This window comes from Trachemys scripta, chromosome 1 (assembly GCF_013100865.1).
Source record: "Trachemys scripta elegans isolate TJP31775 chromosome 1, CAS_Tse_1.0, whole genome shotgun sequence".
In the NCBI taxonomy this organism is placed as follows: Eukaryota; Metazoa; Chordata; order Testudines; family Emydidae; genus Trachemys; species Trachemys scripta.
In genome coordinates this window covers 54,931,616-55,003,704 of record NC_048298.1, presented here as the reverse complement: position 1 = coordinate 55,003,704, position 72,089 = coordinate 54,931,616, and the positions used below count along the sequence as shown (strand labels likewise).

The window sequence follows — 72,089 nt, the reverse complement described above, 5'->3', positions numbered from 1 at the left end:
GGGGTGTGTCCTGGATCCAGTACTAGTCAACATTTTCATTAATGACTTTGATAATGAAGTGGAGAGTATGCTTATAACATTTGCGGATGACACGAAATTGGGAAGAGTTGCAAGCACGTTGGAGAACAGTCTTAGATGATCTTAATAAATTGGAGAATTGGTCTGAAATCAACAAGATGAAATTCAATAAAGACAAGTGCAAACTTCTATACTTAGGGAGGAAAAATCAAAGCACAAATACAAAATGGGAAGTAACTGGCTGGGTAGTAGCACAGCAAAAAAGGCTCTGTGGTTTATAGTGGATTCCAAATTGAATATGAGCCAACAATGTGGTGCAGTTGCAAAAAAAGGCTATTATTCAGGGGTGTATTAACAGGAGTGACATATATAAAGCATAGGAGATAATTGTTCCATTATATTCAGCATTGGTGAGGCCTCAGCTGGAATATTGTGTCCAATTTTGGGCACCACACCACAGAAAGAGTCCAGAGGAGGGCAACAAAAATGATAAAAGATTTAGAAAACCTGACCTGTTAAGAAAACTCAGCTTGTTTAGTCTCGAGAAAAGAAGACTGAGAGGGGACCTGAAATAGTCTTCAAATATGTTAAGGGCTATTATAAAGAGAACAGTGATCAATTGTTCTCTATATTCACTAAAGGTAGAACAAGAAGCAATAGGCTCAGGCTGCAGAAAGAGAGAGGAAGATTAGATATTAGGAAAAGCTTTCTAACTGTAAGGGTTACTAAGGGAGATTGTGGAATCCTCATTACTGGAGGTGTTAAAGAACAGGTTAGATAAACACCTGTCTGGGAATATGGTAGATTTACTTTGTCCTGCTTCAGCACTGGGGTCTGGACTAGATGAGCTCATAAGGTCCCTTCCAGGCCTACTTTTCTATGATTTTTAACTAGCCAAATTTACCATGGCAAAGTGTTAAAGTTAGATTTGTCCTGCTTGCCTAACTAGGATTATTATTAGATAGAAGGCAAAAAGAGAGGAGAGAATGAGGTGGGAGAAATAATGTGAAGGTGGAAATTGACACGATAGGGGTTCACCTCTTGGATACTGCTGAGACCACAACCATGGAGATGGTCATCTGGTCCAGTCAAAACATATTTCTAGATCTGGAAAAACAGTCACAAGGTCCCAGTGTGGAATAGTGGTGGACAAATGATGATGCCAGTGCTGATCAGTATGGTGAGGTTGCTGCTATTCAAAGCTCCCTGCCATGTTAAGTAAATCACCAAATGCTCCACCCAAAATAAATGCCCCAAAAGGTGGCAAACTAGTTGCATTAACATTGTACAATTAAAGCACATTCTGGTAGGCTATATAAGATTTCCTCTCATCCTGACACAATTCTGCTTTGTTGGTAGAACAGCTTTGCAGAGTTTTGCCAGATATCTTGAAAATCCCAGATTAACAGCTTTTTTCATCCAGACAAGCTCAGAGCACACTATTTATTGGAGTTCATTCCATGTTTTCTTTCAATGACAATTGTACTTAACATATGTATAGATTAAAATAACATCCTGCCACATTTCACCTATGCTGGACAATTTATTTTTTAACCAAAGTTTGGGTTCAGCACAACACTGTTTCCTCCAAGCCCCGCTTTCAGCAAAAATTGAAATATTCTGCCATATGGAGGACCCCAGTTACAACATTATTAAAACTCGGTTCTGTCCCATAGTGTAGATTAGACTGAAGTATATCTAGCCCTGCTCCTGAATCATGGTACATCCTTCAACTTTTAGCAAGGTTTAGGACCCAAGTTAAAATAGGGTTTGCAAGACCAAACCATGGGTTAACTACATCAGGGGACAACACGTTGTAACTGGGCCTCGAAACACAATGGGTGAAATCCTAGTTCCACTAAAGTCCATGGCAGAACTCCCATTGCTGACAAAGGGGCCAAGATTTCACGTCACAGAATTTACAATGTAGTTGGGATTTGACTTCATTGCTTTGAAGCATTATCAGTAAAACTGAACTACTTTTTAAAAATAAATTAATAAAGTATTTTTGATTTTTATAAGTCATGTTTGTTCACACAGGGCCGGATCCAAAGCCCATTAAAGTCAGTGGAAAAATTCCTGTTGGTTCCAATGAATATTGGATTTAACTCTTTCTTTGCAAATTCCCGTATTTAACTAGTTGTACTTTTATAATCTGCAGTGGTCTCCCATTCATTACACCAAGTAACTGAGGTTCTGCTGTACTGTGACATACTTCTCTCTATTATTTTGCATTCTTTTGTCTGTAGGAGATTTTCAAAAGAGAATAATTTTGAGCTGGTTCAGTATTTTCCCAGTTAACCTCAATCTAAATCTAAAATCTTTAGATTTTATTTCTGGGGGAATGCTTGTGCTTATTGCATTTGTTTTACCTTTTTAAAATCTAAATGCTCTTGTATCTGAAATTGTCTTTCTACCTAGCAGCAAAAGAAATCCTGGGTTCCTGTAAGGATTAAGTCAGGAAGCAGTTTTTAACAACAAATTGAAACGTTTACATAAGGAAGTGTTGCTTTTATAAGTGATGGGAAACTTCAAATTTGATTACAAGCAACCTTTGGCTTCCTATCTGTTCAACAATAGGCCATGTTGTTAAGGGCAATTTCCATGCACAGCATGTGGGTCCCATTTTTTCATCCTTAGACATGGTTGTTTACTGTTCAGAACTGTTTATGCATTTTAATCAGGCTTATTCAGCAGCCCTTAATAAATCACTACTAAGTGAATGTACCAAAATAAGAACTATTATGCAGTTTTTGTTGCCCTTATGCAGTATTCGCTGCCCTCAGTTTCCAGTGGATATGAAAATAAAAAGCAGAAGGGTAAAGGAGTCAAAAGAATAATTATTAGACATATGATTTTAATGCCTCTTTCTGAACAATCATTTCCAGCTACTTCTGTTAACGACAGGAGCCTGACTTTAAATTCAGTCCAGGCAAGAATGACTTAACAATTGGAACCTGCCTTCAGCTCATGGCACTGAAAGTATTTTTGATGGGATGAAGCTGACAGGCCAGTTCCTGCCTGGCAGACGTTCTCTTGAGAAATGGCTGTATTTGTATAGATAAATGCTTAAACATTCAGGTATCTTGGTGTCTGGAGACAATTGAAAAGAATATTATTGGTAAGACATTGGTTTGCAGAAGTAAATATGTTTTTTCTGTCATTCATATTAGTAGCAAGCAGGACAATAACTGCCTTCTACTATCTGGCAAATACGCAGTACAAGAGAAACAGTTGAATCAATGCAACAGGGTTTCTGTGGTAGTTAAAGTTAATTAAATGTAAAGCGCATCCAAAAATAGTGTTATTTAATTGTAAATCAGTTATAAATGAGCAATTAGCTTTGAAAGGTTTTCCCACATATTTAATGCCAAAGTTCTTACTGTGAAAAATAGGGGATTTTAAATATATTTTGAACATATACAGAAAATATCTGGAGCTAACCCCACATGGGGCATTATGTCATCAAAATAATTGTTGGTGCAAAATAAAACAAATGAAGTTTGGAAAAAATGTGCAGATTTACCCAGAAAGTGGGAGTTGAATTGCAAAACATCCTTTCAGGATTGTTCAATAGCATCTAATCCTGTTCCCTTTACTCTAGTGGTTAGTCCCACTGAAATCAATGAGATGAACTTAGAGAAGCTGTATTTGATCCCTATGATCTTCGTTTTCAGAAAAACTTTGTCTTCTTAAAGGCATTACCTGGTCAGTTCTGTGTTTGTGGAAATAATAGCCTTGTACAGGTGGTAGGTGTTATGCAAGATCCCCAACCTATTCTACTGTTCGACCTCAATTGTGACCAGAACTTTACAATAATTTTTTTTCACTGCTCATGAAATATTTGTACTTGCTTCTTAAGAAGCAAGACATATTTGGTCTCTGCCTCAAGTCTTTGCTTGCTTGCCATGAAAATGAAAAGCAGCTTTGTGAGGGGGAAAAAACTGCTTTATGTAGCAAAACAACTATGAACGCAAAATTGTGAGATTTCCTTTGGGAAATTATAAGACCCAGTCTTGCAAAGCCGAACTCACATGAGTTAGTCCCATTGACTCTAATAGTGTTCAAATGCCTTGATAAGCATGGTATAAACTAGCTAGCTAGATAAGATATGTTTGGGTCTTTCGTATGTGCCAGAGAAAAACATTACTATTTTCTCATGGACCAAAAAGATGGCCCTGAATTTGCAGGTACAGTGATCAGTTATTACCTTAGCAATTGCACCATACTCACTTTGAAAATGTATCCCAGTTTGTTCGCTTGCAGTAACAGAAAAACCTTGTGCTGGGTCAAATGAGTGGATTATTATGAAAAAATTGTGCAGACTTCAGCTTTCACATGCAAAATTCACAAAGAGAAAATAGCTCATTTTGTCCATCTCAGCTCCCACTGTCCTGTTTGCTCTGATCTTTGCCAACCATCACCTGCTATTCTGGTAGTGGACTTCTCTAGAGAAAAAATGCCAACATGCTAAGTTAGAGACAGGGTGGATGAGGTACTATATATGATTGGACCAACTTCTGTTGGTGAAAGAGAAAAACTTTTGAGCTCCACAGAGATCTTCATCAGGGCTGGGAAAGGTAATCATACAACATGCTAAATTGTATGATAGATTCGTGGTACAGAGAAATGCTCACCAAGGGCCCAATCCTGCAGTTCTTTACTCGGGGTAAACTCCCACTGATTTCAGTGAGAATTTTGTCTGAGGAAGGGTTGCACCATTGGGCACTAAAGACTGGGATGAGATCCGACTCTCAAAGTTTTGTTTCCTTTGGCAAATTGCAAGTCACAAAATAAAGAGTTATCTGCCTTTGCCACTCTCCATTATTCTTCCCAAGTAGTAAAACCTGCCACCTCCAAACCCATAGCCATTTGGGACCTAATCAAAATTTGAACCTGGATCTCTAAAGGTGAAATGCTAATACAGTAACCCGTCTACAGTAGCTCCCTAGCATTATGTTACTAAATTTAACATAAATTAATTAAGTAGGTCAAATATAGCAAGCTAATGTTCTCCTTTTACCACAGATAGACTTTGATTCTGTGCTATTTTGGGAAAGAATTATTTCCAACATTTAAAGGTGTTTTAAAAAATAAATTAACCATGACTGTTTCAAAGAAACTGTGAACAGTTTATCCGCTCTGAGAAGCAGCCATGCACATACAAATCATAAAAGACTTATAGTGGGAAGATGAAGTATGGAGCATGCATATACTTAACACAAGATGTAATTTTTCTAATAAGTTTCCTCTGAAAAGTTAAGCACCTGTGGAGAACTTTCTTCATATTAAAAATCCATGGGTTATGTATGGAATCTTACATGTCCCACTCTATACCTTACCTTTATTGGCAACAATCCTATTAACCTTACTCAGGCAAATTTTCAAGTTCCTTCAGTGGGAATTTTGCCTGATGACATGCAACATAGGCTGAGAAAATGTAAATAGAAATTGTCTACCTTGCTGTATTGATCTGGATACTTTGGTCCAATCAGAAAGGGTCCTAGGTATTTGTGAACAGTGCAATAGCCCACAGAGCCCTCTTGTCTCCTGAGCCTTGAGTGTGGCTAAAGCTCAGGAAATGGTAGCTGTGGTGATAAAATAGATCATTTTGGAATCAGGAAGAAGATGGAATGAGCAAGAGCACTGGAGAAAGGCAGTAGAACGAGATGGGGACTGGAGACATTGGTGATTCTAACACTTCCTCCACACTATTTGAATCTGGCACAGATTATTATAAGTATGTTTAATAATTCATATATGGCTAAAAATACAGTAAAAGATACATTCCTCTAGAAAATTGCCCTGCCCTGACTACAAGCACAATGCTACACGTACTTCATCCAATTAGTCCAATATCTAAAATACCTTCACTAAAACAATCACACACTCTTGCAACAGCTTCACTTTCCTCAGAGTGAAAGGTAAACAGTACTAGCTTCTTGAAATACATGAGACACTGAAAACCTTCAGGAAATGTTTTCTTATACATCAGCAGACTAGTGGGAAAAACAACACACCTCTATGTTGGTAGTAATTCATACTGGTGTATATTAGGCTATACTGAAGGCTGTCACATAAATGTTCCTATTTTTGACTCTACTGACATGAAATGCAGTTACTATTGAGAATGTAACTCATCTTCAGGAACACACTGTATGTTTCAAAGACTGTCTACTGAGCTCTTTATGTTATAGTTGGAATAGCAGATCTTGCTATAGTTAAAATTGGAATGCAACTTCCATATATAACCTCCTTTTCAGTTGCTCATATTATTCTGATGTTAAATCCTTTTGGACTGAAATTTTCCATATGTGGTTTCTGCCCAGAGGTGCATATTTTTAAAAGATTCAGCAACATCCATGTCGCTACAGTTCCATGTATGTTAAAATCACACAATAAACTTGTTTCATGTTTCAGTAAGAAATATTGTGCATATATAATACACCACCAGGGAACCAATTTTTTTTCAAACTTGGATTCTTTCTTGTTGTTTACAATTTGTTGAGATCTAAGAAACAAGCCAAGTTTGAAGGAAATTGATTCCATCATTTGAAATTAAGAGTACTGGAAGTTTATCATGGAATTGCAGTAGGAGTTCCTGTTAAGTATATTTGTTCAGGTGGAATCTGACACTTTTGGAGTCTCCCGTCCCCAGTAGAATTTCTTGTCCAGTTTTTCTGTTCATCCCAAAGTGGGTATGCTACCTGGGGTGATGTGAAATGCTTCAGCTAAATCTAACCTTTCAAGGGCTTGACAAACCTGGCAAACCTTATACAGATTTCAACATATCAGGGCTGTAAAATCCAGGCAGGGACTAGGAAGGGAAGGAAGAAGAGGGGCATAAATCAAGAACAACGCTCTAGAAATTATATTGCCTACAGGAATAACTACAGGGCATTGAGAGCCCAGATTTCTTGAATTATATTCACATTTGCCACTGACTGAGCTGAATAAAAGTTTGGGTGTATTGATATCACTTTACAAACATTAATTGGGTAGGTCTGACAACGTCTCTATAAAACAGATACATAATATTATCCTCATTTTACAGTTAGGGAAACTGAGGCTTGGAGACCTGCTAAAGATAATATAGCAACTCAGTGTTAGAGCCCTAAACACATGACTAATCTACTACATAACAATGCCTCACTGACAAGCTGTTTAATTTTCCTGTACCTCACCTTTCAACAGCTGTAAAATGGGACTGATGCTACTTTGTTATCTAGCCCACCAGGGTAGCCATTCCACGACTCCTTTGCTTAATGGAAAGCTGGAATTCACTTTGTTCTCATATACTGACTTAGGGTATGACTACATAGCAAAAGCCTGAGTTAACTTGAATCCAGCTAGCTCAGATAACAGTAGCAGCAGGTTTCAGTGCAGGTAGTTCAAGCCTGACACTGATCCTGTGTATGTATTCTACTCACGCTGAAGCCCATGCTGTGCTAACTTTTCACCTCTGAGCACACATGTAGATCAGTTGTCAGGTCACTGACCCTATGGTCCTGATTTTCAGGAAGGTCTCAAGCCAGCCTTTAGTACTGCAAGCCTAGTTTGAGGCTCACAAATCAAACATCTGAAATAAACCCTGGGAATAGATTAAAAAATCATTTTCAAAGTTGTTCACAAAATCCTGTTAACAGGTTATAAATATATAATAGTGGTAAGTGCTATTTCAGAGAAGGTTCCATACTGATTTCCAGTCCTGCTTTTACTCTTTCATAACTTTCTGAAATTCTCACCTTTCATCCTGATATTTTTCAGGCTTGGTATTTTACCAATGGTACATTTTTGGGGAAGTTTGAGCAAAAACATTCCAGATATTTGTATATAATAGAAAAATATAGTATTATATAAAATAAATAGTTGCAACCTATTGCAGCAAGTGAGGTTTAGGTTGGACATTAGGAAAAACTTCCTAACTGTCAGGGTGCCTAGGGAGGTTGTGGAATCTCCATCATTGAGATTTTTAAGAGCAGGTTAGACAAATACCTGTCAGGAATGGTCTAGATAATACTTAGTCCCGCCATGAGTGCAGGGGACTGGACTAGATGACCTCTCGAGGTCCCTTCCAGTGCAATGATGCTATGATTTTTGAATAGCTATACGGTTGAGATTTGAAAGCTGAAATTTCGTAGGGACATAGCTCTCTATAAGGATCCATGCACAACCTTGTTTCAGAGTAATTGGTTTTGATTTGACCAAATCATGAAAATTTAATAATTCCCTACTGAGCATGCATAATATTTGTATTAAGCTTGTTAAATTACATCAAAGGCACAATTAATTTAGCTGTGCAGTGGATTATATCATTGTCAGAATGACTCCAAACTGTCCAGGGGAAACCAAAAGTTTTGGCAAATGAGATCCACTCCTGTGTATGGATAAGCTCCTGAGAAGTTCCTAAGCACCGCTGGAGCAAATTTCCTCTACTGTTTTGCAGGATTTTAGCTTCAGCTCTGCAGAGTGAGGAGCATTGAATTGAAGCATGCAGGTAAATTACTGCCCAGATCCTAAAGTCTTCAGTAACAGGAGTGTAGTTTCAATCCTGAGGGCTTAATGAGCCATTGAAGCATCCAGGTAAGTGAAGAGTTCCTAGGCTCGTCAGGGGCAGAGCTCCTCAAGGCCTTTGGATGGAGACTCTGCAGCAGTGATGCATGAAGATAAACTCCTGACCAAATGCTAAATTCCTCAAGTGCAGGAGTTTAGCTTTGACACTGGTCTGCCAAGTACCTGTGCTAATGTTGCTATGTTCACTCTATTATACTTCATCTGTAGTATATTGTGTAAGGTACTTCTTCACTGCAGAGTTAGCCTGGGTGAGCTGCATCTGGGTTAGTCTAGTTTGGGTGTGAGCAGCCACACTGCATAACCGTACCTGAGTTACTGTGCCCTAATTGCGGCTACACTTTGCCATGTATGTTGCTAGAACATCCGGGAATCCCATGATGCTTTGTGCTGCAGTATGCTGAACTCCAACAGCAGGGAACTGACAGAACTTTTCCCTGCTGCCTCCCCACTGCCAGAGCCTTTCACTGCAACACCGAAAGGCTCTGGCAGCAGGGAAGCAGTGGGACACTACACTGCTAAAAACTGCTGTGTAGATGTGGGAGTCTTGAGCATGTAGTGTGCCGTGTTGGGTATCTACTTTATGGTTCTGGCATCTCTCTCCTAAGCAGTGCCTCATTATCTACACTGCCATTTGTACACATGCTAGCTAGGTGTGCTGTGTTTGTACTCTACGTGCCACTGTAAGTGTAGACGTAGCCTATGATTCTTTCCCAGTGAATTGTGGGGAGAACTTATCTGTCCTTCGAGGCATGTGGGGGGAATTATGTGAAGGCATTGGATGACTATCAGCAACTAAATGATTTAGCCCCATCCTCATTGCAAAGCGAATGTGTTAACAGCCCAACTGAAAATGAAACCAGAGCTCTAATCCATATGCACAGCCATGCTGGTTACACTGTGTTGAAAGCACCACCAAACTCAGATGAGAGGTTTTTGTGTATGGATGGGAGGCGGGGTTAGAGGCAATGCCTGAGGAAGAGCCCAGACTAACTTTGCCGTATAGACATACATTAAGTATGGTATTATTTGTGCTTTTTTAAAATAAATTACTCTTGCAGACTTTGTCCAGTCCCCTCAGAGCAGTGTACTGCAAGAGGATACAAATACTCTTGAGGCTACAGTTAAATGGTATGATATCTTACTTGGGAAATAGTATGTGATCATGTTATAAACAACAGTACTATAATGCATATGTACAAGGCATTTTTGTGACAGAATCGCCACGATAAGTACCAAGATGTTCTGATACAATTTGATGGGAAATATGTATTGCTGGTTTGGCTGGTATATGTGAAGCTTACTTGCAGGAAAGAAGACACATATTTCTGCAGGAGAGACAGTGCTATACCCTATCAGGAATCCTTGATGGTTAAGAGAAAATATAGGGGTAATAAAATGTAATGCAAATAATCCATTAAAAACTCAGAGTCCGGGTAGGGTAGTCATTAGTGTTTCTAGGCACAAGAAACATTAGAAAGTCCCCATTACCTCATCTCTGTCTTTCTGTTGTCTCTCTCTTTCATCTATCTATCCCCCCACTTTTGGCCCTACCAAATGACACATCAGTTTGAGAACCTGAGTCTGCCAAGGGGGAGTGTTGTGTGGTGGCAGAAAGCTCCCATCACAGATGCCAGTGGGAGCTAGGCCAGTGTATCTGTGGGCTAGATGTGGCAGAGTGTAAAGAGCATTTAAATTATTTAACGCTTATGAAATTATGATTTTTGGTGGTTTACAATTGGAGAAAACTGCGTAGGTAAGATGCTGAGGCTTGGATCTGGACTGGATGAGGTAGGCCTACTCCGATTTGCTGGTGATGTCATGTTTTATTCATGAGTATTTTTTATGACTGCATTCAGAGCCATATTAGGTGATTTCTAAAAGTATCTTCTAAAAGAATCTTCCCAAGTGCTGAGTTGTGTGTTTTTAGAGACTTTCAATGTATCAGCACCCTAATGGGAGTTTGAACTATGGAAGAAAGGCAATCAATGTGAACAGATTCATGAGGGTTAGTTGGTAAGGCAGCTAGCTACCTGTCTTGTTCAACACCACATGCTCTCCTGGGAAGACTTGTATCTCCAGGCTTTTAAAAATGATAAAAATAAGTCTGTCTATTATTATTTATATTACAATAGCATTTAGAGCTTCCCCTCCACATAGGATCAAGTTAGGTTCTGTTGAAATCAATGGCAACCCCTCCCCCTGACTTCAGTAGGGCCAGGCTCTTACCCAAAGTGCCCCAGGACACATAAGGAGCCTTTGAGAGAGCTAGGAATTGAACACACTTCTTGTGAGTCCTAAGCCAGTGCCTTAACAATGAGGCCATCCTTCTTCTCACCTACCTAAAGATATAGCTGAGTCCACTATTGGGGTGATTATTGTTATTTGGTGTGATAATGCCTGGAGACCCCAGTCAGGCATCATGGTCCAATTATTGTTTAAACATCTATTAAAAGACAGTCCTTATCCAGAGTAGCTTACAAGGAAGGACTATAACAGGAGAGATATTTTGCTGCTGCTTGAAGTAAAAGAGTTCACATGAGTTTGGTGATCCCCTTCATTCCACTTTATTAACCTTGGGAACAGATTGCGTTTTGGCTCTCTTTGTGTCTTTTAACTAAGAAATTATTGTAGGATTGTTGCCAAGTTTTCCTTTATATACCCTCAAACAATGGGAATCAGACAAGATTGCTGAGGATTATTAATAATGTAGTTTTGATTTTATTAGGTTTATTGATACAAATGTTTAAAAAGTAAACTAGATGTAGCAAGCAAATATAAATACCCAGAAGGAGAGAACTGTTTGCAAGATCATGAGCTTGAAGCAAGATCACTTCTTTGCTCCTTATAGATCATCCATTTTTAAACTAGTAACAGAGGCATCTTCCCATAATGATGGGGGGGGGGGGCGGGAAATGCCCATCTCAGCTACAAAGGTGGACACCAGGAGTAGTTCCTTTGGAGTTACTCTGGATTAAGTGAGGTGAAGATTTTGGCCAGGTTTTAAAATGTCAAGACACAGAGGATGTGAGGGGATTACATCTACTGGATCGTGATATAAAACAGGGAAATCCCCCCTCTCCTTCCCATCTTCTTGTAGAAACAAGCTTGCCAGGGAGCTAGGGCGAGTATGACCCGTGTCCTGTACCTCCCCCAGCCTTTGCTTCATAACGGGTTTGAGCCAGTTTCGGAACCCGATTGTTGTTGCCTGGACTTTGACACGTCGCTGCCCATCTTGCCCCGCAGGAGCATTTCCCCCAAGCCGCGATCGCTGCTGCCGCTGCCACTCCCAGGGGAGGGCGGGGGGACAGCAGGAGTTCAGCTCTCGGGGGAAGCCCCAGCAGTCCGGCGCGGTCGGCTCTGCCTGGGCTGGGCAAGGCCGGGGTTGTCCTGGGCGCTCGTGCCAGCGGCCCCGCTCCCGCCCAGCGCGAAGGCCCGTGGAGGGGCTGGACGAGCCCAATCGCTCCCTCCCCCCCAGGGCTCGGGCAGCCCTTTATTGTGGGCCGCGTCCCTCCTGCCCCCGCGCCGCAGACACGCCGGCCGCGCGCGGACACACCTTCCCGCCCCTGCGCCTCCCCAGAGCGGCCCCCGGCCCATGCCTGCCCCCGACTCCTCAGCCCAGGGGCTGGGGCCGCGCGGCGGCCGGATCGGGCCCCGGGTGCCAGGCGAGGCGCGGCCCCGCGATGCTGCCCACCGCCCTGGGCTGGGGCGTCGCGGGCTCCTCGGCGCTGCTCGACCTACCGGCGCCGCCTGGCTCCGGCAACCTGGGCAAAAGTTTCCTGATTGAGAACTTGCTGCGGGCGGCCCCGCCGAGCCCCGCCCGCCCCCTCCCCGGCCCGCTCACGCTGTGCCCGGCGGCGGAACCAGCCAGCCCCGCAGGGGGGCCCGGCCCGGCCCGATGGGCTTGTCCCCGGCTTCATCCCTCCGCCGCGGCCAGCAGCGGGCTGCCAGCGCGGGCTCCGGACAGAGCCACCGGCATCTTCCCTCCTGCAGCCACAGGTGAGCGCGCTCCCCTCGCCCCGCAGCAGCGCCCCGCCCGGGGTACACCGGCCCCCGACAGCGCCGGCAAACTTCCCCTTGGGAGCTCGCTGGGCAGCGGGCGGAGTCATTCATCGATTAGAGACACCCTAGACTCCAGCCCGGTCCAGAGGCTGAAAGCCTGGCTCTGCCGCAGCCTATGGGGCTGGGATGTCCCCGAGGGTATTTCGCAAGTTCATCGCCCCCCCCCCCCCCCGCACAGAATAAGCTTTGGTTTAATGTTTTTAAATTGCTCAGTTCAAGCCCCCGACCCTTGTGCCCAGCTGTGTAATTGCCCACCTCTTGTCTTCCATTTAGCTGCTAATGTTGATGGCTGGTGATTTACTTGTGTGGCAAACACCTTGATAGGAGCGTTTGCGGAGTATGGTTGGCCAATTCCAAAGTACTGGTATAAAGTTATACAATTCAAAGAAGTGCAACTGCATTTTTAAAAGCATTTTTTTTGCATCAATTGGAAGATCAATACTCAATTGCAGTAAATTCCTCCCGTTGTTCCCTTAGAAATATCTAAATAAATAGTATTCCTACGCAGAGTCCTATTGACTGAATAAAAGTAATTGCAGTTTCTGCCCTCAAATTACTATCTATATGGATTATAGAGAGGGGGTGATAGATATTCACGTTTATAAAAATTACGCTCCCCCCCAAAAAATCTACTGTCTTAGAACCAGAGTGGCTATATCAGTGAGGTTATTTTAAATATTTTTTTCTTCTATTAATATTTTTAGTGTTTTCAAACACCTCTGGGAAAATCAGGATTGATGCTATGAAAATTGAGAACTATTCATTGGGCTGCTTCTGCTCCCACTGAAATCTCAATGGCAGTTTGGATGTTGATTTCATTGCAGCACTGTCTACCAGGATGGATTAAAAACGGAGCCTTGTGTCCGAAGTAAAAGGTTGAATCTGCTGTTATGATATAATATACAATTATAAAGGGGTTTAAATCTTCTTAAGGAAATTTTCCCCCTGTGCAAGACCAAAGTGTTCTTTAAATCAGTTCTGAATGGTAGGGTTATGAAAGAAAGTCTGTTGTGGTCTTTCTCTTTGTTCAAGAGGGTAGTATAGAGTGACCAGTAAACATTAATCTGTCATATTTGACCCATTTCCTCATATAACATCTGATTAAAACTAGGTTACTGTCTTGCATGCCTGTGGATTAATAACCACAGCAAAATGTTTAACAATTTAAATCTTTATAATGAGGACTTTAAATCTTCCTTAGTCCTTGATCTTTCAGTGCTGCTAAATGATTGCAATCTGAAATGATATCAGAGGGTTAACCATGAACAAACACACATGATAGACCTGAAATCCTTCTGAGTTTAGGAAACACAAGAAAGATCAGATTCTTAGGTACAACAAAGGATGCAAGATTGGGCCTTTTGTAGCAAAAAGAAATTGAATTGAGACGTAGCTACAATTTTCTTGAAGTTCTGACAAAACACTAGAGGCAAAATTCACCACAAAAACTTTATTAGAAGTTTGCAAAATATGTCTAATACTATAATCACTTCTACGTTAAAATAAAAGCCACTGCTCTCAGTATCTCTATAGTCTAATAAAGATTTGTCACTTAAACTGGTAATGCTATTTGGCAGTAATCTGAACTGTGCAAAGTTTTGCTGTACTATTTGGCGATCATAGTTTTTTATTTATTATGGCCAAGTTTAAACTGCACTGCAAGTTTGAACCATATAAAGCTTTTCCAGACAAATTATGCTTCTTTAGTGTGTTACTTTACATGTGCATTTTGTTGTTAGAAATTAAAAAAAAAAATAGGTTTGAGGATTATATACCTTGTCCAGTTATGGAAGTGTTCAAAGCTGGTTTAGAAATTAATTCATTAAAACTGGATAATGAATTAAATGTATATCTATTAATTAAAATTCCCACTAGAACATACCTACTTGTTCTAGACCAGTATAATATTTTCAGAGTCTTGGAGTATATTTAAATGAAAAGAAAAAAAATGTATTTAAAATCAAAGTAAACAAACAAATGAACACTTGGAGTACAGACTTAAACTACTACTGCAAAAGGTGTGTATTAAAACCAAAAATGAAAACATGGTATATTTTTTTAAAATGCTCTGGACTATTTTTTATTTTATTTTAAATGAAATCCTGCAAGTAGCTCCTACTTGTAGTTCCATTGACTTCAATGAGTCTACTCCAAGAAATTAGCAGGACTGGGCCAGGTAGGTGCATGTTTAAATTTTCAAAAAATCAAAAAAAATTAAAACTATTTTAACTTACTTTTCCCTCTTACTTTATACTAACTCAGTTAAAAGCAGTTAAGGAAATGAGAAAGGATGCACATTTCACCTGATTTTGAGTAAATGTTGTTTATATTAAAAAAGGAAATGAATTCCCCAAAGATCACTATTTTGCATCACTATTTCTAGTTGTTAGAAACTAGGTGGAAGTTACTGAGTGCCCAATCTTGCAAATAGTTGCATGATTAGTTCTTACTCTTGCTAGCAGGCCATGGGGACATGAGTTCTGGATACTCAGATGAGTAAAGGGTTGCAGGGTGAGACTCTTCAAGTGGCAATGGACCTGATCCGAGTTTCTCTTGAGCTCAAAGTTTCCATTGACTTCAGTAGGAACCTTGGGTTGAAGGATCCATCCCTTATTACTTGAAACAAGGAATGCTGGATCCAATCCTTCCTTATTTACTCAGGCAAAATTCTCAGTAAAGTTTTTAAAAAACCGTAAACATTATATGGACAGTTTCTGATCTCAGTTACATCAGTGTACATGCAGAAGCTGTTGCCTTGTAGAAGGTGCCCTGAACTTTAATAATTGCAAATTAGTTCAGAAACTGGCCTTTACTACTGGATTCTACAGCCTATATTCAGGTAAGGAGTCATTTCTCATTAGACTAATCTCAATGGAACTACTCACTTGATTATGAGCTATATTTGTGAGTAAAGGTGCTAGGATCAGGCCCTTATGTTATTTTTCTTGTTGATGCAACCGTTAGAAGGACAAGAGTTTTGTCAGAGTAAGGATGGTAGGAGCAAAATAAAGGTGTTTTAACTAGAAGATTTATACTATATACTATACTTACTGACTGATTCTTATGTGGTATCTAGGGATACTTACTTTTTTCCATTTAAAAAGCTTGGGTAATGTCACAATGTTTATTGTAAGATTTTTCTTCACGTAGTAAATGTGCATGGAAGCGTTACTATATATCCCAGTAGGATAATTCTCAGAGGTCAAATTTTTCAAAATGACCACTGATTTTATGTTTTTGGATATGCAATGCGAGGTCACTTAAAAGGGTCTGATTTTCAGAAAGTGCTGGGCATTCACCCTCTGAAAATCAGACTCCTTTAAGTTGTCTCAAGTTCAGCACTCAAAACCAGTATTGATGAAAATCTTGGCCCAAGTCTTAACTAAAATGAATGATCATGACAAAGCGAATTGAGCTCTTACAGCTTTATGTATACTTTGAGCTAGTTACTGTAGCAGAATTTCTTAGCATTCAGTTATATTTAAAAGGAAAAAAGTATACTTTTCAATTAAGGGGAACTGAAATGTATCATAAATATTGTATTCATCCTGTATTGCTTATGTGGCCAAAACTTCCAGTGAAGTTAATGGGAGTATTAGGAGAGCAAGGAATGCACAATCAGTCTGGAAACTGAAAATCTGAATAAACTGAACCTTTGCTACAGTTCTGAAAATAACAAGTATCCACAACTTCTATAAAAAAAATTAACAAATGGGCTTGATTTATAAAATCTTTTAACACTGTGTAAGAACCCAAATCCTGGTTTCTGTTTGAACCTTAAAACTCCCAGCAATGCCTGCAAGGGATGCAGGATGACACCCTTTATCTGTGACATCTGTCCATGGCAACATCTGATTGCATTAGAGCTCGGTCATTGACTGCCTCAGCCATTGTGATTCTCCATCAGTGGTGCTTTATCGTGTGCCTTTTCATTCCTGTTGGGAATTACAAAGGGTCTACATTTATAGTTCCATATTTTTAGCCCCATGTGTACTTTAATAATAGTGCCAAAATGTCCCCAGTGAAAAGCTGGATGACGAACAGTCATCCACAAAACATCACGCTATGAGATGTCACACAGTGAGCAGTGTTCAAAGAGACATCCCTGTGCTGGCTATCAGGCCATTGAAGGGGTTAAAATAAATGCTTGCCTTCGCTATATTGTACAACTGAGTTATGGAATTTTAAGCTTATTTTAAATTATTTTGGTTTTTAATGATTACTACCATGTGCAAATAGTATACTATATAAAAGTTAAACCATAAAGGCAAACACAATGGGATCCTCAACTGTAGCTCTATTGAGTTCAATGGAGTTATGTCAATTTACACCAGCTGAGGATCTCTTGCACCACAACTAGTAAAGAAAAATATTGTAACTGTTGACTCTGACTGCTTAAACCCCTATGGCCATTAATTCTGGAATGATAGGCCTAATTAGTCTTTGGAACTCATAACCACAGGATATAGTTGTGACCTTGTACTTAGTAGGATTTTAAAAAGGATTAGACATTAATATTAATAACAAGAGTATCACGAGTTATCACAGTAAATATTAAAATAATAAAGAGGAGTTTTTGAGGCATATAAGCCTTCATTTTTCAGGGCATAAGCCAGCCATTAACTACTGGGAGTTATGAGGGAAGGTTCCCTGGAGGTAGGTTATCCCATGACCACCTACTGCTGGGTTTCTTACACCTTACTCTGAAACATCAGAGGATAGAATTTGTCCTACTCTGTATACTATGGGCTTGATCCTGATGCTCCACAGCTTTGTGTAGTCATTTACACCTGTATAAAATGCTGCCCTTCTGATCCGGTTAAAATTGACATCCACTTTACACTCACAAGTCTAAATGACTGCACAAAGTGCAAGGCAGTGAAGAATCATGCCACCTCTTTAAAACACTGAATTACTGCAGTGCGTGCTAATCTAACCATTACCAATTACAGCTGTTGTAGAACCTGGTGGCATGCTTATTAAGCAGTGTTTTACCCAGTGGAGCACTTTATAGCTATGCACTATCCCTTACTATGGGGGTGAAATTTAAGATCCTGGTTCTTCTGACCAGTCCTGCTTTAAATGGGAGGGGGTTGGTAAGAGAAGGTGTTCCTTGGCTCTGGAATCTGCTTCTGCCTCTAATCCACCAGAACCTGTGTGTGGTTCCCTTTAGAACTGCAACACTCATTTGTTTTCCCAAACATTTTTTGGAGTGAAAGAGTCACTTTAGGGGCTGATGGGATGTAGTTTGTTTTGGGGCTGGGAAGGCTTTTAGGAGGTCTGTTTGGCAGGTTTTCTTATGGCCTAATTTCCAGAAGGGCCAAGTGACCACAGCTCGTATTGATTTCAGTGAACATTGCAGTTGCTCGACAGTTATGAAAATCAGTCACTAGAAAGCTGTGTACTTCTCAAGTAATCTACACAGCGCAGAATGACAGCAAATCCATTGGAGACAATGAATTTTCACTAGTGTAAATGTAAGCAAAATCAGGCCCTGTGCTTTTACATTCTGTAATGTGCTTAGAGTAATGATAAGCACATCTGATATATATTGCATGGAAATAAATAAATAAAATACAACAGCGGGCATGCTTGCATTACAAACTTTGCTGGGATACTGAACACATTGGATTTTTGCCTATAGTAAAATATGCACATGTATATACACAGAATGTATATAAGTATATAATAAATCAGACACATACTAACACAAATCTAGCTAAAGTATTTACAGGATTCTATTACCATAGTATCTGAGTACCTCACAGTCTTTAATGCAGTTATCTTCAGAACCCCTTATAAGATAGGGAAGTGCCAGCACCATCGTTTCACAGATGGAGAACTGAGGCACAAAGTGACTTGCTCAAGGTCATATAGGAAGCTTGTGGCAAATTCACATTTCACTCCTTCTAGAATCTAACAATTGGTAAATATGTTTTACTGAAATTAAATGATTTTTCAGCTCATATCCCTTTTTATGATTTACACTAATAAAAGCATTATTAATTATTTCTTCCAAACTGGCTGACAATAAGAATGTGTCCTCAAGTGACATGTAACTCTGTAGCTTTCATTGAAATTAAAAAGAAAAGAATCAAGTGCTTTTAACTATTAGAACTCTCTAGATTCTCACTAGGTAATGTAGACTCCCTGTTATAAGAATTAGGGACTCTCACAGATGCAGTATAGCAACCATGATTCTCTCTGGACATGCAAAGGATTCTGTGGTGACTAGGTACATGTAAAATTAATTTTCACATTATTCAGGACCTCTTCTTGCTCCCTTTGCAGTCTGTGGGCCAGTTCCTAAAGGCAGGTCTTTAGGTACCCAGCATAATGCAGTAGAGTGGGTGCAAAGGTGGCTTTATGCTACATTTGCTTTCCCCCTATGCTAAGGCTAGCCTAATGATGCTGTTTAGTTACAGCCCCCAGGGCCCATTGCAGCAGAGATCATCAGAGCATAGGGATAGTCTGGTCATGCCCCTTTCCCCCTAGCCATGCCTTCTGCCTTGCAGTCTGAGGAAAGGATTGGCATTGGACCTGGTCCTTTAAGCAGTGTTTAAGCACTGCTGGAGAAGCACAAAGCAGCATTAGCAGGGCCAAGGATCTGGGTCTGTAGGAGAAAAAACAGGTTCTTAGGGGGGAAATGATGGAGTTAGTCATTTCACTAAATTTAGTGAAATCCGTTATTGTAACATGGATTTTATATTGCACAATGAGATGCTTCTGAAACAGGAACCTCAGGGCATATGCTTATGTTTATGAAGAAATAGAAGAATGAAAAGGGATAAAGATTAATCTGATCATGTAAGTTGCTTAAATTCCTGACTGCAAAATTATGGCTATTTCATGCCATGATTTTTGTGTGTGAAAAACTCCCATTGATTTCAGTGGGGGTTCTGTACATGTATTGCTTGCCGAATGAGACCCTCAGGAAATTTTCCTTGGAGAACTCAGCTCTGCAAGCTAACAATTGCTTTAACTGTTCTGAGTGACACTTATGTGGCTAATAACCCTTGACAGCCTTAAGGATGAAAACATATTCCAATATATTAGACACTAGGAGGCTTTTTAAACATCAGACACTTACTTCTTGGGGTAGGAGAGTGGGTTTTAAATAGGAAAGGACCTGATCCTGCAGTACTTACTCCCACAATTCTCCTGTCAACAGGATGCCTATTTCTGTATATTACCAAATTATGCTGGTCTATCTAGGTTGTTATACGACATTTACAGTGTTGCCAGATGTCACCATTTTATCATGAGTCTTCTGATATTTGGTGTCTTTCCTAAAGCCCCAGTTCCTGAAGTCATGAAATTATGATGAGAATCTCAGTTTTCATTTTAACAAGTGTAAATACTAGCCCTTGTGGTTGCAGCGAAAAGCTTGCAAACACAAACCTTAAAGGCTTAAAACAAGGCAAATAAAAAGAATCCAATATTTATTATATTTATTATTTTTAAAATCTCATGATTTTGAAGCCTAATTGGCAAATTTTGACCACGAGAGACCCAGGACTAGAATAACAGGTGCATTTCAGTTGCACCTGGTGAGAATCCTTTACTTTCAGTTATCAGAGGGGTAGCCCTGTTTGCTGCTTTTACAGATCCAGACTAAGAGTCCTGTGGCACCTTATAGACTAACAGATGTATTGGAGCATGAGCTTTCGTGAGTGAATACCCACTTTGTCGGATGCCCACAAAAGCTCATGCTCCAATACGTCTGTTAGTCTATAAGGTGCCACAGGACTCTTCACTGCTTTTACTTTCAGTTGTAGCCCAAGGCAGGATTTTAAATCAGGTCTGCAGCAACAAAAGGCAAGTTCTCTAATCGATTGTACCGCATAACCCCAATTTCACTGGGGTTCAGGGAATTATTTTTAAACAAAGACGTTTTATGAAGAATACAAGGAAAATCTGTCAGTCTATTTATAGCTGAATTCTGTTGTTTTGCCTCTTAAGGTGTCCTTAGTAGTTACAAAGAGAAGGATATTCTTTTGCTGTTGTACATGGGTGCCTGTGTTTGTGAGTGAGAGAGAGAGAGGGTGGGGAGTGGACAGGAGGAACATTCCCACTGAGAACTCTAGTGTCACAATAAGACAATAGATAAGCAGCAGGGAGCCCTGGCACAGTCATACATAGGTAGCATGTGGGAGAAAAACAAGGGCAGGATGGGCCTGGTGGCAAAGCCAATGGATCCACCAGTATGTAGATCCCTCTGTTTAGGCTGTGTAAAAGGAATTGCCAACACTGCATTTCAAAAATAAGGGACTGTTTTCTTAGTACCGCCACCCCACCTCTCCTCCTGATATTATTTATTTAATTTAATTTAATTAATGTATTTTTTATTTGATTATTTATTAAGTAGTACTTGTCTACATTCACCAAGGATATTTCTTGCTGCTTTTTGCAGCACTCTGCAACTCCTGATCTTGTTATACAAAGATTAAAAAGAAAAAGGGATGTCCATTGTAATAAGGGACTGTTGGCAATCCTAATTTCAGCCAATAGATAGAAATAGCTTCCACAGAGCATTGTCACAGCTGTTTTGTGGCTTGAGCTGGAGGTTTCCTGTTCCTTCAGACATCTGGCCACACTCTAGCACAGCTACTGTAATGGATGTGATTGGTCTCTAGTGTGCTAAAAGTGGTAGCTTCATGAGTATCAGCAGACAGTGCTGAGACTGTTTGCCTAAACCATGCCACAAAATCAATGAGTCTATATGTTCTACTATTGTTTTGCAGTCTACATGTGGTGTTAAAATTTGCAGAGTGCCTAATATTGTCACAGAAGTGGTTCTAGTTCCCATATGTGAAATCCATGCCAGCTATGCCATTGACCAAAGCCTGCCACATGGCATGCTTCCAGTGCACCCTTCTTGCTATGTAGATTGTCCCCAAGATAAAGGATACATAGAGAAATGTGCAAAAATGTGTATAAGCTCCTAAGGTGATAAGGAGCTTACAAAAATGAAAGAGCCTCAGATGTTGTCACCTAACCTTAGGTGTGTCTTTAACATCTGCCTGATTTTTGTGGCTGCAAGGGAGAGATCATTTTGCTACTTGCATATTTCAACCCCTTTTGGGTGACGTGTTCTTTTTTTTTTTTTTTACAGTGTCTAACGGGCTAATTTTTGAAAGCCCTACTGAAAACTAACAACATAAAAATGAAAACACAATTATTTCCATTAACTTTTTATGCAGGATTTTAAAATACTTTTTTGGGTGGTTTTTTTTAGAAAGAACCGCAAAATACTTTTGAGGAATATTTGCTCACATTTTTAAATAGATCTATTTCTGCCACACATGCACTGCTTTTATGTTTGCTGTCTGAACATCAAGTTTTATTGACATGAATGTTCATGGAAAGAAAGGCATGTGTGAACATTCACAGAAACCCAAATTTAAATTTGCAACAGTAAATACACCAGAAGAGCTATACTCCTGGGGGAATTCTGCACCACTGCCCAGTGCAGAATTTTGCAGAAAATAATGTGTGCTCAGAATTTCCTTTTCCCCAAGAAATGGGATGCCACTAGAGGCCACTGGACCTGGTAGAGCCCAGCTCATACATAGAAGACACTGCTGGGGGGAGCAGGAGGAAGCTAGAGGGTTCCTGGCAGCTGCAGTTCCCCACACACCCTGAGGGAAGGACACGGTGGCATGCAGGAAACTCCACACAAGCCTGGGACCCAGCATCAAGTTGTTTCTCCCTCTGGATCCCTGGGCTCTGAGGGGTAAAGGGGGGCTGGTGTCTGGGCAAGGGATGCCCCGCGGTTGGGCTCTGAAAGGGGTGCGGGTATCTGGACTAGGGAGGCCCTGCAGCTGGGGGGGGGGAGAGGGGGCAGAGAAACATGAACTTGATTGTCATAAGGGTTTCTTTAACTTTCTACTCCTGGGAGAATTTTTATGTGTGTCTGTATTGTCACAGACATACTTGCTGACTGGTATTTTGAAATAAATTATTAAAATAATTGAAACTGGTGTGATTATGTAGTGTTATTTTGAGAAATAAAATTTGCAGAATTTTTCAGTATTTTAAAATATGCACCAAATTTTTTTTTTTTTGGCACAGAATTTTTATTTTTGTGGTGCAGAATTCCCCCAGGAGTAGAGCTTGCTAAATACACTAGCCAAGTGCATGTGATTGGGCCCCCCCTGGTGGGAGATTTCAGCAACTCGGCAATCTGCTACTGTCTCATGGACAGGAAGTTCACCTTTAGGTCAAGCGGTGAAAGCTTGTGCTTTTGGTGCTGAAAAAGTCTTGGGATTGATCCCCTCTGATGACTATGGTGTGTGTAGCTCTGGTCCCTTAGACTTGAACATTCATCCAATCTGTGAACAGAAACAAGACCATGTGACTTATTTGGCCAGTCACAACTAACCAATGCCCCTGGACTATCCACTATTGGATATTTGCAGAGAACTGTTCATGATTATTCTATAGAGTTAAATTTTGTTTATTGAAAATGTGTTTTAATTATTCTGAAGAATGAATAAATGTGAGGAAATCACTTTTTTTTTTTTTTATTATCTACTCCATGGGCAGAAAAAGAGGCTAAATTTGTCGGATGAATTATTTATTCAGGTCTAATATTTTGGAAAGGTATATTTTCAAATGCGTTTATCTAGGTCTTTAATCATGCAGAAAGGAGAGCCTCAATGCTGCAGCTGAAAGAATTAGGACTCCACATAGGTGCAACACAGCGAATTGTAGAATTAGGGCCTAGAATACTTCCTAACGTGTTTCAAAGTGCTAGAGTTTTAAAAAAATACCCCAACCCAGAAGCCCCTTGAAAACAAGTCACTTTAGAATTTCATAATGATTTAATCTAAACTCATTTCACGTGAATTGTACTTAGGAACTTGACTACGGAAAGGACTTTGCTTTGGGACCTCTGTCTGTATTGTAGACATGAGTTTCTAGTGTGGCAGAATTTTCAGTTTTAGAACTATTTTGTATTCAGATTTGGAAAGCATTTTAGAATGTCAGTGTCTGACATAATGTCTAAGTATTACCCTTTGCTGAATGCTAAGGTTCAGTTTACATGTACAAGTATACTACAGTATACTTAATTGCTTAGTATTTGTAAAATGCTTTGGGTTTATAAAGCTGAATATAAATAAGCATTATTAATTATATTTTGTATTCACCATCCTGTTACAATATAACAAGAATCTATCATCGTTTCAAATACTAAATCCTAGGAGATTTAGGACCAGATACTGTCACTTTAAAGAAAAAAGCACATAAAATAATTTTTTAGCTCTTTCATATGTAATCAGGACAGTGAAATTTATTCCTTATTCTGACTTTTGAGTTTCATGATATGTGTGACGAAACCTGCATCGCTTACGCCTGTGTATAGTGCTGCTTAGTCCTGCACATTGTCCCATTTAATTCTATGGGAATGCTAGGGGGAGAGAGGAGTAGACACATGAGTAAGGATTTGCGAGATTGGCCCAAGTTAATGTTTAATTCACAGAAGGGTCTGTACATAAGCAGTTTTATGGCTACCATTTGCTTAATTCTGGCTATCAAAACCCCCCAGGTTTCCTAGCAACCAACCAGCATTGCAGCTGTTTTCGGCTTTATGTAAGGACTCAAAAATGTTTGGTTGAAATTGCTTGACCAACAAATAGATTGATTTACCATTTCGTATATGACAAGGAAATAAAATGTATATAATATTTGTCCCATCCTTATATCCAATATTTGTTTTACGTGATAGCTACAGTTACAATCATGCTGCATAAAATTCAGGAATAAATTAACCTGACCAATATGTATTGCATCATTTTGCGCAGACAGTTTCCATTCTATTATGCTGTTTCACACATGGTACTTGAAAATTTTTTAATAAAATGAAATTAAAACTATTTACTATATCTGTCATACATAAAAATGTACTTGTTTGAATCAAGATAAACCATCTATGGGATTGTTTAGTCTGCAGAAGAGAAGAATGAGGGGGGATTTGATAGCTGCTTTCAACTACCTGAAAGGGGGTTCCAAAGAGGATGGATCTAGACTGTTCTCAGTGGTACCGGATGACAGAACAAGGAGTAATGGTCTCCAGTTGCAGTGGGGGAGGTTTAGGTTGGATATTAGGAAAAGCTTTTTCACTAGGAGGGTGGTGAAGCACTGGAATGGGTTACCTAGAGAGGTGGTGGAATCTCCTTCCTTAGAGGTTTTTAAGGTCAGGTTTGACAAAGCCCTGGCTGGGATGATTTAGTTGGGGATTGGTCCTGTTTTGAGCAGGGGATTGGACTAGATTACCTCCTGAGGTCCCTTCCAACCCTGATATTCTATGTTTTTATGGACCCACGGTCCCCCAGGGAGTGCTATACATCTACATAATGGACCTGAGCCTGAGCTGATATAAATCTGTGTAGTTCCCACACATTGATTTCATTGGAACTACACTGATGTACACCTCCTGAAAATCTGACCCAGTGTCAGATGTAGATCTCTCATAGCTGAAAGATTTAAAAATGTTTAATGACCATTGGCTATACATCTAAGGCAGTGTTTCTCAAACTGGGGTCGCTGCTTGTGTAGGGAAAGCCTCTGGCGGGCTGGGCCGGTTTGTTTACCTGCCCCGTCCGCAGGTCTGGCCACAGTTCGCTGCTCTAGGCCAATGGGAGCTGCTGGAAGTGGCACGGGCTAAGGGACTTACTGGTTGCCACTTCCAGCAGCCCCCATTGGCCAGCAGCAGCAAACCGTGGCCAGTGGGAGCCGCGATCAGCCAGACTTGCAGACGGGGCAGGTAAACAAACCGGCCCAGTCCCTCCCCGCCAGGGTCTTTCCCTACACAAGCGGCGACCCCAGTTTGAGAAACACTGATCTAAGGAAACTCAGGACCATTGTTTATCCCACAAGGTCTGGAATAGATTAATCTAAAAAAACAGCCCAGAAGACACCTGTTTGAGATCTGTGGAAGGATGTCATCTGCATCTTATTTCTGGGTGCATCATCACAAATACAACAGAGAGGCAGTTTTGGAGCCTGATCAGAAGACCACTGAAGTCAAAGGAAAGATTCCCACTGACTTTGTTGGACTTGAGAACAGGCCTTTAGAGATCTCTTCTTTTTGCAGAATCCCAGTGGATTCAGGTGCTGTCTGCAGCTTTCATGCAACTGCATAGATTATTTCAGGTTTTATAAGGCAGGATTGTGTTTTAGTTTCTGATTCTGCTCTCATTGAAGTCAATGGGAATTTTAACATTTACTTCAATAGACATAAAAGGACATAGACATAAAAGGAGCAGGCCTTTTATGTTTACAAGTCATGTATAGACGCATAAAGGTTTAGTGAATGGAGAGAACTCTATATGCAGGAATTTGCTACCCACCTCTCTGAAGTGATGGTATATTCAATTGTGATATATCCAGGTGATGGGAGTATAATATTGCAAGGGCATTCTGGGCACCATTATTCTCAAGAAGATATTAAGAAATTAGAGGGAATTCAGAGATGAGCAACAAAAAAGATCGTGGGACAGGAGGGAATGATTTATAAAGATAAAAACCTTAAATAGATATAGGGTGGCCTAGGGTGGGGAGGGCATCATAACAGCCCACAGATTAGATATTTGAATGATTTAAATACCAAGGAAGTGTGGTGCCTGGGGTATAGTGAGGACTAGTAGGCTGTGATTCAGAAATAGATAATTTAGGCTGACTGACAGGGAATACTCTCTGACAGCAAGACCTATATGGCTATAGAATAGTCTCCCAAAGAAAGCAGAGAAATCCCCTCACTTGGGACTCTGAAAACTACAGTGGACAAAACATTAGCAAATGTACTGGAAGGAATAGGCCTGCATTTTCAGGGAGATGGACAAGATGATCTAATAGGTCTTTTCCATCTCAGTCTTCTGTGATTCTGAAATTAGTGCCAAATCCTGCCCATCTTACTTGCCCCAGTAGTTCTATTGATGCCCGGTACTCTAAGGTCATTGTGATGCCAACGGGACTATTTGTATGAGTGAGGTGGGCAAGTTTTGACTTTATATTTTTGATGGCCTTTAAACTGCCTACCATAACTGTTTCTGATGGTAAAGAGTTCCATGTCTAATGATCCTGTCTGTTTGTAAATGCCTCCAAAGCACATACCGACAGTTTGGACAACCAGCTTGCAATCAGTTACGTTAGTGTATTTATTTATATTGCACTTGGAATTCCAAAGTGCTGATGAACAGTTGCAGCTACAAAATAATTAACATCCTTGTAGCTGTATAATCAAAAGAGAAGAAATTTACAATAAGGGTTGTCATGTGTTAAGATAAATTTAACATAAAGGCCAAGATTTAAATAATGAGTTCTTAAAGTTAGGCTTCTAAGACCATATTTGATTACAATGGGAGGTGTGCAGCACATTTGAAAATCAAGCTACTTATGAAGGTGTCTGAATATGGAATGAAGAGCCTAATTTTGAGTGCTCATTTTAAAAATCATGTCAAAATTTTTTAAAAAACCATATAAATGAGGCAGATTGATAGACAAATGCACTCATTTTGACCCATCTTTAGTTCTGATTATTAACTGCTTTTTACACTGCAGATCAAATTTTGAAAAAATATTATTTTTTCAATTACAGCATGTCTGCCTTCAACATGGAGGGGAAAAAAAGAGAAAACCACATTTTAATAGTTCATTGGTGCTGGCAAAAATATGAATGTAATCAAGAGTATGCTTAGAAAAAAATTATCTTTATGGAAATATCCTATAGAACTTACTACAGAATGTGATCTTTTCTATTGTGTGTTTTTTTTTTTTTTTTTTTTTTTTTGCGTTCTGTAGAAATTAACACAGAATTCTATAGGCTGGTTAAAAAACCCCTATAGAGATGTCAAATTCTCTGAGCCCAGTTTTGCAGCTCTTAGTTGTATTTAATAGAATCATCCTCTGCAAGTTTTTACAAATAAATGGGACTATTTGTGTAGTGAGATACTATTTAACAGAAGAATGGCAGAATCAGGCCATGTCGTTTTAGAAGAATTTCTACAGAACTTAGTTGATTTACCTCTGTTACATTTTATAGGCATTTTCATAAAAGCTTGTTTATTGATTCCCTTACTCCATGTGAGTAAAAGTAAAAAAAAAAAACTGACCTGTAAATAAGATACTCATTGCCAGGCAGTGCCTGTCAGTTCTGTTTTTTTTTTTAAAGGTATCCCTCCCCAGTATGTTTTACCTAGCAAGGTTGTATAAAATAACTTTTAGATGGATTTACAGTTAGTTATGAATTTTGGCCAATGTGTTCAGATATATTACTTAGGATGTATGGCACTAAAACAAATAAATATTGAATCCTCAGAATTGCAGTCTTGCGATAAATGTACTGTGATGCTTCAGTATGTCATAATTGAAGCAATAAATGAATTAAAACTAGCCTTGATTAAGTTACTTAAAGATTACTTGGCTGATTGTCCTTTGCTGTAAAAAAATCTCTGCTTAAGAAAAGAGAAGCAGGGTTTGTGAGGCAGGACTTCAAATGCTGACTTTTTGAAAATTGTTGTGAATATCACTTAAGATTAATGGATAATCAATTAGATCTATGCTTTATTTGCAGTTCTTTCCAAACATTTTTTTCTCCGAGCCCCACCATTCTACTCAGCATGCTGCGGTGGGTCCTGTCAGCACCCTGTATCCCCCACTGCTTTTCCAAGTAAGTTTTTATGCTTCATCAGTAATGCTTGAGTTATTCTGTAAACCAAAGCAGCAGGATTTAATGTGTTCTGGAAAACTAATTGGTGATGCAATGGCAGCAGCTAATTCCTCAGTAAAATCACAGCAATCCTATTCAGAAGGTTTCCAAAGATTTATCAAACTTAAGTACACTGAGCAATTGTGAGAGATTTCTAATGGCATTGAGACATCCAGACAGCTAACTAAGGAACGCTCCTTGTTTTCAGTTTGCTAGAAACAATCCTTTAAGAGTCAATAACTCTTTTTAAAATCTGTATCAATACGCATTTGCAAACAGGAAAAGAATTGAAAGATCATAAAATGGACACTGCATATTAATGTCTGCTTGGCATAAATTATGATTCAGGAAACATTAACTTGATTTAAAAAATCCTCAAAACCCAACCATTCTGTTCATAGCAGACAAACACCTGTATCCATTTAATTTTTTTTTTTTTAAGATTATAATGTTAAAACTGGAAGATGATTAGGTCCCAGTATTATACATTTGGGATGAAAGCTCTGTTTTATATTACCATTTAATCCAAGTCTAAATTTAACCTTGATTTTTGAGGTTTGTGCATCATATAAGATTCTTTATTAAAGAGTTTTGATGTTCATGACTAAGGAAGACAAGCAGAGGATACATTTTAGTTCCTCAGAATTGAGTAAAAAGCACAGAACTGTGTGTCAGGCCAAATGGAAACTGCAATTTATGCATTCTGCAGCATATATTTTTATCACAGTTGAATTCAAACCACTGCGGACTATGTGTATGTGTTTTATGAATGTTTCCGAAGGGCAGTTGCTAAGTCGAATGATTCCTGACAAGTGAGGCAGCAAATGCTGGCAGTTTAATGAGCTGCAAGTTTCTGAGCACCTCTTTAGGGAGTTGACACTTTCCCACAGAGCGTTTTACATGGCCCTGGCTCCATCACAATGGTTGACAGCACCATGACCAATCACCACTTTCACTTTACTCATCCACACGCGACCTCACCACAATTTTTCACTGTGCAGATGAACTTTAGGAACCATTTCACATTGAAAAGGCCTGGGCAAGGGTCAGTTGCCCTTTTGTATGGTCATAAAGCAATGCTCTATGTGCCAGTCTTTTCTCCTGTCTCACATTCCAAGAGAATTTCTGGACAGCATTTAAAGCACTTGACTGAAAAATAAAGCAGTGAATGAAACTGACTTTTATAGACTCATTCTAGCTCATCTTCCCATATAACCCTGTCTACCTGAAAAGGGATTTAGTGGATGAGCTGCGTGTATACAGGGATTTGCTGAATACATAGGGCCCATTATCAACTGTGGGGATTGTTTATTAACCAGGACTGATACACTACTATTTTGGAAGTGACCTATTAATTGTCCATTTAACTAGAATGTATTGAATTCAAATGAAAAAATGGAAACCATGACTAAAGCTTTTACTCGCTCCTTCAAGGTGGTCTCTGCCATGAAGGCAAATTAAGATTGTTCCACAGATTAAGAAGACATTTATCACCATATATTAGGATACGAAGGAAAGTCTTTAAAAAACAAACAAACAAAAAACCCCATGCCAAACATTTGGTACCATATTAGCATTTATGTCAACACAGTATTAAACCTTTCAGTGTCTGTTCAGCAGGACAGACTGCAGACTTGTTTCGCTTAACTCATTTTGACATAACTGTTGTGCTGTGTGTGTAAGCTCATGCCTCCAAGTAGCAGAAAAATAGACAATGTACACTCGGTGGATTTCACTTGAACGATTAGTGTATTCACTCCATCAACAAGATCATAGGTTGGCTTTTATGTGTAGTTTTGGTGTATTTTATATTTTTTAATATAAAGCAGTTAAAACAAAATTCCTAGACCATCTTCTTATCTGAATGCTCACCTCCCCAAAAATGTTAGTTTTAAAACTTGACCAAGTGGCTGGCTCCACTTTTCACTAGTGCTTGTCTGTGGTTTTGCTCACTGTTAGTTTTTGTTTAGCTTGGCATTTATAGTACATCCATTACTGTGGTATACAAAGTCAGAGAGGTTTCTCCGCAAACTGGGTGGGTTCTTCCCTACTATATAATTCTAATATTGGTATTAAAACAGTCACCTACCTGCTTCCTGTGTATGGCAGGTAGGTGCATGAACTCACAGTGTTCTAGTGGCTGTTTCTTAGCTGAGTGACTGCCAGTCAATTATCAAGGAAAGAAAACTGTAAAGGGGTCACATAATCTGACACCCTGTCTTTGGCTGACAATTCCATTTTGGAGCTCAGCAGGGGAGGTGAGGTGAGGACCAGCCTTGTTGGCTAAGAAATTATTTTCTTTCTCCCCTATGGCAATTGTGGGGCTGAGAGGAGATATCTCTTCCACCTGTTTCACTGGAGGCTGTACAGTCTGGTTAGGAACTACCACCCCAGCTATTTTTTAAACTGCAACCCAACTTAACTCTTTTCCCTCCTACTGCAGCCACGTATGAGGTGACTACAGCTTTAAGACTGTATCTCCCCGCTGCCTATGCTTACCTCTGGGGGATGGAGACTATCCTTGATCTGGAAGGTGTAATAGATGGGAGGCAACGTGTGGATTTACATGAGGTTCTTGTCCCCAAGAAGCTCTCAGCAGCAGAATGGGGTTTTAGAGGGTTCTATGCACTGGGTTGAAATTTTCCATGAATAGCTTGGCCTTCTTCAGAAGTCTCAAATATGGCTTTCTGGGGCTTGTGTGCCATAGTCAGCATATTTGAGTCTGAACAGAGTCCTATTGTGTTGCATTACATACATAAACATAACAAAAGTAACCAGTAAACTCTGATGTTTGTGTCTGAGTGGTTTGAAATATCAGTTTTAAAGTTGAAATGTGGCTGTACCAAGTTGTAACTTCATATATACTAACATTTAATTTAAAAACCACTCAGACACTCATCATAAAAATATCTAATAAACTGTGATATATACAATGGGGACATGTTAGGACTCTATTCAGACTAAAGTGTGCGTGTGTGTATCTATCTACAAAAGCATGCACATAATCTGTATATAATGTGTCAAAGTTAAAGATTAGTACACCCCCAATTAGTGGTTAGTGAAAGCTGCAGCTGAATTTCACTAGCATTTCAATAGGGACATTTTTTTTGTGAAAAAAATTGTTGAAATTTTTTTCACTCAAATTGTGAAAAAAATTGTCAGAAGAAGGGATACATTTCCATGAATTGTTTCGTCAAATAATTCAGTTTTTTGTTGGAAAATTTAAAAACTTGAAATTATTTTGATCATCTCTACGTAGGATTTTTTTCACTGAATTCAAAGGGAGAATGATCAGGACACTGTACTAAGAAGGCAATCATTCTGAAGCTTCTGTGAGAGAGAAGGTTATAACTAAGATGTTTGGATTGTACCGTTAGGGTCTAAAATGAATGTGATTTCAAAACAAAGCCACCTCTATGGCTGCTGGCCCACAGAAAGTCCACAGGTGTCTAAGGCTTTGTGGATGTGGAAACTGCTTCTTACTCAAAGAAAGCACTTTCCTGTAGGTAGTGATTATGGAGTATATTTGTTCTTGCCCAAAAGCCACTTATAATATTTTGGGTTCAGCACATATTTAGTGGGCCTCCGGTACCTCCCCCAAGCCCTGCTCTCTGGAATTTGGTGCTTTTGGAGGTGCACTGCCAGAGCACTCCTAGCCAGCAGCTGCTTTGTGGACTCCTGTGGAAAATGGATCCTTCTTTGAAAGTGGGGGAAAGGGCACATGAAAAAGTGATACAGGTCTAGGTTTTATCATCTTTCTGGGGCTGGTAGGGGGATGATGTGAATGCCCCTGCTCCATGATTTTGGATAAGCAGAAAGTCCCCTCAGAGCACAGATCAAAGGGGTATGACTGGGCCCAGAATAAACTGCCATACTAGGGCTTGCTGAAAAGTGTTAAAGGATTAAAAATTAGACTGAATGGAATAAATTCAAGTACTCCAGAAAGCTTTTAATAAACCATCTGTGGTTTCCATCATAATCAAGATGTGAATGGCCAATTATTTTCTATGGAAAAGTCTACTATGAAAGCCTTGTCATTACATTTTATATATAGCATAGCTTACTTAGCTCCATCCTTAAACTATTCTTATCCCATTCTGCATTTTATACTGGGGCAGAATGAGCACCCATGAAAAACTCACTGCAGTTTGCTCACCCTGATCATATTGTATAAGTAAAAGTGTAGATGTTTCTCCCTGACCATATCTGGATTTCACACTAAAAAGAGCTCTATATTCAACCCCCTACATAGATTCATCTGGTTATGCTTTTTATCACTCCAAAGAGCAGAATCTTGGCCATCTATAACACATCTAGATCCCAGCATTACTGAAGTTGATCAGAGCTGTATCCAGTGTAGAATTTGACCCTTATTGAACATGGCTGAATCATCGTGACACATTTGTAACACCAACAACTCAAAAGTGAGATTCCAGTCTGATAATGGTGTAAAGTATAATGCTTAATATTCCTCTGATATATGTTATACATAGTGTAATGCTATCTTCCATTTCCTCTAGGAGAGGAAAGTGTTCTGCCTCTGTTGACCCAGGACTCCAACTCCAAAGCCCGGAGAGGTATTTTAAGAAGAGCCGTCTTTTCTGAAGACCAGAGAAGAGCTTTGGAGAAGATGTTTCAGAAACAGAAGTATATCAGCAAAACAGACAGAAAGAAACTCGCCATTAACCTGGGTCTGAAAGAGTCACAGGTATGGAGGGATGGGGAGACATTGTACAGCACTTAGCACAATGGGGTCTCAGCCCATGATTTAGGGCTCCTAGGTGCTACTGTAAGACAAGTAATAAATAATAATAATTCAAGCTTTCTGTCTTTGAAACAAAAATCTTCAAAATAGCTTTGCTGGAGAGGGATGGGGATATAAACAGCCCAGGACCAGTCCAATAGTCTTTACTTAGGCAAAAGTCTCAGTGAAGTCAATGGTAGTTTTACCTGAGTAAAGAATGAATAAAAGAGAGTCCCCATCCTGTAGTGATCTGCATTCAAAAGTTAATATCTCCATTTCCATACAAAGGTGGAGGAAAGTCCCCTCTGAACACTAGCACTCTCTAACCCCATTGCCCTAACTGATGGCCACTTTTGGCTCTACATGCACAAAGCTCCGCAGGGATCTGGGAGCAAGGCACTGTCTTCTGCTCTGCTTCTAGGTGTCTGCACAGAAATCCAGGCTCAGAGCTGTTTTAGTTTTCTCTGTTTTTGCACCTGTTACTGAGCAGCCACCAGGGAACTATGCTAATGGCAATGCAACTGCTGCTGGACTCATGCCATCTAGGGAGATGGGGCAATGGAGGCAGCAACCTTTCAGCTGATCCTGGATCCAGGCAGAGGGAGACCTATGGGGTTGTGGGAAGCATTAGAATGAAAATTCCATGAGGTGACCTTACTGGAGGTTTCCAGCTCTCCTACTTGGCCACCTTCCAGGGGTTTTTCCCATATGGGAGTATGATCTGTCCCAGAATAGAACTTCAGGATTTGGCCCAGTGTTTAATATCATTACAGTGTTACTTTTACCATACGCATATAGTAGGATGGTACCCAGAGGTGCCCGAGAGCTTTGGGACCCCAGTGCATTGGTCTCTGTGCTAAAGTGATAGTACCTGCCCTGGAGGGCTTGCAGGGCAAACAAAAGGTGGGGACAGGAATAGAACACACAAGAAAATAAGCTTGTGTGATTGGCACAATTTCGTTAATTACATGGAGGTAATGGTCAGGGAGAGGGGAAGTGGCAGGAATGGGGGAGTGAGTGAGATAAAGGGAATAGGAAGAACAGTCCTAACAGATCACCTGCTTTGCCATAGTCAGCAAGCAGGGTTTTGAAGGCATCTTGGGAAAGATGAGTCTTAAGGATGAATTCAAAAGAGGCAGAGATAGTGGCTGTACACTTTTAGAATGAGCTTTTTCCATGCATAAGGGGCATAAGAGAAAGCCCGGAGGTGCTTGAGGGAGAAGATAACTGGGGGGATATAAAGGCTAGGAATGGTGGTGGAGCACTGTACATTACCGTAATTTTTAACATGAACACTTCAGTCAGAAACAATAAAGAATGCACAGACTGAGACCCTTTCCAGTCTATTAGCTGAAGCAGAGTAGTAATCACCATAGGACAAACTGTTTCTTTTCATGCTGACAGTGTACAGTCACACTCTGCAATGAGCTTTCTAAAATCCTCACAGTGCGTATTCACATACTGTACGTTGCAGGTATTTCCCTCCTACATTCTTTTGCCTTCTGGATATTCAGTTGAGCCCAGGGGAATAGGAAATGGACTGAGAGGGAGGTTACTACTAATACTAAAAGAAAAACAATTTAATAAAAACAATAGGGCATCATTCCTCTCTAGGTTTTTCCTATGTAAAACACAGGAGAGACAGAGTGTCAATTTGTAGTTTGACTGGCTGTACCCTTTGGGGGCGAGATTTGCCATCTAAGGACTGGGAAGAGGATTTTGTCCCCAAACCCACATGGATCCTAGGAGATCCCTGGAGCCTGCAGTGCCACCACTCTGCCTTCTGGTCTGCAGCCCACTGTCAATAGCCTGCAGCTGGGCCGTGCTCAGCTGCTTTTGTGGGTGTAAGAGCCACAGCTCCTGTAGCTATGCTGTGGAAAGTTGTTGTCTCCTTGGCCACCACCTGCCCTCTTTCCAGTCTGCTGAGCCAAATCCTCACCTCATCTGTGCTGGTGAAAGTAGAGGGGAGTGTTTGGTCTGACTGTTGTTAATAATAATGGTTGAATCCTCAGCTGGTGTTAGTCGGCATAGCTTTGCTGATTTCACTGGAGCTATGTTGAACTTGACTTCAGTCAGGCCCAGAGAGGAGTGTATAAAATTGAAGGGATTTCAAGAAAAAAGGGATTAAGGTAAAATTATTTTAAGGAAACAATAATAACCTCCAATTAACTTGGGAACAGGTGAAAATTTGGTTTCAGAACCGAAGGATGAAATGGCGAAACTCCAAAGAAAAAGAAGTGCTTTCAAACAGGTGCCTCCAAGAAGAAGGTCTTCAAGAGAACTATCTCTCAAGATCCACTCTGAATTTTACTTCCCCATGCCCTTCTATATGGGAAGTGTCTCAACAGCAGGCAAGTCCGAGATGGGGAGAGAATTCTGCAGAACCTTCAGAAAGACTGAATAATAGAAATAGCGCACAGCCACCTCAAGAAGCAGATTCATTTCAGGGCACATTGTATTTGTACCCTGAACCAGACACTGGAGACAAGGCAGTTACATTATCAGTATAAAGGAATGATGGAGTTCTGCAAATTGATCAAAGAACATAAATGGGTGGTTTTTTTAAAACTAACAATGTTTGAACGTTGTAAAGCTAACTAGTTTATACCTCCTCACTTACTAAAATCTAACACCATTAAAATGACAAACAATTAATGCTGCAAGAAATATTCTTTAATATTCAATCTTCTCTCATGTCTTTTCTGGTCTTATGTTGAACTTATAAATGAATTAGGAAGGGATGGTAAGTAAAATGAAGCAAAGAGTATGAAACTGACATTTTGCTTTGATTTACATACTGTGCTGTATATACATATTCATTAAAACACGCTGATACCATACTTTTTCTCTCTTATTGTAGTCAGACTCATTAAGCTCTTTTTGGCCATAGGATAGAGAAAAACCCTTTCTCTAAAGCTCATAATTTTTTTTTTAATTGCTTACAGCCTGTGACATTCACAATAGGTTTATACTGAAAACATCTAAGTATTTTTAGTGGTATTTCTCCATCTTTCCTCATTTATATCGGTATCCAGTTGTGTATACAGTACAGTGCAACAACTCAGATGAGTTATCCTAATGAAAGAATTGAATATTAAAAAAAAAAAAATCCATGTTTACATCACTTTTATTTGGACACAAGCTAGGAAATGCCAGGAAATGCAATTTACTGAGTCAATTCTTTTGCCTAGGGATGAAAAATACAATGTCCTTAGCTTTAGTAGCCTTTGTCAGATTGTCAGTAAAGTCTCTTGTATTGTGTTTTGCATTTAAAATTGGTGATAGCGCAAGGGAAAATTAGAACCTACATGGAATCGGCAGCAGTACTATAATTGTGCAAACTGCCACTCTTACTCTATATAAAAAAATACTTGACAGCTAACATGCTGTACCAGACTTATTCTTGACTGTTCATTTAAGCTGGTTCCAGTGGGTATGCATCTGTTACTAAATTCAGTACAGTATTTTATGTATATAACTAGCCTGAAATAGTAGTATTAAAATAGCATTACTTGAAATGATTTGCTTGCTTCATCCACTCTAAGGAAATCACTCCATTGGATTTAAGAATCAATTATTGTTCAGTTGAGAAGCTTTTTAGCTCCAAAAAAGAGGAATGTATTTTCTTATTGTATATTTTTGTGAATGCGTTTGTTGAGGAGACTGGTTAGAGATATTTTATGTCAGATATAATACCTGTTTGGAGAAATTTTGGACATAAAAGGGCAGAGTTGTTTGACTTCCTTCATAGATTTTTTTTTTTTTTTTTTTTTTTTAAGGCCAGCAGGGATCATTATGATCATATAGTCTGACCTCCTGCACAACACACTATAGAATTTCACCTAGTAATTCCTGCATGGACACCTATAACTTGTGGTTGAACTAAAGCATGTATTTTTGACATTCAATCTTGATTTAAAGGTTTTCACTAGGTGATCATTCATTACATCACAAATAATACAATATAATGCTAAACAATAAATATTTTCTACAATTTTAGATACATGTGTGTGTATATATAAGAAAACTTTAGATTGTATAAACAGACATTATATCATAATGCATATGCACAAAGAGGCAGAGTAAAAGTTATGTATTGATCTTTAACTTCTGCATTTCCTGACTTTTGAGTGCTTAACTGTGCAGTCTTAATGTTATACTAATGTAGTTTTTAACAGGTTTTTTAGAGGAAATGTGAAAGCAAAGAAAAATAAGTCCTCTGTTCTTTAAATAACAAGCACTAGTTGGCAAAAATCACCAGGTTCCTGTCATTGATATTAGTTAGCACACAAGGAACCTGATTCAGCAAACCATCTCTCATATGGGTAGTTGAGTCATTTGAGATGAAATTCTCTCCTGTGGTAGTTAGCACAGGGCCTATGCACCATGTAAATCCTTTATAGGCCCTATTTGAATGGATGGTTTATTTATAGGGGTGAATTTTGCCCTTGGGTTGTCCCATTGAAATCATAGGGATTAGTCACATGTGTAAGAACTATATTGGGTCCATGTAGAGTTAACAGGTACTAATTGGCTAAAGGTCAATTCAGATAGCCTGTCTTTGTGTTTCTGGCTAAGTATTCATTTCTATACACTTATATCCAGGGCTGCCAATGCTACATGGTTTGCTCCATAACTTGCAGGTCTTCAGTGCCTCCTACCAGGGATATAGCCATAGACTCTGATTGGCTGCCTTCCCCACTCCCCTGCCTCTTGGGGAAGAGTAACCAGTCAGTCCTAGGCTATACGTTGAGGGACTGACCACTTGGACTAGGCAGAGTTCCCACCCACCCAGGGCCGGCTCCAGCATTTTTGCTGCCCCAAGTGGCGGGGAAAAAAAAACAAAACAAAAAAACGCACCACGATCAGTGGCAGCTTTGTTCTTCAGCAGCAATTTGGTAGCGAGTTCTTCCCTCTGAGAGGGACCGAGGGACCTGCCGCTGAATTGCTGCCGAAGACCCGGACGTGCCGCCCCTTTCCGTTGGCTGCCCCAAGCACCTGCTTGCTGCGCTGGTGCCTGGAGCCGGCCCTGCACCCACCCTTCTTCCCCTAAAGGACCAGAAGTGCTCAACCCACAAGCTGAATGAGACTCCTCCTCTCATATGTACAGCCCTGGGAGCCAGAGACTCCAAGCTGCCCCTGGGCTTGGTGAGAAGGGAGGAAGAGACTAAGATGAATTGCCACTCAAGATGGGGTACAAAGGTATCTAGTCACTGCAACACCTAACCCTTAGGCACCTAGCTGCCTACTGGAATTCACAGCCCTGAGTTAGGTGCAGTGATTCCCCATTTAATGCATGTGGAGAATTAGGTGCCTAAGAAAGGAGCCTCAGAAGCCAACAAGCTGGGGGGGGAGGGCACATAATCCAGCTGGGAGTGAAATGCAGAGGTTAGGGCTTAGGGTCAAATCCCATTGATTTCAGCTTTAGGAGCCGGATTCATGGGCCTGTGGGAGGCACCTATCTCTGCTTGAGAGTCTCGGCTATGAACCCTCTTCACATGCCCCACAATTATCCTAACCACTGGGTTATTCTGACGTTTGTGCCTATGTTTCTTGTGCAGGGCCTGAGCCTATAAGGGTATGTCTACACTGCACACAAAAAACCCCCAAACCTATGGCAGTAAATCTCAGAGCCTGGGTCAACTGATTTGAGCTTTTGGAACTTGTGTATTGGGGCTAAAAATAAGTGTAGACATTGCCGCTTGGGCTGGAGCCCAGGCTCTAAGACCCATCTTCCTTTCTGGGTTAAAGAGTCTGGGCTCCAGCCCAAGTGGGAACATCTGCACTACCATTTTTAGCCCTGAAGCGCAGGCCCAAATCAATTGACCTGAGCTCTAAGACTTATTGCTACAGAGGTTTTTTGCAGTCTAGACATCCCTTCAGTGTACTCAGAGCACAATTAAAGGGTCAGGCCCCACTGGTGAGATAGGCAGGGACATGCCTAGTTTGAGAATCCTAATAGTTTGAAGCTGCTGGGGCTCTGTCTTGTGCCAGGGCTCCGAGCAGCTTGTTAGCTGTGGGGTTGGTGTCAGGACTTAGATGGCTTTGTGCATGTCCACCAGAGGAAACATAGGCACTTACAGAGTCAGAGAGCAGCAGCCAAAAGAGGCAGTTAATCACTTCAGTACATATTTGAGGATCTGGCCATAAAATACTCTAGGTGTGCAACAAGACTTCCAAAAAGCAAAGGGAAAATTTTCAACATGTTGCTTTTAAATGTTATCTTCAATGTCAATTTGACTTTTTTTAGTCCCCCAGAAACACCGTGTGAATTTGGGACCATAACTAGAGTGGTCTGAGTCCCTAACGCCAAAATAAAGTTAAACCTGTAAAACATACAACCTTGATCCCTCTTAGTTAATGCTATTTAAAGTGGAAATTTCCCTTCAACCTGCATTATGAAATTTCAGCAAAGAAGCACCACTCATCATGAATGTTGTAAATATCACAAGACATTTCTTTGCCATTCTCTCCTGAAATGTCATATGTTAGCGATGGAGCAAATAGTATACATGCATTTTCTTTAAATACTTTATAAACATCAGTTATGCCGGAACAAGGAGAACAGAAATGGGTGATACAAATTTCCTGCTGCATCTCCACCTTCCCTCACTCAATTCACCCTCAGCCCTGCCAACTCATCCTGTCCCCATCCTAGCTCAGAACCTCCCCAGCCTCTCTCCACCCCTTGCTCATAGACATTCTGCATATACCTGAGCCCCAATGCTGAGAACCCCTCTGATTCCTACCAAACCTCTTCATAACTCTAAACCACTTCCTCAGCTCTGTAACTTCCCCAACTCAGGTTCAGAATACCCCTGCCACGTAAACCCCCCAGGTCACAAATCCAACCCCCGCCCAGAACCCTTCCCCTCCCTAGCTGGCACCCACCAACATCACCCAACTCAGAACCCCTTGCCTAGCCCAGCCCACTGTCACCACCTTGCCTTCCCCTATTTCATGCTGGACCTGGAGATGCAGGAGCAGAAATAGAAAGAAAAAACTGGCTGCTGGGCACATGTGCAGGGAACCCTGTAGGCTGTCTCTGTGAGGATGTAGAATGTTTGCTCTGCACCTTCTAGTGTTGCCACCTGGCCAACCAGGACCATCCCTTTTTTGAGGTAGCCGTCCTGGGATATCTGTAAGGGTGCTTAGTACACAGCCAGGTGTCCAGTTTTACGGGTTCAGGGCCATCCGTGTCCTCTTTTTTTGTATCTCAGTGGTGGCAACTCTACCTCGGCTCCTTGCAGGCCCTGTGTTGCAGGGACTTGAGGGGCTCTATGCTGTGGCATTCATGTGCAAAGAGCCAGGTATTCTGCCTCTGGAACTGAAGGAAATCATCCCCACAGAAGCCTGTATTCCCTGTTCTGTGCCGCCTCCTTCTGCTGCCTGCAGTATTTGTGCTGCAGGGCCCAGAGACCCCCATGACAGCCAGGTGCCCTACAGCCTTCAGGGCCTGGAATGGTTTCACTTGCAGGAATCCCTTAGTGGCAGCAAGTGATAGTGCACCCTGCAGTGCATCAGTCACTGCTACACACACCTACAGTGTATCTGACAACTGTGGCGTTATTGGTGAGGCTTGGCCTCGTTCGCCCCACTAACCATCTGCCACAGATGCTGCCTTCCTCAGTGTCCTGTAATAACATCCTGGGCTTGATTCTGATCTCATTTATCTCCATGAAATAGTAACTCTACCACAGCCAATGGAATCACATGAATATAAAACCAGCATAGGAGAGATCAGAATGAATGAACTCCACTGTCTTAGCTATTTTCATATTTCACTTTGAAAATCCACCTGGTCAGAGCATTTAAATGACAAGGAGGGAAAACATTTTGGCCTGGCTCTGATACATTTCTGGCCCTGCAGCAATGGCAGCATGAGTGGAGGGAGCCAAGGATTACCTGGAGCACAAACAAAAAGATTAACTAAGAAACAGGAAATGAATCCCACCTGACATCTGTGATGTAAACAGAAGAGTGGGGACAGCATTCCAAATAATGTTTATTCAAATACAGGCAGCTTGGGCATCACATCAAAGGGAGTGAAAAGAAAAAATCAGATTTGTTCCTCACTATGCCCAGTGTACATCTTGTCTTTCTTTTAATTAGCCCATGTTGGTTTGAGAGATTCCTTTGTCCTTAATCTCTTTATCTGGCTGTTGGCTTTGGTCTTTGCCACTTAATAAAAGAATGGCATTCTTTAAGCCTTCCGAAAGATGAGACAATGTGTAGCCTCCTTTCTCATAAGATTCAATAAGATCAAAGACGTAGAAATATTTCTGTGTGTGGCTGACACATTCATATTATGTGCTTCATAAGTATGCCATTCCTTCATGCTGCACCTTTGCTGGTTCCATTTTTGATGATTTAACTCTTACAGTGTTTTTTACCTTTGGAGTCCTGATGTGTGATACCTGTACTAAAGTACAAACCTCTCACTGACATGAACTTTGCAGAGAGAATATTGGTAAGTGGGCGGATTACATCAGAGAAAATCTTTGTGCCTTAATTAATGAGTGTTCCTGTTGTACTCTGTCTTTGTTGGCATCACAGAGAATGGGATCATCCCTAATTGGCACAGTGTATGCTGCACATTCATTTGGGTTCTAGTACAGGTAAGTAAATGGCAATACTGGACCGCAGTTTAGAGTGATTTTTGCCCACAGTACAGTGTAAATTTGCTGTATTGGCTCATAGCTGTAACCATATTTTTGATGACCAACTTTCATATTTGCTTGATGTCAACAGCATGTAGAAGAGGGTGTTGTGAATTGCTTTCTAGACCTGTTACTCAGGTAAAAGAAATGAAATCACTAGATCAGTACTGTAAACAATCATAATGATGGTGCGCTTATCAATTGTTACTGAATCTTGACAGTCATGAACACACAAATAGAGTTTTGCACTATAAGAGCTACATTTAGTAGGTGTCCATCTCCAATTCCCTCTCTTAACACTTGCTCTGAGGATACATTGCCTTAATATAGAAGGAGCTGTTTGGATGCCTATTACATTGAACATTTCAATGGGTTTTCCTCTTTTTTTCTAGTATCAGAGGGGTAGCCGTGTTAGTCTGAATCTGTAAAAAGCAACAGAGGGTCCTCAGATGCAAGAAGTGAGGTTCTTACCCACGAAAGCTTATGCTCCCAATACTTCTGTTAGTCTTAAAGGTGCCACAGGACCCTCTGTTCCTCTTTTTTTCTGTTTTCACAGTTTTATGCTGGTATCTTGATTTATTGAATTATCTATACAACAAAATCTAATTGTGATAATACAGTATTGTTAGTGAGAGATGATTTAAATGGCAATTGATGAGATATCCTTCAGCTTTTTTTTGCTGATCAGTAAATAGCTATTCCCGATTGGTGACAGAGGCAATGTCACTGTTGGGGGAGAGGGGAATATAAAAAGGCAATGGGAGCATGAGAGAGGAGCATAGCCACAAGCTGTAGTTTTTCCATATGCCTCACAAATCTCTAGTTTTGTTATTATAAGAAGCCTGAGTTCCTTTGAAAACACTGGAAATCAGAAATAATTACTTTTGTATTCTATAATATATATGTAATATCATCTTGTCTAAGGAATTATAGCGAGTAAGATCTTCAGTGCAGGAGCTATGTGTTCCTGTGTGTTTGTACTATGTCTAGGACAACAGGGCCTCAGTTCTGCTTGGGGCTTCTGAGTGCTTATGCAATATAAATAGTCATTAATAATTGTTATACTCCCCGCAACTGGCAATGTGAGCTCCATTCAATTACTGATAACTCCGTGAAAAGTGGGAGCGGGAATAAATGTCATGACTTGCCTCCTACCTCTATCTGTCTAACCAGCAAATGCAAAGATGGCCCTTGTGCAGAGCAGAATGGGCTGGGAAAGGAGTATTAATTGTCTGTGCCTAGTTCTTCTCTCCAATCAGAGGAGATACACAATGCAGAGCATGAAAAGGTAGGAGATGAACAAGGGCTTAGCCATAGGAAGCCTGATTCATGAAGACCATCTCCATCCAAGTTACTCAAATCCCACTAGTAGATGAAAACAACATTCCGATGCCCTCCTTGGTTGTACTGTTACAAGAAGAGGACAAGTGGCAAGTTCAGGGAACTTCTTTGGTTGGGTCTCTTCCCTCTTACTGTATTTGCTGTGGTAGTATAAGACATTGTACATTTGTTGTGGTTAGCTGTAAGTTTTGGATATTCATAGGCTTAGTAAGAGCTTTGGATTTTGGCTCCTTCACCAGTTTTGCAATAACTTACCAAATAGCGTAGGCACTCTGGGCTAGATTCACAAAAGGACTATGGGGCTGCTGCAATGCCTCACTTTTAGATGCCGTGTTGCCCAGTGGAATTCACAACCCTGAGTTAGGCACCCAGGCTCCCTGTACAATGGATGGGGAAAGTTATGGGATTCACAGAAGCCGGCACACGGAGTAGGAAGCCATATAAGCTAGCCCTTAGGAAAAGCCAAGCAGATGGCTGTGGCATAAACCCTGCCCCTCTCACAGAACTATGTTCCTAACTCTGCTTGGGATTCATAGCTGTGAACCCTTTCCTGGAGAAAGTGCCTAAGCCACTTTTTGCAAGAAATGTAGAAGCAGGTACCTATGACCGTTAGCCCAGTACTTAGGGCCCTCGGCTGAGTTGTGGGAAGCCTGTGTTCAACCCCCTTTTCCTAATCATGCAAAGGAGGGAATCAAATCTGGTCTACCCACTGGCCTAAGAGGGGGCTCTCCTGCTCAACCTTGTGAGGCCATTTTGTGTGGGTTAAGACAGGAGAATACCTCATTTGTGAATCCCACTGGGGCTTAGGCACCAACCTGCTGGGTGGCATCAGGGTTAAGGCTGTGTGCATGCTCAGTTGCCTAAATTTAGGCCCTTTGGCAGGCCTTTAGGTGCCTAGGGATGTTGGGCGGCAGCTGAGTAGGGCGTTTGTGAATGCCAGCGGTGCCTAAATGTTTGACTTAGGTGCCTTATTCCCTTTGTGAATCTAGCTCTCTTGGGATAACTAACATTATGCTATTTGAAATGTGATCTTTTCCACTCTGCTGTTTGAAGACAATCTGAGGAAAACCACTTGGGCTGAGTTGCAGAGGTGCTGAGTTCTCGCAGATATCCTCTGAACAAGTCAGGCCAGCTCTGCATTATGGATGCTCAGACATAGCTTGACAAGTTGCTGCTCGGTGTTCAATTCTAAGTCGTCGCTTTGATTTTCTACGGTTTCCCACAGTAAATGTGCATATGCTTGCAAACTGTGTCCTAATTCCTGCAAAAATGTACTCTTGTAGTCCAAATGGCACTACTCCCAGTAATAAAGTTAAGCACATGCATGAGTATTTGCAGGATCAGGGCCCAGGTAATCATGAATGCCATCGCTGAGTCCAAATCAGTTATAAATGCCTACTCATATGCATCATCTGGACTCAGAAGGCAGAAAGGTTTCATTCCTGACTAGTGTAAATTCAAATTATGTGCCATTCATTCGTTATAGTTAGGAAAATATAAAATAGCTCCTCCCTTATCACTCAGATGAATCTAAGGTTTTTCCTATACCATGGAATTTACAGCACCCATATCTCAGCACTGACTCTGGATACATGTGCAGGAAACACACCCCTATCCACCATCCAAACTTGGCACTGAGACTGAACCAGTAATTAGGCCAGGGGTGGGCAAACTTTTTGGCCCAAGGGCCACATCGAGGAGTGGAAATTGTATGGCAGGCCATGAATGCTCACAAAATTGGGGTTGGGGTGTGGGAGGGGGTGCGGGCTCTGGGGATGAGGAGTTTGGGGTGTAGGAGGGTGCTCTGGGCTAGGATTGAAGGGTTTGGAGGGTGATCAGGCCTGGGGCAGGGGTGCAGGAAGGTGTGCAGGTTCCATCTGGAGGTGTGGGCTCTGGGGTGGGGCTGGAGGTTTGGGGTACAGGTGGGTGCTCCGAGCTGGGATCGAGGGGTTTGGAGAGCGGGAGGGGGATCAGGGCTGGGGCAGGGGGTTGGGAGAGGCTCAGAGGGTGCAGGCTCTGAGCGGTGTTACCTCAAGCAGCTCCCAGAAGCAGTGGCATATCCCTTCTCCGGCTTCTCTGGAGGCACAGCCAGGTGACTCTGCCCGCTGCTCCATCCGCACGCATTGCCCCTGCAGCTCCCATTGGAGCACGTAGGAGCTGGAGTGGGGCCATGCTGTGGCTTCCGGGAGCCGCATGTTGTGGCCCTGCGCCCCAGCTGGAGCGAGGCCAAGCCGTGTTGTGCGGCACTTGACCCAGCGCCCCAGCTGGAGCGCTGCCGAGCTGTGCGGTCCGGCCGCCGATCCAACGCCCCGGCCAGAGTGGGCTGAGCCGGATGGTGCGGCTCACGAGCTGGCTTAAAATGGCTCGTGGGCCAGATGCGGCCCACAGGCCCTAGTTTGCCCACCCCTGAATTAGGCCCTTACTCATGTGCTATAGTACTTTTTTCCATAAGAGTTCTCAGTGGGACTACTCATGGAGTAAGGTGCTACTCAGTGTCAGACTATCAGACTCCTGCTCTTAGGGACTCCTGAAACTACATCAATATTTGTAAAAGCTTGCAGCAAGTTAGGAAAAAAGTTAGAAGTTTGATGGGAAAGAAGGGTAGTCAGAGGGTCATATATCCTCCTAAACCCATTAGTAATACCATACATTGAGTACTTTTAAACATAAGTACTTTTGTCACATGATAAATGAAACAACTTTTATTATAAAAATATACTTTATTTAAAGTCTATACATGTCTTGTACCAAGACTTAGCTAATTTATTGATGTTTAGCTTCAATGACAATATGTACACCTGAAAATGTGTGAACTATTTAAATTGCAGTTTGACATACTGTAGTAAATACAGAAACTGATTTATGCACTACCCCTGAAATCCACTCTTCCTGGTGTGTGAAACCCACATACACACATTATGCCTTATGTAATATTTCAACTGTGTAGGTTAACAGTGTAAAATAAATAATTGGCAAAGCCATTCAAAACTAGTTTTCTTTGTTAATAATTTACTATTACTGTAAATGTCATAAAACCTTTATAAATTATTTTGTTCCATCTTTGCAAACAACATGTAGCTTTAATTCTGAAAATTGCCTGTCACAGATTAAAACTCAACAACTATTTCCTGGCCAAATCCTACATTTAAGAATTTTTAAGTAGCTTTGTACTTTATTGGAATCTCTCCTGAAGCAGTGAATAAACTCATAGTCACTCATCAAATTTGCTTCATTACTAATGGATAAACCAGCTGCTTCTGATGATCCCATTCCATTCAATGAATTGCTGATGATTCCCATTGACTGCATCTGTATTGAAAACAGAATATGTATGACTGTAACCTGTCAATGGATATAAATGTGCATAGAACCAAAATCCTCAAAATGCTAGTGTTGAAGCTAACAAAATCAGGGTTTATAGAACACCCATTAATGAAATTATCAGCTAATGTAGACTGCTCACCTCCAGGTTTTTTATGTAAGTACTGAAAAAAATTGTGCAAAGTTCTCTAGAGAAAGGAAATGCAATCCCAGCCTGCTACCCAGAGCCTACATAAGAGTCTAACTAGTTGGAAGTGGTTTCATATTGTTTCAAGAAATTCTGCCTCTGGAAGCAGAACTTTGGCAATGCTATCAAGGACATAACACCCTTTGAACATGGAGCAGGTAAAGGCCACTCTTCAGTATGGCTGCCCCATCTCAAGATAGTTCAGTGGATCAGTTTTCTTCAGATTCAGGACCGGCTCTAGGCACCAGCAAAACAAGCTGGTGCTTGGGGCGGCACATTTTTAGGGGCGGCATGGCCGGCGCCAGAATGCCGCCCCTAAAAATGTGCCCCGGCCTCCCTAGCTCACCTCCGCTGCTGCCGCTCGCACGCCACGGCACGCGAAACAGCTGATTCGCGCGCCGCTGCTCCCCCTCCCTCCCAGGTTTGAGAGCCTGGGAGGGAGGGGGAGATGCCGAGTGGCTGCAGCGTGCGCGCCGCTTCTCCCCCTCCCTCCTAGGCTTGAGAGCCTGGGGGGAGGAGGCAGGGCTGGGGATTTGGGGAAGGGGCGGAGCTGAGGCGGGGCCGGGGGTGGGGTAAGAAAAAAATGCGGGCGGCCAAAATTGTTTCTGCTTGGGGTGGCAAAAATCCTAGAGCCGGCCCTGTTCAGACTTGTAGCCTTATTTAACGAGCTTCATCTAGTAAGGCGCTAGGGCTTCTAGCAGGTGCTGAGCATCCCCAAGAGCTGTTAAAGTCAATGCAAAATGAGGTCCCTCACCACCTCTTAGAAGGACTGGCCGCCTAGCAAGATCAAGCCCAGACTCAGTGTAATATGGAAAAATACTGTCACATGACACTGTCTATGCAATAAGTAGTTTCAATTTGATATTGTTTCCTTCTTATACTTTACTATTTGTGAAACCTTGGTAGCACGTACAGAACAATATGGACAGAGCTGCCATTCCCTCAGAGAGCCTCCCATCCAAGAATTTCCCCAAAACAAGTTGTAGAAATGGGCCTGAGCTACAAACCTGGATACAAATATCCTGAACTTGGGCGAAGCTTGAATCTGTTTTTGAATTTTATGTTTGGCCCCAAATCTATGATGAACTAAACAAAAATCCGGATATTAAATGCCCCTGAATTCTGGGGAAATTCTAATCCATATTCATAGCCAAACTGAAGATTGGGCTTCTCCGTTTATAGCTCTGTCCTGTGAGGTGCTGTTCAATTTCACTTCACTGGTGGATGCATTTCAGCAGTGGATAAAATGACCCCTCTGCTGTATTGCTGAGTTGTACGTCCATTTCAATTTGTATCATCCTTGGTGAGATATTAAGGTTTTTTTTCTTATTTTTTAAGTGTTTAGTGGGATGTCTGCATGGGAATAAACATGTTAATTGTCAGAGACAAAGAAAATAGGCCTGATTCTTCATTCCTTGTTCAGTCACAGCTCCAGCTGAGTTTAGTGAGAGTTGTGAGTGCACATGGAATACAAGATCAGACCCACTATCTGGTAATAAAAAGTGAGAGAGCTGCAAATATAATCAGATGCCACAATGTACATTTATCAGAAGGCATTTGTCACAGGGCTTTAAAATACACCTCTACCCTGATATAATGCTGTCCCCGGGAGCCAAAAAATCTTACCGTGTTATATTGAACTTGCTTTGATCCACCAGAGTGCGCAGCCCTGCCCCCCCCCCCCCAGAGCACTGCTTTACCGCGTTATATCCGAATTCGTGTTATATTGAGGTAGAGGTGTAGTTATGTAAGTAGCTAGGGGTGGAATCCAGAAAGGGGCTTAGGTGTTGTGATACTCAGTGTTGCAATGCCTAACTTTTAGACCCCTAGCAAATCTCAGGAACAATTCCGCGATCCACAAAGCTGAGTTAAGTGCCCAGGCTTTCTATACAATGAATGGGGAGAGAAAGCCACCTAAGAATGAGATCCATAAAAGCCAGCATGCTAGGCAGGAAGCCGCCTAAGCTAGCCAATGGGAGATGCTGACCTGCTAAGACCCTGCCCCTTTCTCCGAGATAGGTGCCTCGGTCCAGGATGCAGGAAGGTGCCTATCTCTGCTAGCTATCCATGAACAGGAACCCTTCCCTTGGCTTAGGCACCTATGTAGTTTCTTGCTGGAATGAGTTCAGTGCTGGCCTTGTGCCACACAAAACAGCCAGAGAAGGAAATGGTGCTGGGGCCCACCTTTTAGTCCAGTACTCAGCTGAGATGTGGGAGAGACAGGTTCAACTCCCCTCTCTCTAGCAGGCATGGGAAAGATTGAAAGTGGGGTCTCCTACCTCTCAGGAGTATGCTCCAACCACTGAGCTATTGGATAGTCTGATGTGGGGCTCCCTCAGTCTCTCCTATTGAAGCTGTTCCACTGTGAACACCATGCTAGGGCTATATCTTTGTAACTGAGAGCAGAATTTGGCCTTGAGAACCCTTTGGTATTTCAGTATAACTGATATTAAAAAAAAATTAGGTTGAAAATCTTGCCTTCTCTGTTACTTTCTCCATTCCAGTCTTCAGCTCATGCACCATATTGCTGATTTGCTTTGCTTTGCTCAGGCTGTCACTAGATAATTCTTGATGATGACCAATATTCTGGTCAAAGTGGGAAAGTGGTTCCTTCCAGGCTTGCAAGAGTCTCAGTATCAAGTGAGTTAGTTCTTCTCTCTTGAAAACAAAATATGAAAGAACTTTCCTATTAGTGGCATCAAAGCATATGAACAGTGACGTTCTCATTGGGCATGGTATACTTAAACAGACAATGATACTTAAAATCTGGGCACACTTAGAATTTCTATGCATACAATTCATAACTAACTTTCAAATGTTTAGAAAATAACAGTTTCATGGGCTTCTCTCTAGTTGTACATTAGTATTGTCGGAGAATAACAGAGTTCTCACTTTTTGTTTGGGTACAGCAAGTCAGGTACTTTATTTTCTCTGCTTCCACAGTATGAAAAACAAAACAAAATGACTTTGCACATGCAACTTCTTCCCAAATTGCTTAGGATCTCATTCTGTAATCAAATTCTGCATCAAAGTGGTGGTACTTCCTTAAATAGTGCTACATTGATATCAAATGCTAAACTGCTGAGTTGTTAGATGGAAAAAAGTCTTAAGGGAAAACTTTCAAAAGTGCCAAAGGCCCAGATCCACAAAGGGACTCAGGAATTGCTATACTGAGTATTGCTGCTTTTAACTTTTAGGTGCCTAGGAAATCACAGGAACAACATTGAGGTGCACAAAGCCTGAGTTAGGTGCCTTTCTCCCTACACAATGAATGGGGAGAGATAGCTGCCTTAGGGCTCCTCTACATTGGGAACTTACATCAGCATAGCTACGTCTCTCGGGGAGTGAAAATCCACACCCATGAGAAATGTAGCTATGCCTTCCTAACCCTCAGTGTAAACAGTGCTAGGTCAATGGAAGAATTCTTCCATTGACCTAGCTACTGCCTCTCGGGGAGGTAGATTGCCTTCATCAATGGGAGAACCCCCCCATTGGCATAGGTGGGGTCTATGAAGCACTACAGAGGCATAGCTGCAGCTGTTTCACTATTGAGGTATAAGTGTAGTCTGCAATCCACAAAAGCCAGCATGCTAGGTGGAGAACCACCTAAACTGGCCAATGGAGAGGCTAATGAGAAGGGTGTGTGTGATGAGCCTGGCCCCTCTCAGGAAGATAGGTGCCTATGCCCAGCCTGTGGGGAGGTGCCTATCTGTGCTTAACAATTTACAAAGGAAAACCCCTCGCCTGGAATCAGGCATCTTAGACGTCTAAGTAGTTTCTGGTGGGAATGAGTTAGGCACCTGCCTCACTCCACACAAAACAGCCAGAGGAGGAGTTGCTGGTTCCTACTGTCTAACTTTTAGCCCAGTGGTTGGAGCATTCCTTTCGGATGAGGAAGATACAGCTTCAGTTCCCCCCCCCTCTATCTGAGTGGGAGAAGGGATGTGAACAGGAGGCTTCCACCTCTGCGCATTCTAACCACTGAGCTATGGGGTAGTTTGATGTGGGGGCTCACTCAATCTCTCCTTTTGAAGTTCTTCCACTGTGGCTAACTAATGAAAGAGTGATTGGAGTAGGGGGACTAGATTCTGGGTCTCCCACCTTGCACGTAGGTGCCCTAATCTCTAGATTACAGAGTCTTTCTCTGTGGCCCAGTTACATTTCCACTGTGGATAAATAAATAGCCGTTGGGCCAGAGAGCAAGAGAGCATGAGAATGACTCTGGTTCAGTGCTTAGGGCACTACCTGAAAGGTGGAACAGTTTTAACAGGAGAGATTGAGGGAGCCCCCAATCAGTGGTTAGAGCTCTCCCCTGAGAGGTGGGAGACCCTCCTGGTCACATTTTTTACTGCCCCTCAGGCAGAGTGGGGGAGAATTGAAGCTGGGTCTCCCACATCCCAGGTGAATGCAGCTATCCATTGGGCTAAAAGTTGGAAGGTTGGAAACACCTCCACTGGTGAGATTTTTTAAGTGGACCCAATGCAGTAGGCGGCCTCTGAGCACACCTTAGGTGGCCAAATGCCTATGTGTCCCCTGGTTCATGGAGTGCTCCAGAGCTTATGCAGGAGACGGGCATCCAGAGGCCTAGAGAGTCAGCAGTGCACATGCTCACAGGCAGGAACTTCTCTACCTAGGGAATTTTTACACTAAAAACATAGGCACCAAGTGAGTATAGGCACCTATAGGGTTTGGCGGGAGTTTTGTGGATTCCAGTGGAGTCAAAACTGGGATTTAGGCACCTAAATACCTCTGGGTCTGGGGCTATGTGACTTAGGAGCCTAAGCCTCTGACTTTCCATGAGATTTAGGCTCCTAAATGCTTAAATTGCTTTTGAAAATGGCACTAAAGTCCCTTAGCTGCTTTTGAAAATATTATCCTTCTTGTCAGCTGTATGTATTCTGAGCCAATCTGTTTTCACTTGCAAAGAGAGAAAAATCACAGGAAGAGCATTTCCCCATTATTTTAACCATCAAAACCAAAGAGAAAAGTTGCTAAATAACACCTTCATACATTTCTTTTTCTTTTCTCCCATTTTTTCTTTTTATCCATCCCCTTTTTACAATATTTTTCACACCTGTCTTTGTGTCCTTGGCTTTTCAATGTCTGCTTTTCGTCACTATTTTTAAAATACTGATTACTTTTCTTAGCTTTGAGCTCCTACAGTTTCTTTGCTTGATTTCTGTTCCTCACTATATTTTTTCCTCTTTGAAACATTTCTGTTTACAAATATTTGCTTCTCTTCCCCCCCACCATGGTTTTCTCATAATGGCTTTCTAAGTTTTACAATGGCACTGATTAATCAAATTTATTTGTAGAGTTCACAGCTACTTCCTAGATTTGTCTTTCATTGTGCCAGAGTAAATTAAAGGGAAAATGTATCCCTCTCTGTCCTTTGGGATGTCTGACCTTTGTTTAAGTATTGCAGTGCTGTTTTTATAACTAATGAATGTGAATTAATCTTATAGAGCCCCACAAACATTATTTCTTACAATATAGAAGGAAATTGGGATTAATTGTGGGATCTCAAATCCATCAGCTACCCTGCTTACACTCTGCAAATATGTAGGATGCAAGAACTTTAAAGAGGAAGCATCAGCTATAACTGAGGCTATGATTTTGTCACAGAGGTTGTGGAAGCCACGGAATCCGTGACTTCCAAAGACCTCTGTGACTTCAGCCCTGGTGGCTGGGAGCTGCAGGGTCCCACCACTTCCTGCAGCGGCAGGGAGCTGTAAGATACCCCCACCACCTGAGGCAGTAGGCCCCCAAGCTCCCAGCTGCCATGGGCAGTGGGGGTACCCCACAATTCCCAGCCAGCGCAGGGATACTCCACAGCTCCCCAGCCACCACCATGCAGGGGGATCCCAGAGCTCTGAGTCCCCATGGGTGGTGGGGCCTTGGAGCTCCCAGCCACCCCACAGCTGCCCAGTCCCTTCCCATTTTATCATGGATATTTTTAGTAAAAGTCAGGGACAGATCAGGGGTTTCCATGAATTTTTCTTTATTGCCCGTGACCTGTCCCTGACACTTACTAAAAATATCCATGACAAAATCTTAGCCTTAGCTATAACATTCCAAGAGTACAAAATCCCCCTGGCTGGGACTATGCTGAGAATTTGCCTATTAGTCACGTGGGCTCGCTACCAGCAGGTGCTGAGCGTTTTCAACTTCCTCTGAAGCCCGTGGGAGTGGAGGGTGCGCAGCACTTTGCAGGATCGGGCCTGGCTCTTCAATGACAATGTTCCATCCTTCCTTCCCTCCTTAAATAATAACTGGAATCTGGCACAGCTCAGTTTGACAAACTGTCCCCTTGAGTTTCCCCATACAAATAGCAACCGTATCTGACATCACTGCATGCCATATCAACTCCAGTGCACGCTAATAGGGCCTTACCGGTATTTTTTGGACATACTCCTTGCCATTAGGCGTTAGCATCCTGGAGGTGTGGCATTTACCTGTCCATTTGCCCAACTCGTTTCCATTGGGTAGAAAGTTTTTTTCCTAAAGGGAAGAAAAAGAACTCAACACATCAGATGTTGTAAAACTGTAGTTGGTAACTTTGGTGGTTTTCAATAGCCATTTTGTCACCTTGCATATTTCCTTTTACCAAACCCCACATTACAATCAAAACACGGACATGCAGCGGGAAAACTTGTGAGCAGAGCTAGCCCATGGAGCTACTATGTCACACGTGATGTGAGTAAATGAATACGGCGCATCTGACAGTGCCAAGACTTTCTTGCTGCTCCCGTAGATGATCAGCGATACAGAACGGAGACAGCAAGCAACAGACCGACTGCATACCCAGCCCGGGCTTTAACTGTCGGGAGGAGAGAGGAAGCCAGATGCTTTGGCAAACATGCCCCGAGGTCAGAGATCGCTGCGTGCCCAGTTCAGGTGGGCAGCAAAGGCGATCCCTAGGAGAACAGGGGAGCCTGTGGCGTGGCAGGACGGGGCACTCACCAAGTCCAAGTAGAGCGCCGTGGAGAGGCTGTGTAGTCTGTCCGAGTGCTGGATCACCCGGTCGAAAAGATCAGACACGGACAAGAAGCGGCAGCTCGAGTCTCCCTGCCGGGCACAAATTGCCACGAAAACGGCTCCTGGCGGCTTCCCCAGCAGCCAGAGCAGGGCGCACAGGCAGGCGTAACCTGGGAAGAGCGGATGGATCAAGACCAGCCCGCTACCCTGCAGGCAACGCTGGGGCGCAGACTGGCGAGGGGTCAGGGGCAGCTGCTTACCTTTGCGCGCGGCGCCCATGGTGCAGGCGGGAGCGGCGGGCGGACGCTGGTCGGGTTGCTCTGGGATGCCCCTGGCTCCCCTATATATGCGCGCGCGGAGATGGGCACAAGGGTGAGCTAAGGCCACGCGGGTGCGTGCGGGGCGGCTGCTGTTCGTCATTGCTGGGTTCCTCAGCGCGTGCCGCCGGGCTTGCGCGGCCCGCGGCGGGATTAGCAAATGGCGCGGAGCGGGGCCCTGGCTCCGAGGAACGCCGCAGCTCTGAGCGCGCTCCCCTGAGGCGGCGAGTGTTAACCCCGAGACAGTAACTAGGGGGAGCGAGGAAACACTCCGCGTGGGTACTGGATATTTCACACCAGCACACACAGACTGTGTGCCCCAATAAACGGCCAGGGCACTGATTTTTCCTCTGCCTCACCAGTTTTAAACCAGTCACTCCACTGACTCCAGTGTGGAATTAGGCCTGATCTATAGTGGCACAAGGCAGAGAATAGGTCCTTTGTATATAGTACCTACATGGGGGGTGCACACTATGGCCTTGGCCTCCATCAACGCTACTCTGGGCAGCTCAGAGAACCACCGCTGGAAAGTTGGTGATTCCCCAGCTACCCCTGGCTGGCACAGAAGCAGCCATACTAACCCCATAACATCCCCCTCTCCCAAACACAACCCCAGGGTTGGCCTTTGGGAAAACGGCACCCTGGGCAAACTTGTATTTTGGCACCCTGGCACTTGCAAGCGCCACGCCTCCATCGCCTGTGGCCCCTGCGGGCTCCCTTGGCTCCTCTCCCCCCCCATCACCCGCGGGAAGGGCTGCACAGGCAGGATCCCCCGGCCACTGACTACTCTGCCACAGGAAGGGGGAACCCAGGAGCTGGCTCTCTGGCTCCACGGGGACAAGCCCTGCTGCCTGCACCTCCCCACCAGACTTGCAACTCGGGGTGGTATTGCCCACCCTCTGGCTGGCTGGCCAGGTGCTCCAGCCCTGGGCTCACCTGCACTCACCCCGCTCTGGCAGCCCAGGCCCACCAGCTTGCACAACTTGGATGGTTCTGACCAAAGTGCCCTGGGCGGTTGGCAGGTTGCCCATGTCGCCTACCCCTAAGGACAGCTCTGAACACCCCCATCATGGTGTATGATGCTTAAAGCAGTGGCAGAAGAAGATATTTTTAGCAGCAGCATTTTGGATTGATAGGACCAGGGGAGGTCAGAGAAACGAAGTTTGCAATAGTCAAGACGAGATAATTAAGGCATGAATTTTGCAGCAGGGAGAGTGAAGGATGGTAAAAGGCAAAAATTAGGTGTGTAAAAGAGAGGAAAAAATCTGAGGAGGCCTCAAAGGCCTTTTCAGTTCATAATGAAAGAGAAAACATCAGACAAAAATTCTCTATGCTTACTGAAGGCAGAGGGAAATACTCAGCAGGATCAATGAAGGGGACAATGCCTGGTATCTATACTGTGGGAGCACTTGGCAGGTTAAATGTACTTGTTTCACTGTTCATTTGTTTCAGTTCTGTGGTCTGCATTACAATGTCAGGGATCCTGTTATTAGGATCTAGGCATTATGGTCCTGATTCAGCAAAGCTGTTCAGCCCCTGCTGAGGTCCATTCTTATCCAGCAGAGCACCTAGGCACAGATCATTATGCCTGTTTTTCCTCCAAATTTTCTAATCTAGAACTTCATAATATTTTGGCCCAATCCTGCAAACATGTACACAAGTGAGTACTTCAGCATGTGAGTAATCCTATAATTCGTTTATGTAAGTTTGCTAAATCGGACCTTAGGCCCAGGTCTACATAGGTATTTAGGCTTCTAACACCTATTTGGGGATGGACTTTAGGTGGTGGTATGTTCAGCATCTACAGAGTCTCTCTCTCTGTCTCTCTCTCTCTCTTTCTCTGACTCAATGACTGTTCCACTGTGCATAAATACTTAAATAGTTGGGGGGATGACTGGGAGAGAGAGGGTCAGTCAACAGCCTGCTGCAGGAGCGGTGGAAGCTTCCTAAAAATGGGGGGCCCATCAGCACCTGAACCATAGCCCCACCCCACACCATCTTCTCCCCGATTCCCTGCCATCACACTACTTCTTGCGCTGAGTTCTCGCCCCTGCTCTTCCTCTTCCCCCCCAAAATCCTGTTTCCCCCTTGCTCCTCTTTGCCCCCCCAATCACTCGCCCTTATGGCCGGTAAAAAGTGGGGGTTATGGCCCCCTGACTCTCCCTGTTCCAGTGCCCCTGGCCTGGTGGTTATGGCACTCACCTGGGATGTGAGACACCTTGGGTCCAGTCCCCCTACTCCAGTCATTCTTTTGTTATTTAGCCAGAGTGGAACAGCTTCAACAGGAGAGATTGAGGGACCCTCACATCAGAATATCCCATGGCTCAGTGGTTAGAATGTTCGCTTAGGATTTGAACAGGGGTCTCCCACCTCATTTCTCCTCCTCTGGGTCTCCTGCATCCCAGGTTAGTGCTCTAACTACTGGGCTAAAAGTTACAAAGTGGACTCCCTCTCTGGCCTTTTTGTGTGGAGCGAGGCAGGTATTTAACTGATTCTCACAAGAAATGCCTTAGGTGCCTAAGGTATCTGACGCCAGGAGAGGGGCTCCTGTTTGTGAATTACTGAGCAGAACTCGGTGCCTCCCTGTAGCCTGGATTTAGTGCCTATCTCTGAGAGAGGGGTGGAGCTTAGCACACACCTCTTCTCCCACAGGCTAGTTTAGGTGGCTTCGTGCCCACCCTGTTTACTTTTGTGGATTGCATTTTAGGTGCTTATCTCTCCCCAGCCATTGTATAGGAGCCAAGGCACCTACCTCAGCTTTGTGAATCTGAGGGCATGGCTACATTTGCAGATATAGAGCGCTGTGAGTTAAACCAGCCCTCGGAGAGCGCAGCAGGGAAAGCCCTGCAGTGTGTCCACACTGTCAGCTGCAAACACACTGGTGTGGCCACATTTGTGGCACTTGCAGCAGCATTGGGAGTGGTGCATTATGGGCAGCTATCCCACAGAGCACCTCTTCCCATTCTGGCGCTGTGGCTGGTGCGGGGGGTGCGGGGCATTCTAGGTCCTTTCCCAACGCCCCTTGGCGCATCACTTTGCATCCCAGCAATCTCTGTGCTTCCGTCCACATTTGGCACCATCTTTCAACATTTTGTGTACTGCACGCTCTGTCTTCCCTTTCGGTCTGCGGGAATGGATCCCGAAGTGCTGAGGAATATGCTGATAGGTCTCGCCAGCACATCAGGTTTGGCAGTCGAGTTACTCCTTAAGCTACAAACTGACAGTGAGGAGTCCGACGATATTGACTCGTGTAACGCATATGACACGAGATTGCTGTGACATTCATGGACATGCTCACCATCACGGAATGCTGCTTTTGGGCTTGGGAAACAAGCACTGAGTGGTGGGATCACATCGTTCTGCAAGTCTGGGATGACGAGCAGTGGCTGCAGAACTTTCGGATGAGAAAAGCCACTTTCATGGGACTGTGTGATGAGCTCGTCTCCATCCTGCGGCGCAAGGACACAAGATTGAGAGCTGCCCTGCCAGTGGAGAAGTGGGTGGCTATTGCAATCTGGAAGCTGGCAACTCCAGACCGCTACTGATCCGTCGCTAACCAGTTTGGAGTGGGAAAGTCGACTGTTGGAATCATGTTGATGCAAGTTTGCAGGGCCATTAATCACATCCTGCTCAGAAGAACCGTGATTCTGGGTAACATGCATGACATTGTGGCTGGCTTTGCACAAATAGGTTTCCCTAAGTGCAGAGGTGCGATAGATGGGACGCATATTCCAATTCTGGCACCAGCCCACCTAACCTCCAAGTACGTTAATTGGAAGGGGTATTTCTCAATGGTTCTCCAGGCACTTGTGGATCACCTTGGGCATTTCATTGACATTAACGCAGGCTGGCCCGGAAAGGTGCATGACGCACGCATCTTTCGGAACATTGGCCTGTTCAGGGAGCTGCAAGCCAGGACTTTTTTCCCAGACCAGAAGGTCACCATAGGGGAAGTCAAAATGCCCATTGTGATCCTTGGAGACCCCGCTTACCCTTTAATGCTGTGGCTCATGAAACCCTACACAGGGAGCCTTGACAGCAGCAAGGAGCTGTTCAACGACAGGCTGAGTCAGTGCAGAATGACTGTGGAGTGTGCTTTTGGCCATTTAAAGGTCTGCTGATGCTGTCTGTATGGGAAGCTGGACCTGGCTGATGACAACATCCCTACGGTTATATCCGTGTGCTGTACCCTCCATAACATTTGTGAAGGGAAGGGTGAAAGGTTCACTCAGGCTTGGAACTTGGAGGTTCAACACCTGGAGGCTGAATTTGAACAGCCAGAGAGCAGGGCTATTAGAGGGGGCCAGTGCGGGGCTGCAAGGATTAGAGATGCCTTGAGGGAGCAATTTGAGGCTGAAAGCCAACAGTAATGTTTGGTGTCCTGCATGGGAGTGATGTGAAGTGGTTCCAATGTTAGTAGGAATCTGTGATTGCTACACTAACTTGCAGTGCCTGTTGCTTTCCTGGGCTAAGGTATATTTTACTTAATGCAATAATAAAGAATGTTTTCAAAGCCAAAAAATCCATTTATTTAAAATAAAATTCATTTATTGAAAAGAAACACAAATGCTTGGGAAACAGAAAGGGCAAGGGGGTGGGGTGGGGAATGGTTCAATCACAGATTTGCGTATGTCCTGTTCTCATACTCAGCCTTCCTGTCTGGAGTGCTGTGCAATGAGTGCTGCACTTCAGGCTGGCTAAAATGCATGGTGATGGGGGTTGAGTGCAATGGGTAAGGGTTGTAGTTTGCAGGGCTGGGTGGTGAAGCTACAGGTGTTGGAGGCAGCTGGTGGCGATAAGAACCTGAATGTTGGGGAAAGTGCATTGGAGGTGACATGGGGGCACAAGGGAAAGAGTTTTGGGACAAGGGCTGTGGGAGGGGAGAGGGACGGGCGCAGTAGTGCTCTGCCTGCCTGGCTACGAGCGCCTGGATCGAGTCCGCTTGGTGCTCCATAATGTTTATCAGCCGCTCTGTGCTTTGTTGCTGGTGCTCCGCATTCTGCTGGTGGATCCTCCTTTCACTCTCCCTCCACTCCTGCGCTTTTTGATTTTCATTAAGGGACTGCTGCATGACTTAATGCAGCATGTCTTATTTGCTTTTACGTGACCTCTTCCTAATTCTTTGGAGTCTTTCGGCCGGTGATAACACGGACGACTGAGATCTCAAGGTTGCATCTGTAAAGGCAAAATGCAACACTTAACAGAGGCAGCATTGTTCACACCAGACAGAGCAATGATTCGCCCATACTTAAAGACAAGCACAGTCTAATGATAGCAGAATTTGCCCATCCCAAAGCTAGTGCACATAACCCACAGGAGCCCCAAAATGGTGAGGAAGCACAGGGTCGGGGGGACTGATTGTTTCATGGCTGTACTGTCCTCTGGGGTTCTGTGCCTTGGGGAGAGCCAACAGCTGAAGGGGACCCCTATACTGAACATTATCCCCACATTTTCCACAGGAGTTTGTCCTGGAAGATATCTCGCTGCTGAGGGTGACCTGGGAAACAAGGGAGGGTCTTCTACTACAATGCGGCTTCCGCCCTGGCCCATATGCAGCTTGCCTGTGTACAGTAATGATCCCCCCGCCCCTCACAGTACAGTGACGCGGACATGTTAGCCTGACTGGGACAAGGAGTACAGTAGTGCTCCCAAGGAACCTGCGCAAGCGCATTTCACAGCTTCTGGATGAGACCTTTGAAGAGATCACTGAGGCCAATTACCACGATGTGAGAGAGCACATCAATGCCCTATTCCGCATCTAGCCATGCACGCAGCCCTAACCCTCTTCGCTCCAAGAGCCTGCACCGAATAACTTCCTTCCCAAAATAAAAGCCGCTTACCGGGCACCTCCTCTGGTGTTTGTCCTTCCCCAAGCACCGGCTGCTGCGACTGGCTACCTTCCTCCTGACTTGAGAACAGCTCCTGGCTGCATGCATCTAGGGATGCCGGGGTGTCTTCCTCCTCCTCAGGACTCTCACTTCTGCTTTCCTCCTCTTCCTCCTCCTGCCTTGTTGAACTGGGCTCTGAAGTGTCCATGGTGGTCCTTGGAGTGGAGGTGGGGTCGCCCCACAGTATTGCGTCCAGCTCTTTGTAGAAACGGCAGATCGCGGGGGCAGCACTGGAGCGATGGTTTGCCTCGTGGGCTTTGTGGTAGGCATTCCACAGCTCATTCACTTTAACCCTGCACTGTAGTGCGTCCCAGTCATGGCCCCTTTCCATCATGTCCCTTGATATCTGCCTGAAGGTATTGTAATTCCTATGGCTGGAGCGCAGCTGGGACTGGACAGCTTCCTCCCCCCAAGCACTGATGAGGTCCAGCACCTCACCATTGCTCCATACTGGGGATCACCGGGCGCGTCGAGGCATGGTCACCTGGAAAGATTCGCTGAGAGCACTCCACGCCTGGCTGAGCAAAGAGGAAGGGGATTTTCAAAATTCCCAGAGAATTTAAAGGGCAGGTCTGATGTTTGGTCACCTGAGGGCAGGGCAGTAGAGTTCAAAGCCTAAAAGTTAGGTGCTGTGGCGCTCAGCTTTGCAACATCTAAGTGCCTTTATAGATCCCACCCCTAGACTCCCCTGTACAATGAATGGGGAGAGAGAGGTGCCTGAGAATGCAATCCACAAAATAGGCAGCTCCTGCCCTAAGCTAAAGGAAGGTGTCTCTCTCTGCTTAGGATCCCTAGCCATGAATCCTCTCCTGGAGTCAGGTGCCTAAGCTGTTTTTTGAAAGAAATGTTAGAGGTGGAGACTCCTTTATATCTTTCAGACTAGTGGTTAGCCCACTCACCAGGGAGATCAGAGATGTAGGGTCAATTCCCCCTTCTGCCTGTTGCAGAGAAAGGATTTGAACTGGGGGTCTCCTAGCCAGTGTTTAATTTGTAATGAAAGAGATGCCAGAGCTCAAGCAATTACATGCTGGGACTCAAGCAATTTTTTTATTTTCATAATTGATGCAGCAAGCCCAGAGGTGCCGGGACTATGAACTGCTAAGCTTAGAGGTGCCAGGCTCAGCCCTGGCAAGCCCTGGCACTGCTCTTAGCTCTCGGGAGTGTGTTCTAATCACCAGGGTATTCTAATGTGGGGCTCTTGCAATGATTCTTGTTGAAGCTGTTCCACTCTGTATAACTACTTAAGTAATCATTGAGGTAGAATATGAAAATGACTAGGCTGGTGGTTAGAACACTCACCTACAAAGAGGAAAATCTAGGGTCCAATCTGGTTCTGTAATTACTATTTAAGTACATATACAAAGTGGAACAGCCTCCTCAATCTCTCCTGTGGGAGTCCTATATCAGAATAACCCATCTCCCAGTGGTGAGGGTTCTTCTGAAAGCCCTCCTCAAGCAATAGATGGGGGGAATTTAACCTAGATCTTCCATATCCCTGGTGAGTGCTCTACCCACTGTGCTAAATGGGAGGTGACACCACCAGCTTCTCCACCAGACAGATTTTTATGGGGTGCAATCTAGTAGGTGTGATTGGGCAATATAAGCAAGGCAATGCTTTCCACCTTGACCTGGTTTGAGGATCCTAGTGGGGCTGAGGCACAAGTGAATCATGCAGGCATCTAGAGTGACTTGTTAGTTGCATGCCCAATGACAGAATCTTAGGTGCCTAGGGAACTTTTACAGCAAAAAGTTAGGTGTCAAGGGATTTTAGGTCCCTACAGGATTAAACAGCACCTGAGTGGGGGGTTTGAGGATTTCCGTGATGCCTAAATCTTAGATTTAGGAAAGTTAGGCACCTACATCCTTTTGTGGATCTGGGCCTTATTGTGCCATAGTTAAATTTTTCTGGATAACATTGATACCGCCCTAATCCACAAGGTAAAAAATGTCCTTCAGTCTATTCATCGCCAACATCAACAGTGCTTTAGTTATCTTTTGCTGATGCATATTCATAATTCTTTATTTTTTTTCAGCTTCAGGTTGAATACATCACCAGGCAAGACCCCTGGATAATCTTAAAAAATAACAATCCAGGGCAAGCAGATGGAATGCACAAAATAAAAACATTAACCAAATAGAGAAACATTAACAGTAAGTGTAGATTACAGCTTCTCATTTTGTTGTTCATTTGGATTCCAGAGCCCTGAATCTCCATGGTGTAACACCAGTTTTATTACAGTAGAGCTCTACTGACAAAAAACTGGAATAACACAGTAGAGACTCAGACCCTATATATAACTCTTAACATGTTCACTAGCATTTTATCCCCTTCGAAGCACTACATGAGAGAATCAGGGAGGCTTCTGCTGGAGGATTTTTATACAGCAGGACACCCAAGTTATCTCTGTTTCTGCTGACCTATGATTACTGTACCTGTCATTTACGTAAATTAGCCACAGCTAGGTTGGCTGAGGGCTAATGGAAACCAATTATCAGAAAATGGCTGAAATCAAGTTCAACCTTTTTCTGGAGGCAAATATAGAGAAAAAAAAACAACCATTTATTCCCCATGCTGGTAAGAGCTCTGCTTTTACTAGACGTTTTCCTTCCAGCTTTAGCTAAGCTCTGGTCTCTTTGTTAATAGATAAATCCTTAAAGAGAAAAAAAAAGAAGAAAATTATATTCCTTTCTACTCTGAAGAAAGGTTGAAAAGATAGCAAGCTGTATGATTTGAACAAAAGGATAGTAAAATGCCTTTCATGGACTATCTATATAGACTTCACTCACACATTACCCTCATAAGAAGATGACTTTTCTCTGTGGAGAAAGAACTATATATGAACATGGAATAGTCCTCGGGATTTGTCTATACTGTACTGGTTTAACTAAATTGCTTTAAAATTGATTTAGTTAAATAAGTGCAAGCCTCTTCTGTAGATGGACTTAAATGGATTTAAGCAAGGGGTAAATTGGTTTAATTAATGTGGGTAAATATAGGAAATCCCCCACCTATGCTTAATCCATGCTGCCTTTCCACACCCTCGAACAGGTCCACATTTAGTAACACAAATCCACATATCTTTGAGTCCATTAGTTTACTTATGGCTCTCGGAATTAGCTTGGAAGGGTTGGTTGTGGCATAGGTCCGCATGATACTTTGTTGCAAGAACTTGTGCCTTGTTGGGAGCCCTTAAGTTAATTTTTAAAGTGGATTATTAGAGTCAACATAATGTTGCCCTCACTTTCTTAGCTCTGCTGTATCTTTCACTAATGAAAAGGGATCCTAGTTTTCTGTGATTAAACAAACCAAAATTCTCTCCTAAAGACATACAAATCTAAATTTTTGGACAATTCAAATGAAACACTGAACTTTAGCTCCCCTTGCCACAATATATATAGCTATCAGCTGAACACGTTTTATTGATATGCAGTAGAACCCCGTTTATCGGAGCCTCCGTTATCTGGCGCTCTGTATTAACCAAGCCACCAGCAGCTCAGGACTGACTGACCCAGTCCTCACAGCTTAAAATAAGGGATAGAAAGCTCTTCGCCAATTCTCCTGATTATTCCAATGTTTGATTATCCAATCCAGCCCCGGTCCCAATTAGATCAGATAAACAGGGTTCCACTGTAAATGTAAAGCATATTAAAAAATCAACCACAAGAGAGGGAGGTTGCACACATTGAATAAGTGACCCGGGTACTTTCAGTATAATTTAGTTAATACATGTTTTTATTGTTTCATAAAAAGTAAAGACTAAAGATTCTCTGCATTTTTCCGTGGCAAACAGATTTCTAGGATTCCTGCTAATGAATACACTTGAAGGCAGTTAATTTTGGTGGTTAGAGTAGTGGACTGCCATTTGTTCATAGGAATCATGGTACAATAACTTTTGGTAACTGTATTGAGCCTCTTTGGTAGCAAGCTTGTTTGTTACGTGTGATCTAAATATTGGTTTAAATATTAGCAGCCAGTCACTGAGGGAAAGCAATAGTCATGCATATGACTGGAACTGATGGTCACTGCTAGTATGTGTTAGGGGGTGGAGGGGGCCTGTCAATAAATGGGCACATGTAGGTTGTCTTTACTGGCTAGCAGCCTTTTTCTTTTGTTTTTAGTAGGTCTGAAATTTTCATGTATTACTCTTCAGCAGTTTCCCTGTACATCTTAAGAGAACTTCGGAGTTTAGGAGGAGTTGTTTGATTACGTGAAGGGAAAATCAATTTAGCTAATTACACAGCTAATGATATGCAACTGGAGAGAGATGGTCTGCAGTGTATTGACTTATAGATTCTTATAAAATGTATGATGTGTTTGCTTATGCACTATGTCTACTTTTAAAAAGATGTTTTTATGTAATTCTTTCCTGGCTCTTCAATGAGTCATTCTGATGTCTTTCAAGTCTATTTAACAGCTCTGTACTCTTGGAATTCCATTGATAATATTAACAACCCAGGATTAGTATACCAACTAGATTTTTATCACATGATCAAATCCCTTTCACAACATACACCTTGTTTGAGTAAAGGCTGAGTTGTTTTAAAGGTGATCTGAGATGGCTTTGCTCCAGTCTATACCTGGTTTCAGAGTTTGTTTATTTATTTATTTTTCCTGCAACCATTAATGATATATACCAGGGTGGCCAACCTGAGCCTGAGAAGGAGCCAGAATTTACCAATGTACATTGCCAAAGAGCCACAGTAATACGTCAGCAGCCCCCCATCAGCTCCCCCACCTCGCTCCCAGTGCCTCGCACCCACCAACAGTCCCGCTGATCAGCACCTCCCCCTCCCTCCCCACACCTCCAGATCAGCTGTTTTGTGGCATGCAGGAGGCTCTGGGGGATGGGGGGAGGAGCGAGGGCACTGCAGGCTCAGGGGAGGAGGTGGAAGGGGTGGAAGGAGTGGAATGGGGGCAGGGCCTGTGGCAGAGCCAGGGGTTGAGTAGTGAGCACCCTCCGGCACATTGGAAAGTTGGTGCCTGTAGCTCCAGCCCCAGAGTCAGCGCCAATACAAGGAGCTGCATATTAACTTCTGAAGAGTGGCTCCGGAGCCACAGGTTGGCCACCCCTTATATATACATTTAACAGTACAGGAAGATACATTCCATGCACCCTGCTCTAAATGTCAGTGAAGTCAGCTCTTGAATAAGAAACAGAGAATAATGAACCTGGGTCTTAGCAGTTAAGTAAAAGAGAAATTGTCCACCCAGAGGAGGCAGCATTTTCTAATGGTTGGTGTGACAGTCTGGGAGTTTCAATAATTCTGTAAAGATAGATATCATGCTATAAGTTCAGGCATAACTATGCAAATAAAATGATATAAAATTAGTATGAGAGTGATTATACATTCAGGTTCTGAGCATGCCCAGTGTTAGCCTGATGATTCCAGAAGCCTGAGCCATTTGCTTGTGTAGCTAGTAAAAGTGTGCTAGATGCTGTACAAATGTACAGGGAAAATAGTGGGTTAAATCCATTTTGAAGTAACTCTGTTAGTTTCAATTGCTACCCATCTCTCAAACTCTCCTTGGGAGGAAAAACAAAAGCATTAAATAAATTTCAATATTTTTAAAATCCCACTTGCTTTTTGGACATTAACTAGCACAAATGTATATGTATGTCTTTTGGGGACAGCACTTCCCCCATCCCGGATTGAACGGTACAAGAGTGTTATCTTCACATCTCCCATTCCTGCCTCATATCACTTCTCCCACATCTCTCTTCCCACTCTTTTTCCTCCTTTGAGCAGCATCTGACTCTTCTCTCCTTTTCCATCCATGTTGCTGTCATCTACCATCCACCCAATTCCTGCCCATCAGCCTTCCTCTCTGATTTTGATTGTTGCTTTTCTCTCGTCCTCTCTTCACAATCTCCCACAGTCATCTTCAGTGATTTCAACATCCATTTTGATGACTCACCCTAACCCTGAGGTGCCTGGTTCCTCACCCTCATTTCTTCTTTTGATCTGCAGCCATGGTTCAAGTCTCCCACTCACCAAAAGGGCCATTCATGTTACATAGTCTTTGCCAAGCAATGCTCTCTCACTGTTGTAGAGCTCTCCCTTTCTGACCAGCACCTGGCAATGCTGAAAGGGACCAATCAGCACCCATCCTCATGCCCCATCACTTGGTCTTTCATTGACTTCCAGTCCATTAGCATTGATGACTTCTTGTCTGCTCTCAGCCCTCTCCTCCCTCCCCTTTCTTCCTTTTCTTCCATTTATATATTTTTTGATTCTTTCCATGCTTCACTCTCCTCTGCCCTTGATTCTTGCCCCTCTCTCCCATCATAAGGTTCACCTGGCCAATCCCCAGCCCTGGCTCACCTCCAACACCCACTTCCCCCATTCCTGCTTTCGTGCTGTGGAGTATATCTGGTGGAAATTACATGATCAGGATGACTTCCTCCCCTACAAAATTGTTCTTTTCTCTGCAATTTCTGCCATCTTCCTAGCTAAGCAACTCTCTCTCTCCACCTTAATTGAATCTGACTCCCAAAATCCCAGTCACATTTTCACCACTTTTGATTCATTCCTCAACCCCTTCTCACCTCCAGCCTCCAATTCTATTTCTGAAGAGGATCTAGCCAATTTCATCCAAATTTTTTTTTGACAAAATATGATGTGGCCTTTCCTCTTCCCTGAGCTCCCTGTTCCTTCCCCTTTCCCCTCCTACAATTCTCTCCTCCTCCTTCCCATTGCAGACACAGAAGTTGCTCATCTCCTCTCGTCCTGTAATCCCTCCTTTTGCACCACTGTCCCCATCCCATCCCATCTCCTGATCTCCCTCATGCCCAGTTTCATTTTTTCCCTTACTCTTTTCCTTAACCTCTTCTCCTCTGACTCTTTCCCCTCACTTACATACATGCTTTAGTCTTGTGTAAAAATAAAATAAAATAAAATAAATAAAATCTTGATTGCCTTTGGCTCTCCAACTACCCTCTCTTCTCCCTTTCATCTCTAAGCTCATTGATTGTGCTGTTTAGAATTGCTGCCTAGATTCCTCTCCAGTAATTTCATCCTTGACCGTCTCCAATCCGGCTTCCAACCCTTACACTCCACTGAAATGGCTCCTGACAATGTTTCTAAAAGTGACTTAGTTAAAGTTCAGAACCACAGGGGTTCTTAAACTGGGGATTGGGACCCCTCAGAGGGTCGTGAGGTTAGCTGTCAGCCTCCACCCCAAACCCCGCCTTGCCTCCAGCATTTATAATGGTGCTAAATATGTAAAAAAGTGTTTTTAATTTATAAGGGGGGGTCTCACCCAGAGGCTTGCTGTCTTAAAGGGGTAACCAGAAAAAAAAATTGAGAACCATTGCACTATACCATTCCCATCTTCTTTGATCTGTAAGCTGCCTTCGACACAGTCTACTATGCTCTTCTTCTTGAAATCTTGTCCTCCTTTGGCTTCTGTGACTTTGTCTTCTCCTGGTTCTCTTGATAGTTTTCTACTTGCTCCTTCAAAAGAGTCTCCTTATCTCCCCTCAAGTTTTCTCTGATGGTTCCACAGGGCTCTGTCCTTGGTTTTCTTCTCTTTGTCCGCTACACCTTATCTGTGGGTAATCTCATATACAGCTACAACTACCATTTGGAATCATAGAATAAAATATCAGGTGTCAAAGGGACCTCAGGAGATCATCTAGTCCAACCCCCCACTCAAAGCAGGACAAATCCCCAGATAGTTTTTTTTTTAACCCCAGTTCCCTAAATGGCCCCCTCAAGGATTGAACTCATAACCCTAGGTTTAGCAGGCCACTGCTCAAACCACTGAGCTATCCCTCCCTCTCTAATGATATCTCACAGATCTCCAGCTCTACTCCCGTGCTGCTCCTCACTCTTGGGAGGAATGCAATGTAAATATTTGCAAAGCTATCTCATTATTCTCCTTCAAAACCCTCCTTAAAACTCTCCTTTTTTGTGAGTTTTGTGATGCCTACAAAATACTGGTGTGCTGAGACCACTGCATACCATGCTGACCAATGTTGTCTCAGTTTCCTTGTACTCCCATGTCTGTCTGTATCCATCTGTGGTCTCTTGTATTATACTTAGATTGTAAGCTGTTTGGGGCACAGTCTGTCTTTTTGTTCAGTATTTGTACAACACCTAGTGCAATGGGGTCCTGCTCCATGACTAGAGCTCCTAGGTGGTATGGTAATGCAAATAAATAATAAAATGGTTGCAAAGGAGGATATCAGCTCTTTGGCCTCATTTACAAAAATACTTAGAGCCACACAGTGTGGCACTGAAAGCAGAAGTGGCCATAATGGTAAGTAGAATTACTAAATACAAAACCCAAAATGTGTCCTAAACTTGGGTCTATTAGGGATGTGACAAATGCACAATGTGTGGGTGTGTGTTTCTTTAAGTTCCATGTATAAAAGCTATCATGATTCAGCGAAGGCCAGGTCTGAATCCAAATAATGAATGTCTTTTGGACTTTGTGAGAGCACACTTGAAGCTGGCTTTCAGTTTGCACCACTACTGAATAAGGGTGTTGGAGTATGAACTATACTTATCTCTTGCTTGTTGTTGCAGACTAATGTACAGAGCTAGTCATAGTAGTAGACAATGTTGGTTGGTTGGTCTATATTGCAGCAGGGCTTAGCATCCAGGGCCCCATTATGTTAGGCACTGTACAGCTGAAAGCTGAGACTAGTATTCCATGTGCCTGGTGAAGGCTCTGGGAATGGTGTGTGTGTGTGTGTGTGAGAGAGAGACAGAGAGACAGAGAGGCATAAAGGAGACTAACGTGCCCTCTCTCCCAACCTGCAAGATGGCAACATGGCCAATATCCTGTCTGTCTTATTAAATAATGTCTTCTATTGGCAGGTTGGACTGCTGGTTAACAAACTGTCAACAGTTTAAGGAGTTTTTAGAAGTTTTAAGAATAGAATAGGTACTTTAGGGGTTTGTTTTCTCGTAAACTTCCCCCACCCCATACCAACATATGGGTACTGGATTATGCCGAAGACCCTAGGCTTTAAAATCTGCACCTCCTGCCCACGTTCCTTCTAGGTCAGCGACAAACATCAATGCTGTCTCTATTGCTTGGGAGAGGGCCACATTGCATCCAGATGCAGTATCTGCCAATTCTTCCCCAACTGTACCTGAGAGGGCTGAGCTCTCTGCCTCCGGAAGCACCTCATGGAAGTCGCCTTTAGGTCTCATTCGGATCCAGGTCAGGCAGCCCTCATGTACATGGGCTTGAGTGCCAGGAGTGCCCCTCTGGCTCCGGAGTCCAAGTCCAGCAGCAGTGGTACCATCACTATGGATCCTGCACTTGGGCTTAGCATGGAGATAAGGAAGCATGACTATAAGCATGACATTGTCGTCCTCCAAGCCCAAGAAAGGGGACAATCCTTCCACAACCTCCAGTTATGGAGAGGGAACATGCTGCAAGCCATACAAGCATGAGAAGAGGCCTCACTAGATGACACATCTGCCGGTACTGGATACCGAACCGCCGACACTATCAACATCGGTTTCCAATAAGACATGAGGCCTGTCCACTTTGGGGAGGTCTACCGCTCCAGCGCTGGTACAGGGTATGGAGAGAATATCCTTAACTCCTGGGAGATTGGGGAGAGTACCAGAACCCCAGGACATGTTTGCTCTGGGAGACCCAATGTCTGCACACCTTTCTGGACTCTCTACATACCTAGGGAGATTATAGCTCCCCCTCAGGACATGCCACAGTTGACATAGCACTCACCTGCTCAAATGATCTACACACTTCCCGCCAGCTCTGACGGTACCGCCAATAGAACCCACGTCGAGTTTTCATTTTCAGACAAGTTGGATGAGGGCAGGAACTGTCCCTCCCATACTGCCCATATGAGCACTCCTGGAGACTGCCTACATTGTGACAGCATCCCCCGCTGCAGCTGCCATGGAGCCACTGGTTTCCCACACCATGGGGTCCGCTACAACACCCTCTGGATTCCGCAAGCTGGCCCTCTTGGGGACCTTGGTCCCAATACCCATCTTCTCAGAACCTGCCCGGTCCGTGAAGGACACACTTTATCGATTTCCCTGTCTTGTGCGCCTTCCAGCAAACTCTCGGAACAAGCGATGGAGGAAGAGCCACTCAGCCCCATTCCAATGGTACCGACGGAACAGGAGAGATTCCTGTCTTCCTCTCCAGATGCAGCAGTGGCTTCAGTATCCCCTTCACTCCCAGATGACTTCTGTCAGTTCCAGGATCTCCTGTGTAGAGTGGCAGGAAAGCTTCACATCCCCTGGAGGAGGTCACACGTATGTCTACTTCCAAAGGGGTGGAGGAGTGTTATTATGTACCTGCTAAGGGGTCTGAATTTCTGTTTTTTCACCCCCCCTCCAACTCTCTTGTGGTCCAGGAGGCGACGGACCAGTCTAGGCAGCAACATCCAGGGATGGTGACCCTAGCCTCTGTTTGCCAGAAGCTGGGAATGGGTGATGACAAGGAATGGATCACTTGATGATTACCTGTTCTGTTCATTCCCTCTGGGGCACCTGTCACTGGCCACTGTTGGAAGACAGGATACTGGGCTAGATGGACCTTTGGTCTGGCCTAGTATGGCTGTTCTTATGTTCTTATCTGATAAGGAGGGAAAGAGATTGGACCTTTTGGGTCGCAAGGTCTTGGGCCTTCAGTTCAGGATCTCAAACTACCAGGCATTGCTTCCCAAGTATGATTTCCTGAATTACTGTAAACTGGACAAATTTGCCAAAAAGCTACCGCAGCAACACCAGACAATCATAGACTAAGGTAAACTGGTGGTGAGGACGATGCTTCAATCGGCTTAGGGTCCATGGCTACGGGAATAGTCATGCAGAGGGAATTGTGGCTCCACTCCTTTAGTTTTCCTAGAGAGGTACAAAATACCATCTAAGATTTCCCTTTTTATGAATCCCATCTTTTTAATAAAAAAAACGGATGATTCCCTCCATACTCTCAAGGATTCCAGAACAACTCTGCATTTCTTGGGTATTTACATGCCTGCACCGCCCCCTACACAACATTACAGGACCACCCAGTTTTTTCCTCAGAAGTCCAATGAACCACTCTGGAAGTGTCAAAAAAATTCACAGATCGTGCCCTCTGGGCCCACCTCCCAGATACAACCTCACAGAAAAGATATTTCTACCTACTACTGTGCAAACTCCTCAGTCCTTTCGGGGGATTATCTAGCACTCTTTTTTCCAGATTGGAGTGCAATAACAATGGACAAAATGGGTGTTAAATGTCATCCACAAGTTCATCACGCTATCTCATCCACAGCTCCCACCCTCACCCCTGATCTCTCCTCAGGGACCACTCTCACGACAGTATCCTCACCCAGGAAATGAACTCTTTACTACAAAGAGGAGCGATAGAGCATGGTCCTCTGGAATATCAAGAAATGGGGTTCTATTCAACTTACTTCCTAATACCCAAGGAAAAGTGAAGGTGGGGAGGCCGATTCTGAACCTTCGTCTTCTCAATCGGTTCATCTGCAAGCCCAAGTTTCATAAGGTCATGCTAGCAGTGATCATCCCCTCATTAGAAAAAGGCATGTGGTTTACGGCTCTTGATATTCAGAATGCCTGCTTTTACATAGACAGTCATCTGGCCCACAGATGTTTCCTGAGGTTTACGGTCAGCTTGCAACATTTCCAATTCAGAGTCCTTCTCTTTGGACTCACCACTGCTCCCAGAATTTTCACCAAGGTCTTCTCCATTGTAGTGGCCCACATCAGGCGTTATGAGGTTCTCATATTCCCATATCTCAACAACTGGCTCCTGGAGGTACGGTCCAGATGCGAGGCCCAAGTGTCAACCTCCATATTGCATGACCTCCTTTCTTCCCTCAGGATTAGTATCAAGTTGAAAAATCAACCCTTAAACCCCACACAATGCCTAGACTTTATAGGGGCTGCCATCAACTCAGTCATGGCACAAGCCTACCTACCACGGGTCAGGTTCTGTAATAACTCATAAATCATGTAGTCAACAGTCCTTCAGTCACAGCCAGGACTTACCTGTCCCTTCTGGGCCACATATGTTACCATCTTCGCTTCACCTTCTGTGCCTGCAGATGTGGCTCCAGATGGTTTATTCACCCAATCATCACACCATGGACCTCAGGCTGTCAGTTTCTCCCAAGATCATCTCATCCCTACCACCTCTCCCTGGACAAGACGATTATCACTGACGCTTCCCTCCTAGGCTGGGGAGCGCACATGGTGAACACATGGCACAGGGAATATGGACTGCTCAGGAGTTCAGAATGCACATCAACATTCTGGAGCTCAGAGCTGTAAGGAAGACATGG

At 43.1% G+C, this 72,089-nt stretch overlaps 2 protein-coding genes across 2 annotated transcripts; one reads left to right on the top strand and one right to left on the bottom strand.

Annotated features, from left to right (window-relative positions):
• Positions 1 to 12,272: 12,272 nt before the first annotated feature.
• DBX2 (developing brain homeobox 2) lies at positions 12,273 to 36,869 on the top strand. Its single transcript, XM_034769947.1, has 4 exons — positions 12,273 to 12,588; positions 28,229 to 28,324; positions 32,884 to 33,071; positions 35,288 to 36,869. Exons 1-4 carry the CDS (start codon positions 12,273 to 12,275, stop codon positions 35,615 to 35,617), a joined length of 930 nt encoding a protein of 309 aa, XP_034625838.1. The 3' UTR covers positions 35,618 to 36,869.
• A 9,043-nt stretch (positions 36,870 to 45,912) lies between these two features.
• PRL (prolactin) lies at positions 45,913 to 53,873 on the bottom strand. The gene is made up of 5 exons (XM_034754481.1): positions 53,855 to 53,873; positions 53,580 to 53,764; positions 53,010 to 53,117; positions 49,095 to 49,274; positions 45,913 to 46,417 (listed from the first exon to the last, which is right to left on the bottom strand). The coding sequence occupies exons 1-5, from the start codon at positions 53,871 to 53,873 to the stop codon at positions 46,223 to 46,225; spliced, it is 687 nt and encodes a 228-aa protein (XP_034610372.1). The 3' UTR covers positions 45,913 to 46,222.
• Between the last annotated feature and the right edge of the window lie 18,216 nt (positions 53,874 to 72,089).

Excerpts from the sequence above, each read along its gene's own strand:
- DBX2 (XM_034769947.1), top strand. The coding sequence starts at position 12,273 with ATGCTGCCCACCGCCCTGGGCTGGGGCGTCGCGGGCTCCTCGGCGCTG. Across the intron at positions 28,325-32,883 it reads ATCCCCCACTGCTTTTCCAA|GAGAGGAAAGTGTTCTGCCT; the intron begins GTAAGTTTTTAT and ends CATTTCCTCTAG. Across the intron at positions 33,072-35,287 it reads TGGGTCTGAAAGAGTCACAG|GTGAAAATTTGGTTTCAGAA; the intron begins GTATGGAGGGAT and ends ACTTGGGAACAG.
- PRL (XM_034754481.1), bottom strand. Across the intron at positions 49,275-53,009 it reads AGTATGTCCAAAAAATACCG|AGAGAAGAACTAACTCACTT; the intron begins GTAAGGCCCTAT and ends TTTGTTTTCAAG. Across the intron at positions 46,418-49,094 it reads TGGAGAAAGTAACAGAGAAG|ATGCAGTCAATGGGAATCAT; the intron begins GCAAGATTTTCA and ends TTTTCAATACAG.